The sequence below is a fragment of the Asparagus officinalis genome, chromosome 9 (assembly GCF_001876935.1).
Source record: "Asparagus officinalis chromosome 9, Aspof.V1, whole genome shotgun sequence".
Classification (NCBI taxonomy): Eukaryota; Viridiplantae; Streptophyta; class Magnoliopsida; order Asparagales; family Asparagaceae; genus Asparagus; species Asparagus officinalis.
This window is the reverse complement of record NC_033802.1, coordinates 51657823-51729911: the sequence shown is the minus strand read 5'-3', so window position 1 is coordinate 51729911 and position 72089 is coordinate 51657823.

The window sequence follows — 72089 nt, the reverse complement described above, 5'->3', positions numbered from 1 at the left end:
TATCTTATCTGAAGATGTAAGAGAAAAGGATTCGATTTGGCTAAAAGCACCGAGATTTTACTACAACACTACAGCACAAATATTATATCGACGTTCATATGATGGTTTATTATTCCGTTGTCTATCTAATAGAGAAGCGGAAGAAGCACTCAAAGAAGCGCACGACGGTGCATGTGGTGCACATCAGCCCGGCCCCAAACTCTATGATCGACTTAGAAGGATGGGATACTATTAGCCTACCATGGTAAAAGACGCGGTAGATTATACCCGATGATGCCAGGTGTGTCAAATACATGCAAATTATATACACCAGCCTCCGGAACATTTGTACCCATCAGCGACGTCGTGGCCATTTGAAACTTGGGGAATGGATATTGTGGATCCTATTTTCCCGCCTTCGGTTAAAGGTGACCATTTCATTCTGGCAATCACCGATTACTTCTCGAAATGGGCAGAAGCAGTTCCACTTAAAGAAGTAAAGACGAGTGATGTTATCAAATTCATTAAACACCATATCATATATCGATATGGTGTCCCAAGGCGAATAGTACATGACAATGGTCCTCAATTCGTCAACAATGCATTTATCAAATTCTGCGGTAAATTCGGAATTAAGGACGTTTCGTCGACTGCTCATAATCCCACACCTAATGGATTAGCCGAAGCTTTTAACAAGACTATTATTAAGATTTTAGCAAAACTTGTGAAAGTCAATAAGCGAGATTGGGATGACAAACTCGGTGAAGCTTTATGGGCTTATCGTACAACTGTCCGTACGCCAACTGGAGCAACCCCGTATTCCTTAACATATGGATGCAAAGCTATCCTTCCTTTAGAAATACAAATTTCTTCTCTCCTTATCGTACTCGCAACGGGAATGACGACGGAAGAACAACACCAAAAATGTCTTGAAGAATTAGAGATGTTAGATGAAAAGCGCTTGGAAGCTCAGCAACAGATCGAGTTTTATCAAGCTAGAATTTCTCGGGCTTTCGATAAAAAGGTCCGACGACGAAGCTTTAAGGAAGGAGATCTGGTTTGTTCAGAGACCCATGATTCTCAATTCTAAGAAGAAAGGAAAATTCTAACCCAAATGGGAAGGACCATTCGTAATAGAAACAGTCTATTCGAATGGTGCATATCGCCTGATTACTCAAGATGGCAATAAACTTATGATGCCGATAAATGGGAAGTTCCTGAAGAAGTACTACCCTTAGTATGTTCAGGATAACCTATTTGAAACGGGAAGTTCTTAAAGAATCCAGTACAGGATATTTTTAGGATAACCCGAGATCAGTTAATTATTCTATAATGGAGATTGATTTGTTATAAAATGATGGTTATTTAATTATTTCCAAGATGATTAAGAACCTCCCACTGGGACTGTCCAAACTTTTTGTTGAGATGAAATTCAACGACAAAATACAGTTGGTCTTTCCTCACAAAACCCCCACAATGCGATCGTGGGAGGACTCAATGATTCGTAACCCTACACCACAAAATCCCTCGCCGATCGGATTAATCAATGGTAGGTCTACCAAAATCCGTCATGGATTAAAATCCTTCCAACTCCCATCGTATCTAATTTTTTTAACACTCCCAATGTTGAAATTATGATAAAGTATTCAAAAAGTTCAATTTGTAGATCCGTAGCAATCAACGAATCCTTTTATGTCAAATCCTTTTGTTTGATATCAAAAACTCCCATTTGGTCAAACCTTCCCATAGTTAGGGCCATAACAAAAATCTCCTCTCGATTCATTCTACGAATGAGAGGTCCACTTTCAATTTGAGTAATCGAACCTTATGACAGTTAGGATTATTTAAACCCTTCCAGATTCTCTAAGGGAAAATCCCACTTTGAGTTTCTTTTGTACCAGGAGACAGAATATAAAATTCTTCCTCTCCGATTTTGGGTTCATCTCTACCAACAAACAAGAGACTAGAAGATAGAATATCACATTCTTCCTCTCCGATTTTGGGTTCATCTCTACCAACAAACAAGAGACTAGGAGATAGAATATAAAATTCCTCCTCTCCGGTTTTGGGTTCATCTCTACCAACAAACAAGAGATCAGGAGATAGAATATCAAATTCTTCCTCTCTGATTTTGAGTTCATTTTTCTACCAAGAAAATGTAACTTCTTTACATTTCAAATTCCATGCTTTCCATGCATGGGGGACATTATCTCAATCCCTTATTAGAGATAAGCCTACATCTAACACATGTAGCCTACATATTCAACATTGTAGTTTAACGTCTAAGAGAGTTTAATTCTTTTAGCCTAACGTTATATGTAAAACGGATATAGATATTTCACATACTAGCCCGACTCAAACGGTAGACGGTAAAGGCAAATCAAATCCTTTGATAGCTGAGGATTCGCCAAAAAAAAATTCTTATAAGTATTTTGGTTATTTATTCTTAAAAAAAGAATGAGTAACCATAATAAAATTTCAATAAGCAAAAAAAAAAAAAAGAGTTTACTATATTCATTAAAAGTATTTAAATAAAATTGGAGGTTATCAAATTACAACAGTTTATAATGACGGATTTGATTCTCAAATTTGGAGAGCTCTTTCACATAAGCCTGTTCAAGCTCAGATACCAAGTTAGCTTTAAAGCTTTCTTCATCAACCCTTTGAAGCATGGAAATCTCTTGTTCTTTTCGATGAGCATCTTGTCTTGAAGATTCAGCTGTTGAAACATGCTTGCCTCAACTTGAGTTACCTTCGCCAGATCGGATTCTAAAATCTCTTGAGCGTCCTCGGCCTTCAAAAGCTGTTCTTTTAAGCAGGCTATCTCGGCTCGACCTGACTCTAAGTCCCGATGCAGGTCAACTTTGGCTTGTGTTTTCTTGGCGACGCTCACCCTGAGTTGGCTAATGCGGGCCCTTAACTTTTGAAGCTCGGATTCGGCTGACTTTTGAGAATCACGCCACACTTGCAATTTGGAGTCCATTTAAGAAGCGATATAAGATGGCATGCCTTTGGTATGGAGATCCTTCAAAAGTTCAGCATGTTGCTTAAGGTCAGCAAAGTAGACGTCAATTAAATCAGCCAGTTCATTATATCCTTCTTCTCTGATCCCTAATATATAGTGGTCGAGAGATCTCTTAAAATTCTCAAAAGGGGACCCTTTGACGAGAATTCGATCGACCATAGCGTTCAAGAAGGAAATGAAGCCTTGAAGCTCAGAGCAAATGACGGCTTTATCCGGGTCTTCGTCTGCTAGTAATGCTTGGATGGACACAGATAATTATAAAGAAGGCGTTTCAATAAGAGGAAAAGAAATAAGCACTTGAAATAATACTAGACTTCATATTCAAATAAATAAATAAATAAATAAAACTAAAATGTAACGCATCTAATAGGAGAGCCTTCAGCATGGCTTTCTCGCCCCAGGGATGTTATTTCAACTTCTTGAGTGACTGGGGTTGTCTCAGGAATAACAGTCATCGACGAACCCGCTACATCAGCAGATGGAGTAGCCGGAACCCTCATCAGCCTCGGATCTGAATTTATGAAATTCTCAGAAGTAAGGGGTAAAGATTCTACAAGCAAGAGAAACACAATGGGTATGCTGGAATATTAATCAGAGGTTTAAAATAAACAAGCGATAGAACTCACCAACTCTAGATGCAACAGCTATTGACGTACCAACTTCTTCGGTTATTCTTGCTTTTGTTGCGACAGGACTAATTTGGGGGCTAGCAGCAACTTCTATCATCATGGGGTCTACAGGAGTGAGAGACTGAGATTTAGGAACTAATGATTGAATCTCGGCTTCAGTTCCTGCCAACGATAAGAAGTCACGACCCTCAAGTTGATCAGTCGTTTTAGCAGTTCTAGCAGTATCAGTTTCAACAGCTGGTCCAATAATGCAAACACTTATATGTTTATCCAAAGTTAAAAGACAAGGAGGCAATAGATGTTATAGAATCAAAGTCTTACTTTCAGAAGAACCCGCTTCAGTTGGACTAACTCCAATGGATGGTCCTGTAGCCGCACCAGGAGTTTTCCCCGATAGTAAATCGGAGATATACTGATGGTCGTCTTCTAAAAGATTAAGATCGAGGTTGTGCTCGTTTAGAGCCTCGACATCAGCAGCATGAGTGGTCTCTCTTTCGACCGGTTCATTCGTAATGACATCTACAGAGTAGACTGAATCATGAATACAAACATACTCATATAATTCTATACCAAATGGAAATTAACCATACCTTCAATGATCGCGGTTGGTTCAACGACTCTCCTACTTGCACCCGCTTCCGTTAATTTCATTAAAAGGAGATAAAGTGCATAGGTCATTATAAGAGGTACGCATTCCAACACATTCATCTCTCGGAATTACCCTTCGAATAGAGAAAGACCCGTACATGTGCTTGGAGCAGGTAGATTAACATCAATAGAAGTTGTTGGAGCACTAGCTGGTTCGTCATCCATCGCATCGTGCATTTGTCGAACAAAACTAGGCTCCTCAGTTTCCATAATATTGGGAGAAGCTATGTCAATTGGAATTTCTCCTTCTTCTTGACTCCCTGAAAAAATCGAGTGCGGGATAAGTTCAAGTATTTTAAAATATGATAGCAACAAAATGGAAATAAGAATGATTTATTACCTGGCTCGCTAGAAGGAGCAGACTTAGTGGATTGCACTTCTAAAGCAGATAGAGAAGTGCGCTGTCGATGTACAACTTTCTTGCTTCTCTTGAATGGGCGTGCTTCTCCAGAAGCTCCAGGTCTCTCATGACGGTGCTTAGCGCGTAATTCGGCTTCTGGAAAATTTTGAGCCTGAGCTAAAGGTTGAGGTCTCTGCCTCCGAACAAGAGGTTGTATCCACTTCCTCTTCCTCTCCACTAAGGACCTCCACTATCATCTGATTGGGATAGGTCAGAACGACCCTCTCTCTTTTTCTTTTCAGAACATCTAGTGATTAAGATGAAGTAGTGTGACGGGTCCTTTGAGGTATAGAAGGGTTTACATACCCTCTCTCGAAAAAAGAGGAGGGGAGACGAACCTCCTTTCTCGCTTCACCAATATCAAACTCGGCATCCTTACCCTCATCTTCAGCCCGAGTATCATCAACACCTTTTTCTTCAAAGGTCTCCGGTTCATCAGTCTGAAGTTCCTCCTCGCTGTCATCAGAATGGACTGGCTGCTTGCCTCTCCTTGATGTTTCGACAGGCCCTTTTCCTTTTCACGAAAGCACGGTTTTGCGGACAACTTCTGTAGCACGTCAAGATGAAGCCCCCGCTTCTAATTCATATATCTTCTTTTTCTTAGTAGGAGCACTGGTAGCTATCAGCCATTTACAATATAGGAAAGTCGTTAAAAGAGGAAGAGTCGATAATGGAAGATCAAACTGAGCACCTATACATCCAGCTATGCTCCAAAACCAAGCTCTTACTCCGTCAATCAAACCCCCACAATCTCGGAGGCATCTGTTCGGATTCCCAACATAAAGCTAGTCATACCCAAACTGGCGAGAGAATCTGCAAGGCGAATATAGCTCAATACTATAGACATCCTTCACTCTGAAAACCAAGTAACCGGGGCGGATGTTCATCAACCACCTGATGCACCCAACATCCAATACAGACCTGTCTGGCCTTGTCTTTTCTATATCCAATAAGGTATTATTGTAAGTACCGAAAAATTGAGGAAAACACGGGAAAAATTCCCAACACTTATGATTTCTAAATTGCTGGGACACTTCATTCCTGGGTTTCACCACCCACTTGCATTCCTCAAGATTTGTAGTAAAGGGAGGCTTGGATTGACGTTTTTTGGAGCCCACATCAGATCTGGTCGATGAAAAACTAACCAAGCCATTAGATAAGTGTATGGTAGTTCCATTTTGGGAATCGAAATCCCCGTAGAAGGCTGCTCTCCCTCTTGCGTAAACATGGTAGCTAAGTGACGAAGCCCACTATGAATATCAACTATCATAGCTAGAAGAAGAGACAACTTGCGACCTGTAGCTAGCTGAACTGCAGGATACAAAACCTCGAGAGGCATTGCATCAGAAGCTTGGTGAGGTACCACACACTTCTTTAACCAAATAGCTAAATACCCGGCTAAGAGAGTGGTAGATTCAATCTGTGTACCGGCATGCCATAAAAATGATCTAAATCTGGTGCCATGAGGAAACCCATCTTCCGAATAAGAGGTATACGTTTGAGCGTTTGTTTTCTCCAATAATCCATTAATTTCTGACGTGGATAAGGGAGGCAATTCATACACTATTTTATCAGAAGAATTCTCAAGATTCTTGAATAAGTAGTCAGCAAATTGTTTCAAGCTAAGCTGCGGAGATTTCTTCTTGGCCTTGGTCTCCATCATCGCAATGGCGGTGCAATAGTGACAGGTTAAATCCCATAAAGTATCATAAGTTATTCTAGACCTCTCCTTCATCCTGTTCAGCTGACCAACCGTTGGAAAGAATTCTTGATAGGGTACGTCACCCATGGGTAATGCAGAAACTTTCATCATCTCATGTTGAGGGAGTCCTAATTCTCCATTCTTGATCAATAAAGTATTGGTATCAGGGTTATAAATCTCAAGCAGAGCAAAGAAGTGGTCAACATTAATTTGTAGAAAATACATACTAGCTGTAATGGGGATATATAATCCACTTTCATTCAGCTCACGCTCCCAACGTGTCAATACGTAGCTGGTCAGTCTTGTCCACCACTTATCTCTAATATAATGGACCCAGCCGTAGCATCTGAACTTCTTGATAGGGAGTTCTCTGACTAATCTTACGAAACAATTCTTTATGGTGTTAACCTTAGCCAATGTCTTATTTTGAGGGACATTGTCTTAGCTCAAAACACCTGGGTGGAGTCCTCACACCGAGTTCCGACCCTTGAGTTGTCACATCTCTCCCAAGAAAACCACAGTGAATACCCTCATGATCCTCGGTCAGCCTCGAAGTCATCTCACGACCTACGGCTAAATTCCTAAACCGCAAAAGAGAATGTTGGCGAGGAATCGAGGGTAAATACCGAAAGTCCGAACCACACTCGTTCAGCCACTGTGTGGGTGGACAAGAAAGGGCTCTGGGATCCTTCACCGAATCATCGAAAAGATACTATGGCTTCTTCAATGGTTGCATCAAAACATGATCCAACGTCAAAGGGGTGTCAGAAATCAACTGACATAAGGTATGGCAGTCTCCTTATTGTCTCGAAAGAAGGATCAACATTATAGGCTTCTGATACAGTTACAACTGTCTCGGAAGAAGGGCATACTCAACATATTTTTAGTCGCGTCCGTGAAGCATTCTCGATCCATTTTTAGTATATTGGTACACTCCGATGAGTATATGAGTATAAACGGCATCTGCTTGAACCTCCCAACGGGTACACGAGGTTAAACTGATTCTCAAAAACTCCAAAGAGTACATGAGTATAAACTGATTCTTCACGCTCCAACACCTTAAGAGCCTAAACTATGTAGACTCCAATTAACATATGAGTATAAACTATGTTTCTATTTCAATGAAGGTCGATATCGATAAAAAAACGTCGATAACTTTACAACGAAAGATTCCTGGGAGTTCATGCATACATCGGAAACAAGATGAATGGTTCGTTATCGATTCAATGGCACGAGGTAACTCAGAAATCAACACACCTGCTTCAGTTCAAGATTTCAACAACAGTCAGGCGATAAACACAGTACCATGACAATTTTAGTTATTCGACAATAATTGAATAAACTAAAATATTGAGAAATCCATGAAGCGCATCATATCCAAAGTATTCCAGGCTTCTCCATAAAAGATTGAGCCTGAAGTACTTTGGAGGAGGTATCTGTGGGCGTCAAAAATTACCTATAGATCATCGTACATGATTCAAGACAGGGAGAAGGTGATAAATGTCATCACCTCAATTATAGGGGATCATACAAAGTTAAAGATTAACCAAAGTGTGCATCAAGGAGTACGTCACAGGAGTTTGAAAGTGTGAGACAAGCATTAGAAGCATAAAGGGAAATCATAGTTTCCGAGATAGTAACAACTATCTCGGAAATAGTGAAGAAATGACAAGCTTCTGAGACAGTGCTAGATTGAGTATGAAAGTTTCATAACGAACAACTGTCTCGGAAGCATGAAGAGAGTCCAAAGTTTCTGAGACACTTTCAACTGTCTCGGAAACATGAGAAGTGTCCAACATTTCCGAGACACTTTCAACTGTCTCGGAAACTAAAGAAACGCAGATAGTGGTTTTCTAGAGATTCGTGCGTGTCATGTAGACCCATAACTACCAAAGAATGTGTTTGAACGTGGAGGGGTAGTTATAAACGAATATCATGCCAACAACTGCAGGAATCGTGGCATTAAAACGTATTCAAAAATGTTACAAACTGTCAGAAACAAGCTATGCTTCCGAGACAGTTCTAACTGTCTCAGAAATGGGAAGCTCATCATGCTTCCGAGGTAGTTTCAACTGTCTCATAAATGGATGTTTATCAACACGATTTATTTTCAACTTCTGACTTTAGTTATTGTTCTTAAGGACTATAAATACTCCCCTAGGGCCATTACTAATAGGGATCCGAGCATAAAGATCAGAATACTTGAGCCTTTTGATAATTCCTTAAGATTTAAGCGTCGACTTAATCTTGAGAAGAGTGTTCATCTTACTTTGATAAGATATTCACTGATTTCATTCTTACTTCTAAACGAAGGAAGAATATCCGAAGTCTCCACAATTCAGTTAGAATCTGTGAATCGGTGGTCCACGAGCCAACGCACTCCTGGCACAGGCAAAGTCCTACAAAACAGAGATCGATAAACGATTTGTGTGTTATTTTCTAGAGAGTTGTAATTTTCTTTTCTATTGTGTAAAAGACGTCTTATAAAAAGACTATTTTCTTCTGAATCTGTTGTAATCGATCAAAGATACGATGAATTCCACAATAGCATCAACTTTTGACGAAAACAACCTGCATGAACAAAAGGTCGAAGTTCACCTACAGGCTGGTATTCACCCGAGCACGATGACTCACCTGTCAAGGCAAACTCGCCTAACTCCAATGCTCAACCATTCTATCCAGTGTACACGAGAGGGTTCATCTAAGCCTTTCTTATGCAATCACTTGGTTGACCTTTCTGGTGATGGGGGTTGTCAACAACCACCCGCAGAAGATCTCCAGGGTTACCTAACTCACAAACGCACCATAGATAAGGTGGATCCTTAGTGTCACTCTTAAAAGCTTATCCAAGCGGTACTCACTGACTACCAGTGCGTAGGAACATTAAGACCTTTGGTGTTCAAAAGGCTTCCTCAACCACCTTCCAGGACGAGATCTTCTTATTGAAGGCGTAACCACCAAAGAAGGCACGCCATCGATGATTTAGAGCTCTCGTCTGTTATGATCAATGTGACAGGGGAGGGTAAAACTATACTTCTAGATTCTCTGAACCCAAACTCTTTTCTGGGACCCGATCACCCACTTGTTCGATGCGAGCATGACAATATATTCTTATACACCCGTAGTCGTATGGGAGTAAACATCTAATTCGATTATGCTCTCCTAGAACCCCCTTACGGTGGTGAAGAATAAGTTTGCTCAGCGGTGGCCACATCCTAGACCTCGCACTCAAGCCACGGTGAGCTAGCAAGGGTTCCATCGAGTGATCAGACGATTGCCAAAAGGTTTGTAGAACATCAGGTCACCATCGAGTCCATAAAAGACATGTTAGAGCAGCTTCTGAATAAAAAGAATAAAAAGAAGAAAACTGTGCGTACCCTACGAAAACTGACAGGAAACAAGGTGTGGGAACCCACCCCTAACCAGACGACTAAACTAGAAGATAATACTATTCTGCATTCGGATCTCTCTTCCAAGATATCGTTAGAGACGTCACGCACTGAGGGTACTACCCTGGACAGGAGATTCGATGAGTTCCAAAGCAAACTCAATGCCTTGAAGCTCGAACAAAATATAAACAAACTGGGGGTGGTCAGACCATACCCAATCGAATGAGACACAGTCCCCTACCCAGCAAAGTTCAAGCCCATCAGCTTGGTACAGTTTGATAGCAAGAGCTCCCCCTCACAGCACATCTACTACTTCATGTCACAAACCAGATTCCTTACCAGGAATGATGCCATCCTCACCCGGCTGTTCATCGGCACCCTCAAAGGGGGTAGCCTTCGAATGGTTCCGCAAGCTGGAACCAGGCTCTATCAAGTCATGGGCCGACTTAGAAAGGTTTTTCCTAGCTCGCTTCTTCGATGATGATACAGAGGTGTCAATGGCCATCCTCCTTGCTGAGAAGCAAAGGAAGTCGGAGTTAGTCAGCGACCTCGTGAAGAGGTTCAAGAATCGATCAGTGCATTGTCGAGACCAAGTCTCCAAGGCCACACTGATTGAGATGTGTCACAATAACCTTTCGATCCATATTCTATCCAAGGTTGGCGCGGTAGAAACCCGAACCTGGAAAGAACTCATTCGCCATGGCGAACAAGTTAAGAATATGATCAAGAGGCTGGAGGCTGAGGAGCCTCACCCCAAAAAGGGAGCTGCAGAGCTGAGCGCGCCGAAGAATCCTCCTCGATCAAGAGGGAAGGAGATCATGGCTGTTGATTCCGCTCCAGTCCATAAAGCGGCTCAAAGGCCGAAGCCTAGGCCTTTCAAACAACACCCTACAAGGTAATACGACTTCAGGGAAGACCAAGTGGTGGCAACATTCGACACTCTCCTCAAGAGCAATTGAATTAAGCTACCGAAAGTCACCAATCCTGAAGAGTCGAACAAAACTAGTGACCCGAGTTACTATGTGTACCACAGGTTCCTTAGTCACCATACCTCCAAATGGCACATCCTCAAGGATAAGCTTCAGGCTACGATGCGGGGGTCCTAAAGAAGGAGAAGGTACAAAAACAGGTGACCACAAACATGGTCACCCTGAGTTTTGGAACAGATCTCCCGGAGGTTCAAGCTCCGGTAGGGGTAATTCCTATCCCTAAGGCAGTCCTGAAGATTACTAACAACGATCCTCACAATCAACGAGAAAAAGGATTAGTATCCCCTTGCTATCAGGTCAGGCGATGTGGGTCCATCCTAACCTCCTCGGTGATGAGCAACGGGATTCAAATCCTTAGAGAAAAACCAAAAGTAAACCTTATAATGCCGTTGTGATGCCCCAGGGTTCACACAAGGCTACAGTCCAAGGTGAAACCCGGATTGTTAAACCTGCCAAGCACCAAACACCATGCTACGATATGTTTCAACATCACAATCACTACCACTCTAGTGGAAATAATAAATAGAAGAAGGTACAGACAGGCAAAATAGAAATAGAACGACACCGAATGTACACAAAAGAAGCATATGAAATATCAATAACGAGCCCTACTGGGATGAAATAGATATATCTCTGAATCTGAACTGAATTTTAAATACAATGAGTCAAATAACAAAGTCTTACAATAGCTCTTAACTCTATGAAACAAAATACCAATCTAGAGTCTAAAAATAATCAACTACATGTGGAGTTCTGCAATAACTACAAAATATGATAAGTAGCTAAACGAATAACTAAGATGTCCCATCAACTTGCGACTCTCCGTGCGCTGGACTGGCTACCTGAAAGAGGGGAAACAACGAGTGTCAAAGTGCTAGCGAGATCATCACTACCTCTCCCCAAGGGAAATGATAGGAGTATATAAGAAAATAGAGTCAGTACATACATATATCAAATTATTCATATAACTCTCTATGAAAGAAAACAAATAGTCAAGGAAACATACTCCAATCTCCAACATAAAGAATAAATATCTCATCTTAAAGTACAATCGAGTAGCCTGCTCTAATATAAGAGGATGCCAACCAAATCAAAACGAAATATAACTGCCACCATAACGGGTGTTCCAAAATTTCAAAATAAATACTCTACTCACGGGTAATCTATCATGGAAGTAAAACTTATAACTGATCAAATATCTATGTGTACATCATCTTGTGCTATAGCGATACTCTTGTAATGCTCTTACTCAATCGTTCTGCGACAATAGGTTTTATTATCTCATTATTTCGGATACGTGTAATAACGATACTTTTGTAATATTCTTACTCAATCGTTCTGAGATAATAGAATTATTATTCTCCTATTCCGGATACGTGTAATAACGATACTTTTGTAATACTCTTACTCAATCATTCTCCGGAAATAGGATTATTATTCTTCTATTCCGGATACGTGTAAAACAACATTATTCATATGTGTTTATCAGTTTAACTCATGTCGAAAGTGTGTCAATCTAATACAATCTAGTATACATGCACAAATCTCGGTGTGTTTGTCCTCATCTGAAGTTCACCATCATCCCAGGTGTTAAACAATCACTAACATAATAGTCTATCATCATTAGATCGAGAAATTTGCTCGACAAACCAAAACCAAGCCATATAAACATGCACAGACAAAACAGACTGGCGGTCGACCATGGCAGTCGACCGCACCGGGCTCTAGAGACTACCCAGGTGTTAATACCCCCATTTTAGCCCCATTTTAGCTAAGTGTTAATACCCCCATGTGTTCCAAATGATTAGGAGCTAAGTGTTAATACCCCCATTTTAGCCTTAAATATAAATAAGACCATATAGAACAATCAAAAATCATAGACATCAATAAGCTATAACAAAATTAACTTACCCACTCGAATAGTTGCGAGTAGTCGCGACATATATCCTCCTCGCACTCCCAAGAAGCCTCCTCATCTCTTTTCTATCTCTATTTTGAACTTTAACTTAAGGTATTACTTCCTTTCATCTCTTTTCTATCTCTATTTTGAACTTTAACTTAAGGTATTACTTCCTTTCTAAGCCTCTCGTCCTCTCTAGTAAGAATACAACCAACTTAAGGTATTACTTCCTTTCTAAGCCTCTCGTCCTCTCTAGTAAGAATACAACCGGTGATCTCCACGGTAGTTAAATCTATCTAAAACTTAAATTCTTGTACATCAATCACCCTCTGCTGCTCCTCGTCACACTTTTACTTCTAAATTATCAAAACATATAAAACATCGTGTCTACTCGATATTGATGCTAGAAGATCTAGCCCATACGAAACGGCTCCAAAATGTATAACTCTCATAAACGGGCCAATATACCTTGGGGTAAACTTTCCCCATCTACCGAGTCACTAAATACATCGGCGATATTTTCAATAAGACATAGTCCCCAATCTAGAACTCTAACGGTCATCGTCTCTGGTCTGCATAGCTTTTCCAACGACTATGCGCTGTAAGAATGCGTTCCCGAATTTCTGTTACATTTTCTGTAGTTTGCCTTACAAGCTCATGTCTAAACAATAAACTTTCTTATAATTCTGCCCAATAAATAAACAATCTATAATGTCTCCCGTACCATACTTCATATGGTGTCATGCCAATAAGCAAACTCAATCAATAAGATATGATCCTCCCAGCTATCCTGTAAATCTATAATACATGTATGCTACATGTTTTTCGACACTTGGTTTACTCTCTCCGTTTATCCATCCGTCTGTGGGTGGACAACACTAGAATATCACAACTAGTTACTAAATAAATCCTGAAAACTCCTCTAGAAGTGTCTTTTTACATCTTTGTACATTTTCCTTATGCTTGAATGCACTGTATATCTGGTACAATGCGCCTCAACTATCGTGAAATATAAGTCATACCCTTCGGGTCTGTATCAAAACACCTCCTAGGTCTGCTAGTGATGTGTCCACATAAACGACAAATGTCATATCACTGCTTAGAAAAGTCAGAATTGTTACGGTAGTCTATCTCGTTGGCCTTCTTGTTTTGATGATGTTTAACAAATAATTTACTTCTAATATTGTTTGTCTAGTGTTTGTGTTTTCATATTTATTCTAAGCAAACAACGAGTTAGAGGTTGGATAGATTGCGCCACAACGATCATATCCAATAGAGGTTGGCGTAATTATGGAGTGAAGCCTACGTAATTCAAAGTTAAAGATCAAGTTCAAGCTTCATCCGCAAGTATACCAAGTCGAGCTTATTGAAGATCAAGATCTAGCTTGGGTAACTTAGTTTAGGTTTTATATTATGTGTGTTAAGTACCTTAAGCTCAATATCATATACACACATGTATTTGGTTTCTATGTATATATATAGTTATATATATACATGCATGGTTTTGGGTTTTCATGTTTACAAATATGAAATTACATATTTCATATTTATTATTATGATTTGGTTTAACTACTTAGATATGAAACAAATATATTTTCATATACATACTCATATGTTTCATTTTCTATTGTATTTATAAAAATATTGTATTCTTATTTTTTGGACTTAACAATAATCGTATACATATTTTATTAAGTCTACATAATCATTGTGTAAAGTTTTAAAACATGGTTTAGCTAAAATGTCAAAATTCACATGTTTACATTTTCATGTTTACATTTTCATGTTTTAAAACATGGTTTTAGCATGTTTATTATCATGTCTACAATCGTTCCAAAAAGTTTTACATTTTTTTAAATTTAGTTGATATTTTTAAATAGGGTTTTAAAATCAGAATAACAACTTTCAAAACCTGATTTCTTGTATCAGTTCACGGTCGATCGCCACAGTCGACCGTGGTTGCGTTCTTTTCTGAGTAGGCAGCAGAAATTTTCACGGTCGACCGCCACGGTCGACCGTCAGCTCAAATTTTCCCACGTGTCTCTTAAAGTTTTCTGAGATTTTGTAGTGCCTCGCGGTCGACCGCGAGAATTTCACGGTCGACCAACGGCTATATTGGGTACAGAATCTGTTTCCTGTTTTTTGGGATTTTTGTTGTTTTGTTTGGGGTTTTGGCTGTTGGTTTCTCTTCCTATATAAACCCCTCAACCCCTCTTCTAACAGTAACCCAATGGATAGTTTTTAAAAGAAGTTTAAAAGAGTTTTGAAAAGGGTTTTAGTTGGGTTCAAAGTCTGTTTGGTTTGTGAAGATTGTTTTACAAGTGGAGAAGGTCATCTACAATGTTTGAACTTCATTTTAATCCTCCTCTCCAACTTGATTTTCAGAGAAGAATTCCTAAACTCTATTTCTAGCTATTTATTGTTTTATTCATAATTTTTATATGCTAGATTTTATTTGAGTTTAGTTATTTTGATTTGATTCTCTTTTTACACACACATAACCATTGAGCTTATTGTATTTACATTCATAGTATAATTGGGTTGTGGGATTGTGTAACTTAGAGAGTGAGTTTATAATTCGTTCTCATCCATTGTAGAGAACAAATACTTTGCATTGAGCCTATCTTGTGAGGTCACTTTGTAATACACTTGTACACCGAGAGGAGTGTGTGGTGAGAGTCGGGGATCGTCCCAAGAGGAGTGGTGTCAGTTGACGAACCTAAGGAGAGGTTGTAACCGAGCACTTGAGGGAGACACGGCTAGGTCCAACACTTGTGATGGTGTAGAGTGGGTTTGCAAGAGTGTAAGTTGTAGAGTTTTCGGTTAGCTAGAAAACCGAGTGTGTAGAAGTTCCGGCTTCTAAACCGGTTTGTGATAGTGGATTTCTCCCCGAGAGTGGGGAGCGGAGACGTAGGACGGAAGGTCCAAACTGCGTGATCATATTGCTTGTTTGAGTTTGGCTTAGCACACTTATATTTGTTCATCTTTATAGTCTTTCTCTCATTTTTTATTTCATCAACTATATCATTTGTTTATGTTACCCTTGTGTTTGCATATCCTTGCATATATCATATAGTATACCTCTTTGCTAGGATATATCACCTTGTGTATATTGCATATTCTTGCACTTAACTCTTTGTATATCTATCTTACAAGAATATATTTGTTAATTAGTTTTAATTGGCATAAAATCGGATTAGATTAGCATAAGACCCTAATCACCCCCCCTCTAGAGTCTAACAATTGGTATCAGAGCTTGGTGCTCTTTGATTTAAGGTCTAACAATTGGTATCCAAGTTATCTTTTTATGCTAATCTTGTTTTGATTACATTTGTATCTTGCTTGCATATTTTTACAAATTATGGATATGAATGATGCATCTTGTTTAGACTATGATTCTAGTATTGCTCCTAAATTCAATATTTTCCCCTATGCTCAATGGTGTTTTAGATTTAAATTATTTGTTCAATCTAAAAATATCGATTTATGGAAAGTTATTGATTGTGCTTATATTGTACCCACGTTGGAGAAATCCAAGTGGAGCAAACATGATATAAAGATGTTTATTATGAACAAGCTTATGTTAGAATTTTTATTAAATGCATTTAATTTATTATTGTCTAACAAGCTTGATTCTTTTGATAGCGATTATACATTGTGGAAATTCATAGAAGCGCATCAAGGGGACTTGGAGGCGATCCGACAAGCTTTGGAGGATCCCGCTTCAAGTTCAAAAGGAGCATCATGCACACGGCCACTAGGCGATAGCCCTAGTGAGGTTTGCGAGTTCGAATCTATTAATAATTTACCTAATGATGAACTTGCTTGTGCTAGTGAAAGATTATTGCATGCCTACAAGAAATTGCAAAATGATTTTTTTTTTATTTAAAAAGCAAGCATGAGGATTTGAAATCCGATCATGAGTTGTTAACATCTAAGTTTGAAATTATTTCTAATAAAAATGTGATCCTTAAAGAAAATAATGAAAAATTAAAATTGGATCATGTTTCTTTAACTTCAAATGTTGTTAGTTTAACTCATGAAAGAGATAATGCCATGTTAGAAGTAGAGAACATACAAAATGATACTGCTTCCTTTATAAATAACTATTTATGTTCTACCTCTACAAATGCATATGTGCCTAAAAATAAAGTTTTGAATCTTATGAATAATCGCATTTCATCTTTAGATTCAATTTTGAAAATATGCTTTGATAATCATAAGAAGCTTATGGATATGTGTGCCAAGTCTAAGAAATCATCCACTCATCATGCACACATATATAGCAAAGTTTACAAGTGTTCTATTTGCGGCAGTAAAGACCATCTAGCTAAATTTTGCTATGATGCACACAAACATAAAAATGTTAATGCTCCTTGTGCATCTCATGTAACTTCTTCATCACATGTACACACACATGCACCCATTGTTCATCATAAGCATGCTCATGTGTATAGATGTGATCATTGTGGTCATTTTGGTCATTTGGCCGAATATTGTTTTGATTTGAAAAAGAAATCTTATTTGCCAAATGCTTCTAGTAGACCACATGCTTTTAAATTTTATGTTTGTGGTAGGTTTGGACATCTTGCTAAATTTTATTTTGATATACAAAAAACTTCTAAGTTGCAATATGTTCCATTGTTTAAGAATGTTTCTCATTTGCAAAATAATTTTAAAAGAAAATCTTTATTTGCAAATGATTCATGTACACGAGCTAATGGTCCACAAAAACAAATGGATCTCTTTCATTGGACAAATTGCAATCGGAAGGGTCATTTGAGTGATTATTGCTTTGACCGTGTTAGTACACTAAATGCGCCCAAATGGGTTCATAACCCAAGGGCTTTGAGTATAAATGATAGGGGTCATGTCCCTAAATCTTTTGGTACCACGAGTTCTTGGGTACCAAAACAAATTTAAATTTTAAACCAAGAATTTTAGTGTTCTTATTTTTTCTTTTCTTGGTTTTGAAAATAATGTTTTAAAATCTTTTTGTTATGAAAACAATTTTTCTTTTATCAAATCTTTTGTTTTCATGATTATTAGTTTTGATTTTGATGAGAGGTTTGTGTTTATATAACCCTCCCGGTTTATTGGGTATTTATTTCCAAATCTTGTTTACTGGGTGCTAAAAATATTTATATGGGTTGATACTAGCTCAAAAGCTAGATATAGTTGCCTCTCTTGATTTTTGAATCAATGATGATTTGATTTTATGTTTTTAGATTTAAACTTAGATTTATGATTTCTTTTGGTTGATTTGTTTTCATTTGAAAACTTTTTGCATGATTCTCATGTTCATCTTCTTTTGATTTCATAAATCTATTCATTTATATGGTTTTTATATTTTGTGTTAATGAGACACTTCTTTCATATTAACATATTTATATGTGTTCTCATTATCTTTTTTTCTGTATGTGAGTTATGTTTAGCATGTTTTTAATCTATGCTTTCTCACATATGTATGTCTTAGCATTCATTTCATATATTCTATATGGCATTTTGATAGGGGAGCAATCCCTATATCTTTCTATATTTTTATACTCACCCATGCATATTGATAGGGGGAGCTTTCGCTCTCTTTATCCTTTTATCCCCTTTTTGATGTTGTCAAAGAAGGAGAAATATAGTGAGTATATTCTTTCTTGTTTATATGCATGATATATTATACTTTGCATATTTATTTCCTTTCATGCATATATCCTTTTTATAAATTGTTTGTCATCATCAAAAAGGGGGAGATTGTTGGCCTTCTTATTTTGATGATATTTAACAAACAATTTACTTCTAATGTTGTTTGTCTAGTGTTTGTGTTTTTATATTTATTCTAGGCAAACAACGAGTTGGAGGTTGAATGGATTGCGCCACAACGATCATATCCAATGGAGGTTGGCAGAATTGTGGAGTAAAGCCTACGCAATTCAAAGTTAAAGATCAAGTTCAAGCTTCATCCGTAAGTGTACCAAGTCGAGCTTATTGAAGATCAAGATCTAGCTTGGGTAACTTAGTTTAGGTTTTATATTATGTGTGTTAAGTACCTTAAGCTCAATATCATATACACACATGTATTTGGTTTCTATGTATATATATAGTTATATATATACATGCACGGTTTTGGGTTTTTATGTTTACAAATATGAAATTACATATTTCATATTTATTATTGTGATTTGGTTTAACTACTTAGAAATGAAACAAATATATTTTCATATACATACTCATATGTTTCATTTTCTATTGTATTTGTAAAAATATTATATTCTTAGTTTTTGGACTTAACAATAATCATATACATATTTTATTAAGTCTACATAATCATTGTGCAATGTTTTAAAACATGGTTTAGCCAAAATATCAAAATTCACATGTTTACATTTTCATATTTACATTTTCATGTTTTAAAACATGGTTTTAGCATGTTTATTATCATGTCTACAATCATTCCCCAAAGTTTTACATTTTTTGGAATTTATTTGATATTTTTAAACAGGGTTTTAAAATCAGAATAACAACTTTCAAAACCTGATTTCTTGTATCAGTTCACGGTCGACCGCGCTTGTATTCTTTTCTGAGTAGGCAACATCGACCGCCACGGTCGACCGCCACAGTCGACCGCCACGGTCGACCGTCAGCTCAAATTTTCCCATGGTCAACCGTCACGGTCGACCGCCAAAGTCTCTTGAAGTTTTTTGAGATTTTGTAGTGCCTCGCGGTCGACCGTGAGAATTTCACGATCGACCGCCGATAGCCCAACGGCTATATTGGGTACAGAATTTGTTTCCTGTTTTTTTGGGATTTTTTTTGTTTTGTTTAGGGTTTTGGCTATTGGTTTCTCTTCCTATATAAACCCCTCAACCCCTCTTCTATCAGCAACCCAATGGATAATTTTTAAAAGAAGTTTAAAAGAGTTTTGAAAAGGGTTTTAGTTGGGTTCAAAGTCTGTTTGGTTTGTGAAGATTGTTTTACAAGTGGAGAAGGTCATCTACAGTGTTTGAACTTCATTTTATTCCTCCTCTCCAACTTGATTTTTAGAGAAGAATTCCTAAACTCTATTTCTAGCTATTTATTGTTTTATTCATAATTTCTATATGCTAGATTTTATTTGAGTTTAGTTATTTTGATTTGTTTCTCTTTTTACACACACACAACCATTGAGCTTATTGTATTTATATTCATAGTATAATTGGGTTGTGGGATTGTGTAACTTAGAGAGTGAGCTTATAATTCATTCTCATCCATTGTAGAGAACAAACACTTTGTATTGAGCCTATCTTCTGAGATTACTTTATAATACACTTGTACACCGAGAGGAGTGTGTGGTGAGAGTCGGGGATCGTCCCAAGAGGAGTAGCGTCGGTTGACGAACCTAGGGAGAGGTTGTAACCGAGCACTTGAGGGAGACACGGCTAGGTCCAACACTTGTGAGGGTGTAGAGTGGGTTTGCAAGAGTATAAGTTATAGAGTTTTCGGTTAGCTAAAAAACCGAGTGTGTAGAAGTTCCGGCTTCCAAACCGGTTTGTGATAGTGGATTTCTCCCCGGGAGTGGGGAGCGGAGACGTAGGACGGAAGGTCCGAACTCCATGATCATATTACTTATTTGAGTTTGGCTTAGCACACTTATATTTGTTCATCTTTATAGCCTTTCTCTCATTGTTTATTCCATCCACTATATAATTTATTTATGTTACCCTTGTGTTTGCATATCCTTGCATATATCATATAGTATACCTCTTTGCTAGGATATATCACCTTGTGTGTATTGCATATTCTTACACTTAACTCTTTGTATATCTATCTTGTAAGAATATATTTATTAATTAGTTTTAATTGGCATAAAATCAGATTAGATTAGCATAAGACCCTAATCACCCCCCCCCTCTAGGGTCTAACATATCTAGCCTTAATAGTCTCAAAGGCTTCCTGGCACCTCGTGCTCAAAGCAAGTGTTATCATACTGATAATATATATCTATACACCCTTCTTCGTAAGGCGTGTAAGTGGTATCACAATCTTCAAAAAGTTCTGAATGAACTTTCTCTCATGCCCTACCAAAACTACAAATCTGTGTAATGGTTCTTACCGGCTCCTAATCAAGTATAGCGTCAACAATAGCTGGATCCACTGCTATGCTTTCGATGCTGATGACGTGGTCTAAAAATCTGACCTTTGATAGCTAAAACTCGTATTTGCTGAGTTCTGTGTATCACTGTTACCTCTAATCTTGACTGTCGGCAATACCCACAAATGCCAATAGAGGATGTTGCTCGTGTTCTGCCTCTGATCTCGAAAAGATAAGGATGTCGTCAATAAAATGACTACGAACTGGTCCTAACATGGACGAAAAATATGGTTCATCAAATCCATGAATACCGTGGGTGCATTGGTCATCCCAAATAGCATGACAAGAACTCAAAAGACCCATATCGAGTCAGAAAATACAATTTTAAAAATATCCATTTACAACACTCGCAACTGGAAATAACTAGAACGAAGATCAATCTTCGAGAAATGATACACTCCCCGCAGCTAGTCGAACAAGTCATAAATCCTCGACAGTGGATCCGTGATCCGAGAAGTGACCTTGTTCAACTCACGATAATCTATACATAATTACTTGCTACTATCCTTCTTCTCCACGAAGAGGACCGGTGCTCCCATGGAAAAAAATGGCTCCAGATAATGAAACTCTGAGGTAACAACTCATCTAGCTGAGTCTATAGCTCCCTCATCTCAACGGGTGTCATATGATATGATAAGGTGCTCGGAATATCGGTACAGTGCCTGCTGTAACTCGATGCAGGGAAACAACCTCTCTCACTGGAAAAAACGTAGGTATGTCCTGAATGACGTCCTGATACTCTGAGACAATTCTGGTCTCGCTCAAAGCTGCACCCTGATCCTGTATCATCACCTCCTTGACGTATTCTAGAAATGACTGCGCATTCTGGTTACCCTATGAGGTTGCTACTATCTATACAATCCCAATGAATACTCACAAGCATACTGTTTTAGCAAAATAGTCGATACTGATATTGTACGATGATAACCATTTCATACCAAAAATGAAATTGAAGTTTGACATCCACAAAACAACCAGGTAAAAGATGAACTTAAACTCATTTATACTAATGACACACCTCCTACATATACTCTCTAATAGGGACAACTCCCCTAGAGGAGTAGAAACTGATAACAGAACATCTAAGGGATGTGTAACTAACCGAAGCCTATACATGAAGGCATGAGATATGAAAGAACACGAAGTTCTTGAATCAAACAAGATTCGAGCTGGATAAGAATTTACTACGAAAACTCTGCTTGCACTATGATCACGTGGTGCGACTACATAAACTCTGCTGGTGGTCGGTGTCTGCTGTGCTGTTGGCGGTGAAACACATGGGTCCATCTGACACCGATGAATACTCTAAATAGCACAATTCTGGCCTATAGGCCCCTAAATCATCGGAATAATCGGTAGCACATCTATTCTCTGATGTTGGCTGTAACTACTGCCCTAAGATTATTGACCCTGATCTCTATCATGCTAGTCTCCTACTGGTGTACTGCATCAATTCTTCGCTCTATGTCCGATCTTGTTATAATTGTATCATGTGTCCCGAATCATGCGCTGCTACGGCGCTATGAAATCATGTTGTGCTATCTTCTTATAATGTCTTTGCTGCTGATGGTAAAAATCCTTACCCCGTTGCTGGGGTCCTCTAGATCCCATAATAGGCCTCTTATCGTTGTCATTGCCATCATGCTAGTCTTGATTTCATAATTAACTATAGGCATTTCTCACTGTTTTAAGCAAACTAGCTCTAACTGCTTGTCGAAGAAGTAAACAAAATTTTCCCAAATAAGTGATATTCGCTGTCCCGACAAAAATCTGAAATCGTAGCTATCCTTTGCTGCTATTCTCCTGTGATATCCTCTGTGCTTAATATATTTAACCTCTGGTTTGGTACTACGTCTACGTTAATAAATTTTCACATATTTCTTTTTATTTATAAGCTGCATATGAATCTAGTGTGCCCTGCACTATGGTGTTCTCAGTATCTGATATCCTTCCTATTCTTTCAGAGCCAAACCTCGTGCTATGCGGTTTTATCAACAACTAGTTGTGGTTATGATGAAATCATTGGTATTACCTCTTCATTAGGCATGACTGGTACAATTAGTGGTGGAACTCCAGAAAATATAATATGACTCGTTACTCCCTCCTTGAGTGTTGCTAGTCTATATTTCTGCAAACGATGCCATAAAGTCGATCAAATACTATGGAGTCTGCTGCAGCTCGGACTCTGCTTGCCCAGTTCTCCGGGTGTGAGTTTTATCTCGACCGCATCCTTGTCCCAACATTTATAATATCGAGAGGAGAGCTTATGATCACAGTAAGTGAGATCGCAAACATATATATATATATATATATATATATATATATATATAACGTATCACAACACGTATTCATAACATATAGTATTCACGTAAATACTTTAAATCAACATAAAATAATTGTCACAAAAAAAATTTGAAATTTTGAGATAAACGTACATATCGTCCTCACTCATTCGAGGAAATCCTAAAAAACTCTATTCATGAATCCTAGGAAACTCTATCCTAACTCCACAATCTGACACAGGAATGATCCTAAGGATGCTGAACAAGGGCTCTGATACCAACTGTGACGTCCCAGTGTTCACATAAGGCTGTAGTCCAAGGTAAAACCCAGATTGTTAAACCTGCCAAGCACCAAACACTATGCTACGACATGTTTCACCATCACAATCACTATCTATCTAGTGGAAACAATAAATAGATGAAGGTACAGACAGACAAAATAGAAATAGAACGTCACCGAATGTATACAGAAGAACCACATGAAATATCAATAATGAGCCCAACTGGGATGAAATAGATATATCTCTGAATCTGAACTGAATTTTAAATACAATGAGTCAAATAACAAAGTCTCACAATAGCTCTCAACTCTATGAAACAAAATACCAATCTAGAGTCTGAAAATAATCAACTACATGTGGAGTTCTGCAATAACTACAAAATATGGTAAGTAGCTAAACGAACAACTAAGATGTCCTATCAACCTGCGACTCTCCGTGCGCCGGACTGGCTACCTGAAAGAGGGAAAACAACGAGCGTCAAAGCGCTAGTGAGATCATCACTACCTCTCCCCAAGGGAAGGGATATGAGTATATAAGAAAATAGAGTTAGTACATACATATATCAAATCATTCATATAACTCTCTATGAAAGAAAAACAATTAGTCAAGGAAACATACTCCAATCTCCAACATAAAGAATAAATATCTCATCTCGAAGTACAATCGAGTAGCCTGCTCTAATATAAGAGGATGCCAACCAAATCAAAACGAAATATAACTGCCGTCCATAACGGGTGTGCCAAAATTTCAAAATAAATACTCTACTCACGGGTAATCTATCATGGAAGTAAAACTTATAACTGATCAAATATCTATGTGTGCATTATCTTATGCTATAGCGATACTCTTGTAATGCTCTTACTCAATCGTTCTGTGGCAATAGGTTTTATTATCTCCCTATTCCGGATACGTGTAATAACGATACTTTTGTAATACTCTTACTCAATCATTCTGCAGCAATAGGATTATTATTCTCCTATTCCGGATACATGTAATAACGATACTTTTGTAATACTCTTATTCAATCATTCTGCGGTAATAGGATTATTTTTCTCCTATTCCGGATACTTGTAAAACAACACTATTCATATGTGTTTATCAGTTTAACTCATGTCGAAAGTGTGTTAATCTAACACAATCTAGTATACATGCATAAATCTCGGTGTGCGTGTCCTCATCTAAAGTTTACCATTATCCCAGGTGTTAAACAATCACTAACATAATAGCCTATCATCATTAGATCGAGAAATCTGCTCGACAAACCAAAACCAAGCCATATAAACATGCATAGCCAAAACAGACTAGCGGTCAACCGCGACGTGCTCCAGAGACTACCCAGGTATCTGTCCTTCACGCGGTCGACTGTGGCGGTCGACCATGGATCCTAATTTCCAGATTCTAAATTCTTAGTGTATGTCGTGTTCACGTCGTGTTTTTGTAATTCAAATATGATTAAACCCTCATAATCTTGCATACAAACATGTTACAGCAGATAGAAATATGTGGAAAACAAAATAACATATATAACCATGATTTTATGCATTCGATTCATATTCAAAACTTTAAAACATGCATAAAAGCTCAAAACAACGAATCAAACTTCTTTCTTTAGATTAACCACATTTTAAAGTCATCATCATATCTAAAACACATCTGTAAAAACATTCTCAACCCTTTTATCATGAAAAGACCTAATCTTTATACATATAATACAAAAGAGTTGTCTTTTATGCATAATCTATTTGTTTAGGCTCTACAAAATATGTTTAAATCTCTTTAAAAATATTTTAAAATTAGGAGGGGGGTTAGTAGAGATGATACTCGGCTGGGGTTTTGGGAAAACCTTTTAGAAGCAACGTCAAAAGAGATCTCCAATCCAAAAGCCAAAAATCAATAAAAATCCACTTGAAAGCCTCCAATCTTCTCCAAAAAATCAAACTAGGGTTTGGGGGGTTTGGTGGTTGTTAGGATTTTAAAAATACTGAAATAGTACTATAAATTTCATGAATACATGTTATATATAGTAGAAAAATGGGTGTGGGCCTGAAAATACCCGAAACCAACCCGAACCAGAAACCTGATCTGACTAGGAAAATACCTCTTCGGTATTTTGACTGTAACTTCCTCATCCAATCTCAGAATAAGGTGATCTAGGACTTGTTAGAAATATAAAGAAGGGACCTATAACTTTGTTCTTTTATACTTTTCCAAATTATAACTACATCGGTATACAAAACTTAAAAACTCATAACTAGTCATTATTCCCAGATTTTCACTCTTTTGCCCTTTGTGCATGTTTTGTGCATTTGCACTCATATTTTCATAAATATATATTGAATTGATCTCAAATTAATTATTATCATATCCAAACATCAAAATATATTATTTTTTACTATATAAAATATTTATCATTATTTATCATAAAATATTTAAATTTACGAGGTTTTACAGTCATCTCCGCTATCCTAGATGGAGACAAAACGGCAGTAGCCGCCCTCCCTGACTCCGATGAAGAAGCTGCTGCCCTCGCCACTAGAGAAGGCAAGGAATTTGCCAAGGATTACCCTACAAGGACAGAGGGCCTGGCTGGATCCTCCACGAGGCCGTGTGCAGCAGTCCCTCCGAATCCCAATAGATAGAGCTCGAGTAATCAACCTTTCCGGTTCAACGTACTCACATAGCTAAAGAACATTCTAGCCCGAATCACTATGTATGAACTCCTATGGTTGTCTAGACCTACCCAGGAAGCTCTACAAGAGGCGTTGACTAACTTGGAAGTCTTTGCTACGCACTTCTCCCCCACGAGGGAAGAAGACACAGGAGGGAAATGCACACAGTGCTGTCAAGTCACCGAACAGCAAATCCCTTGCATCACATTTTCCCTTGAGGACATGCCAATCAAAAACACCTCTCATGATTGACCATTGTACTTCACAGGATACGTCAGTTTCTCAAAAGTGGATCAAATCCAAGTGGACCCAGGATCCGCGCTAAGCATTGTCCCCCTGAAACTTATCAAGCATCTGGGGGTCCCCCTGAAGCGCCTTTCCGTGACAACCATGACTATCTTTGGCTTTAATACCACTGGGACCCGGCCACTCGGTAAGATCCATCTGAAGTGCCGAATATGAGACATGAAGACAGAGGTGACCTGTTACGTTATCGATGCTGAGCCTTCCTACAACATGCTTTTGGTATGGCCATGGATCCACAACAATCGCATAGTCCCATCTACATTACACTAATGCCTAAAGTATGTGGATGATTATGATCGGGTGAAAACAGTAGTGGTCGATAAGCAACCCTTCAAGGGAGTCGAGAACTACTTCACAGATTCCCTTCATTACTAAGACTCCGATGAACCACCAATCGAGAAGCTCGGGAGCGACAACGAAGCTGATACTAAACCTAAATACGGCGATGACCTTATTCTGAACGATTTCGAATCAATTGTAATTGGCTACGAGAGCCATAGTGTAACCGACACTGTTCAGGCAGACGAGATTATCTTGAATGAGAAGTTAAACTTTGCTTACCTATTGTCTTGCCCGAAATCTAAGGATGACACGCCCAATGATTTAATTTCAAGGCTGTACACTGACCCCTCCCTACACTTTCCTACGTACTCATCGTATGTTACAAAAAGACAAACGATCGAGTCCTCATAGGCGGTATTCATCGTGCCCGCCCAAGATAATTTTCAAAAAGATATTATCTTTTGACGGATCAATCACCCCTCGTACACACTGTGGGATGAATCCAAAGAAGAAGAACCCACACCCTAGTTTTCGTAATACAGTTAAACAGCAAAGCGCATGATGAAGAACATGGGTTACCACTTAACTCGTCAAGAAGGCCTGAACTACGGCCGAGGGTGGAAGATGGTCATCCGACCCGCTAACACTTCATCTGACCCGCCTACTCTTCACCAAGACTCGAAGAGGTTTGGGCTACACTTCTTCCTCGTCAGAGTTGTTCTATATTTTCGGTGAGGACTCTAACAAGGCCTTCTCGGATGAGCGATCATCAGCATCCATGGCATGGGACTCAGACGTTAGTGTGGGCGACTTGTTTAAGGACCTCACGGTCAATATGACTATGGCTGATCCTGCCGAAATAGCAGAGGATAGCTAGGTCCCGCTTTATGATGAAACATGGGATCGCCAAGTCAACACTCAGTGGAGCAGTCGCTTCGAGCAACTTTAACCACCCACCAAGGATGAAATCCTCCAAGTAAACATGTGCGATGAGGCCAACCTTAAGCCCATATTTATTAGCGGTAGCTTACCTCCCTAAGAGAAGAAAGGCCTTATTGCCCTCATACGGGAATACATTGATGTCTTCACATGGAATTATGAGGACATGCATGGCCTTGATTCTTGAATCGCCATGCATCACCTCAACATCGGCTCAGATTCCAAGCCTGTCAAACACTAGCAGAGATGGTTTCATCCACAAATCATAGAGGCAATAGAAGCTGAAGTGAAGAAGTTGATCAAATCCGACTTTATCAAAGAGGAACAGCAGCCTGACTGAGTAGCCAACATTGTTCCAGCCCTGAAGAAGAATGGTAAGATTCGCATCTACATTGACTTCAGAAACCTCAATGCCACTTGCCCAAAGGATGAGTTTCCCTTACCCATCACGAATGTCATCATTGATAACATGTGTGGGTTTTAGAGAATGTCCTTTATGGATGGATTCTCAGGGTATAATCAAATCAAGATGCACCCTGACGATGAAAAACACACTTCGTTCAGGACACCAATGGGGGTATACTGCTACACCGTCATGCCATTCGGACTCAAAACTATCGGCGCAACATATAAACGAACCATGAGCACAATTTTTTGAGACTATCTATGGAAGACAGTCGAGTGCTGTGTGGACGATTTTGTCATAAAAAGTCACAGCAAAGACGACCATCTCCATGACCTGAGAGTGATATTCGAACTCATGAGATCTCATCAACTCAAGATGAATCCAAGGAAATCATTCTTAAGGATGTCCACTCGAAAATTCCTTGGATTCGTAGTCACGACAAAGGGCATTCGTATTGACCCGGATAAGGTGCGAGCTATCCAAGAGCTCCAGCCGCCCTGTAATCTCAGAGTTGAGGGGTCTCTAGGGATGATTGGCTTATATCCGTAGGTTCATCTCAAAGCTTTCAGGCAAATGCTAACCCTTCACCAAGTTGATGAAGAAAGGTGTCTCCTTTGTATGGGACGAGCCCTGCCAGTGGGCCTTTGAAGAGATCAAAGCTTATTTCTCGAGCCCACCCGTCCTGGCAGCTCCGGTCTCTGGAAAGCCATTCCTCATCTATATATGAGCCATGGAGCATTCTCTAGGTGCCCTTCTGGCACAAAATGATGATGTTGGTCACAAGCAATGTATCTACTACCTGAGTAGAACTCTACAAAGCGCTGAGCAATGGTACCCCATAGTCAAAAAGGAGTGCCTAGCCTTGGTATTCGCTCTTCAAAAGATGTGACATTACCTAGTTGGTCAGACCATCCATGTCATCTCCCGGATGAACCCGATCCGAGTCTTCATGACACAACCAGGGGCCTTAAATTGGCTCTTAGCTAGATGGGCACTCCTGTTGTCCTAATACGACATCTGTTTTATACTACAGAAACCAGTCAATGGACAGGCCATCTGCGATCTCATGGCCAGCCATCCGCTGGGAGTGAAAACTAACTTGTTCGAGGACTTGCCGAATGAACCCCCCGAAGTCAACATAACCTCCCTAGCAGGGGTTTGGAAGATGTTCTTCGATGGTGTGACTCGCGTCGACACGAGCGGATCTATCATGGCAGGAGTGGGGGTGATATTCACTTCCCCACATAACCACATGTTACCCTGAGCCTTTTCTTTGACTGAGCCATGCACTAACAATGTGGCTGAATACAATACGCTACTCATTAGACTCGAACAGGCTAAGGAGTTAGAGATAAAGCGTCTAGAAGCCTACGGTGACTCTCATCTCATTATCAGACAGATGAAGGGAGAATACGAAGTTAGGAATGATGATTTGATCCTACTTCATAAAACAACTATCAAACTAGTTAAGTCCTTCAAAAACTTTCACATTGAGCATGTACTTTGTTCTAAGAACATGCACGCAGATGCTCTGGCGTCCATAGCTGCTAACCTGGCCCTAACACAAGGGACGAATCAGCGTGTCATGGTCGCAAGTCGATAACTCTTCCAGCCAGAGGATGTCCTGGAAGTGAACACTACACACCAGGTATCGGATCAACTCGACCCGAAAGATTGGTGTCTCCCATTCATTGATTATGTCTTATACAGCATGCTGTCCAAAGATGCCAGGGAGTGAGAGTCTGTCCACCAGCGCGCCTCATGGTTCTACTACGACTCAACCACAAAGACGTTATATCGTAGATCGTATGATGGTTTGCTGCTTCGATGTCTTTCAAGGACAGAAGCATAGGAAGCTCTGCGTGAGGCCCATGATGGTACTTGCAGGGCTCACCAGCCCGGACCTAAGCTTTAGGATCGTCTGTGGAGGATAGGCTACTTCTGGCCCGGGATGATCGGCGACATAGTTACTTACGCCAAACGTTGCCACACGTGCCAAATCCACACAAATTACATCCACCAACTTTCTAAAGACCTACATCCAATGGTAGCGTCGTTGCTATTCGAAGCATGGGGGATGGATATCGTCGGACCGATATCCCCACCATCAGCAAGGAGTCACTGTTTCATCCTCATGATCACCGACTACTTCTCTAAATGGGCGTTAGGTGTTCGCCTAAGAAAAGTCAAGACCAATGATGTGATTAAATTCATCAAGCATCACGTCATTTATCGATAGGCATCCTTAGGCATATTATTCATGACAATGGCACACAGTTCGTTAGTCATGCATTCACCTAGTTTTGTGACAAGTTCAGGATACAGAACCTATCCTCTACAGCTTATAATCCCTCTAAAAATGGACTAGCTGAGGCCTTTAACAAACGATCATTAAGATCCTAACCAAGTTGACCTCCAATAGCAAACATGATTGGAATGAGAAGCATGGCGAAAACTTATGCGCGTATCGCACTACGGTTCACATACCGACCAGCATCATGCCTTACTCATTGGTATACGGCTATGAGGCCGTGCTACCCCTGGAAGTGCAGATCCCATCTCTTCATGTCGCTCTCGCAACGGGAATGACGGTGGAAGATGGTCATCAACGAAATCTTGTAGAACTTGAGGCACTAGATGAGAAGTGACTAGAACCTCAATAACACATTGAGTTCTACCAAGCCCGAATAGCCAAGGCCTTCGATAAGAAAGTCAAACACTGATCCTTCAAGGAGGGAGAATTGCTCCTCACCATTCACTGACGGATGATTCTTAACTCTAAAAAGTAGGGCAAGTTCCAGTACAAATGGGAAGGACCATTCGTGGTAAAGACAGTCTATTCGAATGGAGCCTATTATCTTGTCAAACCAAATGGCAACAAGATCATGATGCCTATCAACGGCAAGTTCTTGAAGAAGTACTACCCTTTGTACTCCTCTAAACTCCCACAGGTGCACGAGTCTAAACTGTCCTTTCATCCTTTAACCAGGACAAAAGGCTAAACTATCCCTATCTCATATACTCTGTCATATACACGAGTGTGAGACATCGCTTACGGAGAGCCCCCGGAAGATACTACGTATAGTATTCTCAGGGATTACCCAAACCCCTCATTCGGTTAAACTTTTCTACAGTTAGGACCAAAATAAACTATCAAGTTAACCCCCACCTCTGATAGGCATTTCTCCGTCAGTTTCACTCAACTAAACAATGGATCCCTTCAAACTATCAAGTTAATCCCCACCTCTGATAGTCATTTCTTCGTCAGTCTTATTAGACTGGACAATGGATCTCTTAAAATTGTTAGGTTAACTATTTGCCTCTAATAGTTTCCTTCGAGTTTTCCTCGTTAGTTCTCTCCCGTAGGACAACACGATAAACTCCCACTGTCACGTTAACTATTACCTCTGGCAAAATCAACTTACCAATCCTCTCTAATAGGATGGTAAGCCCACAGAGTTGCTCATATCACAACAAATAGTCCAGTCATGTTAACTATTATCTCTGGCAAAATTAACTTATCGATCCTCCCCCATGAGACGATAGGTCCTCATAGTTGCTCCGATCGCAACAAGATTCTATCATGTTAGTGATCACCTCTGGTAGCCGACCCCATCATTCCTACAAATGACATTGCCCGAATAGTAACCCACCATGTGACGTGTTGCTACTCCAGTTAGTCATCACACTCATACATCCTTGAATGACTCGACCTATTCCGAACGTGCTAATATTCTCTTAGAACAATCGATGGATAGCAGCCCACCATGAGACGACTCCTACAACAACAATCATCACACTCTCATGTCCCTGAACGATTAGATTATCTTAACACCATCATTCCCACAATTGACAGTAGTCATTGAGGGCCTCTGACCAGACAACGTGCTTCATCGTCCCCCGAACGACAACTTGCCAAACAACGAATTTGTGTTAGAACCCTAACCAGGTCGCACACACAAATGACCACACTAGCTGGGCTAGGTTGGTAGCATTTAACAACCCTACCCACCTAAACTACGAGGTGACGGTTAGAGTTAAGCCAACCCTACACGTCGAGCAGACAAGGGTAAAGGAGAGAGCTTAGCGAGAGGCCTAAGAGAAACTCCCCAACAACTTACCATACGGAAGAAAGCAATATGTCTAGCCTGACTCAAACAACAGTTGGTGAAAGCGAATCAAAATCTGACTGCTAATGATTTGCTAAAAGTCCAAAGCATGAACCAACACAGAAAATAAAGATGGGCTATGAATGCAAAACTAAGAATAATCAGAAGCATAAGAAGCCATTCCAGACATAGTTTAAGAAACATGTTCAGAACAAAGATATAGCAAACATCAGCGAAATTACAGCAATTCATAACAAAAGAAGAGCATCCTAAATAAATTTCAGTAGGCTGAAGGAGGCAATCCTAGCCTTGACATCCACAAGCTCTGCCGACTGTCGGGCTCGAACATTTTCTTCCTGCCTCTGCTGGAGCTTGGCGAGAACAGCCTCAGCATCTTCTTCTTCTTGGCGCAAGCCTTGGAGGATTTGTGACTCCTCAGTAGCGAGGCGAACGACCCTTACAATCTCCTCCTCCCACTTTTTTAGGTCCTCCTTGCCTCGGGCATACTCGACCACCACGAATGAGCAAGCATCGTGATAGGTATCTAACCTAGCCAACAAGGCATAATGTCACTTTTGCAAGCGTCTAAGCTCGGCCTCCTTCTCCGAGTTACTCTTCTCTCAAGCTTCGCATTCGATAGCCCATTGAATCTGAGCACTCATCAGAAGGGGCGTCGGCTCATCATTAGGATCGGCATGCGCTAACTCTTCCAGGCGATATAGCAGCCCATTCAGGTGATTGAGCTCTCGCCCGCATTGCCTGGCCAATTGAGCACCTCCTACACACCGAATCTCCTCGACACAATCAGCAACGTGGGGAAAAATATCATAGCCACCACCTTGACTGACAATGATCGTTGTCCTACATACATCATCCTTCAACTTTTGGAGGACGTTAAGCATCAGGGCAAGGTTCGGAGTGGCCGACCCCTGGGTAGGATTGACAGTAGTGCCTAGTGCCGCTTTAGTACCGGTAGCGCCGGAAGAGGAAGCAATCCCCTTCCCCTTGGAGGAGCATAGTTTGGTCTTGGAAGCCATGTTCGAAGTATGGAATATTCTGTAGAAGTTTCATCAAACAAACACCAGTGAGCGTGAGAATGTCATTAGGAGAAGGACGAAGGTATTATATCGCTGGGGATTCAACGGATGAGATCCGTGAGCTCGAATAGGTTGAACGCCTTAGATCCCCTATGGCATTTCGAATTCGACGCCTATGAAAGCTGTGGTTCTTTAGATTCCAAACCGATGGTTCGGATCAAGCACGGAAGGCGAGGTGTTCCATCACTTCACATTTAATGCGAGCGACATACCCACGTCACCTTAGCTGGCGAGCACAAAGGTCCACAAACGGACGCGTGGCCTATTTAACCTGACTTCATCTATTGTGGGGAGTTCGCCAGTGATATAAACTCGCCGAAGCTTGAGTTTGCCTATGGCATAAACTCACCAATGTTGAAGTTCGCCTATGGTATAAGCTCATCGAAGCTTGAGTTTGCCTGTGGTATAAAAACTCGCTGAAGCTGAAGTTCACCTGTGGCATAAACTCGCCGAAGCTTGAGTTTGCGTGTGTTAGGGGAGAAAGTTGATGATTTAATTGTTGTATTCATTACAACTTCAAACATTACAATGAAAAGAAAAAGTTAGTCTTTTTATAAGACCCTTACACAATAAAAACAAAAAAAGTAAACTTTCATCAAACAGCACAACGAACGTTTATCCTCCGCTACTTGCATGGGATCTTGGCTGGTGATGGGGACGTTGATATCCGTGGACTACCAAGAGATTAGATCGGATTCGGAGCTTCATTAATTCGCGAAGGAATCAAGAAACTAAAGCAATTATCTCGGCAACAGCGAGATAATCACTCTTCTAGAGATCATCGCAATGGGGCAATCTCAAGGATAAAAAATGAGAACTACAAATCTGATGAACTCTTCTTCATCATGCTAAAGAACTCACTCTAATCTCCTCCTCTCTTCTGAAATTCATGCTCTTTCAGTCTTCAGTTTAGCAGGGCTTCGCTAACGCTCGAGAATTCTAGATCTAAAAAAGTGAAGGCCCTGAGGCTGTATTTATAGGCTTTACGAGCCTTGTTTTCAGATAAGAATGATCAATTTACTCTTATCTTTAGTTATAACTACTTAACCATGTTCTTGGATAATATCAGATCAGTTGAAACAAATCCAGGTGATTAACGGTCGAAAAACAACTTAAAACTGCCAAATCAGCATTTTTGGGCTGCAAACACCCGTGGGTGTCTCGGCGTGGCCGAGACACTTGTGAGTGTCTTGGCCGTGGCCGATACACCTTCGGGTGTCTTGGCGAGGCCCGGAACATAGTTTCGCACGCTTTGTCTGTTTCCGCCGTATTTTCATCATCCAATCTCAGAATTACGCGGTTCAAGATGTGTTGGAAAGCCGACAAGGAAATATATGAGCTTATAAGATTGAATCACATGTGGAGTAAATGGGACCTGAGGGGTTCTTCGTCTTTTGTAAGCGATGTACAGCTTCCGGTCCATTCGTGTGTCCGTTATTCCAAAATTTTCTTACTTCGCATGGTCCGTCGACTCACTTCATATGTTTGTCATTGTCAAATGAGGTTTTGTGACTTGATTAGCATTGTTCATCATCTTCTCTCTATATCAAGCCATGTGTGGGGACCTATAGGCAAATTTTGACGCCTACAGATACCCCCTCCAAAGTGTTTCAGTCTCGTTTCTTTTATAGATGAGCCTGAAATACTTTGGATATGATCGGTCCAACCTTCAGTCTATGTAAAAGGACCTGTAGTTAGCTTTGACTTTTGACTTCTTCGATTCTCAGTCTATTCAATATCTTAATGAGTAACCAAAGTTGTTCCAGCACTGCGTTTATCATCTGGCCGTCATCGTAGTCTCGAATCAAAACTGGTGAGTTGATTTTGGCTCGTATCGTCGAGTTGACTTTGAACTGATTATCTCCATCATAATATATTAACTTGTGTTGACTTTTATTACAACGCGTTGAATGGCGTTGACTTAGCGTTACACGTTAACCGGCATTGACCTAGGGTTTTTGATCGCCAGGCGTTGACTTTTCATTGTAATGCGTTGACTAGAATTGACCTAGGGTTGTGCATTAACCGGTGTTAACCTAGGGTTTCGGATCACCCAGCATTAACTTTTCAATGCAACGTGTTGACTGGCATTTACTTTCATCACAACGCGTGGTAGTCTCAAGTGTTGAGATTACAGGACCAACTATTAAAGCTGATTCATCTGCAGGTATGGATCTTATCCTGAATTTGTTGGATGCTCAAGTCATGAGACTAACTAATAAAGCTGGTGTGACAATGACTCTTACATGCATAGGATTTTTGGCAAACCCTCAGCCATCAATTGGTTTGATGTGGTTTGATGAGCCTTTACCGACTACCGTTTGAGTCGGGCTAGCATGCAGATTGTTTAAGTCCGTTCCGCATATAACGTTATGCTAAAAGAGTTAATTCTTTTAGTGCTATGATATTGAATACGTAGACTTCGTCTTTTTTATGGGAATAGACTATCCGGCAACACGTGTTAGGCGTTGAGTTATCCCTTCTTAGGATTCAGGATAAATGTCCCCATACTTGTATTTTGGTATCTTATTCAATCAGTGAAAGACTAAACTGGCAACGCGTGTTAGGTGTTAACTTATCCCTACACAGGATTCAGGATAAAATTCCCCAGACATGGATTCTAGTGTCTTCTTCAATTGGTAAAAGACTAAACCGACAACACGTGTTAGGTGTTGACTTATCTCTACTTAGGATTCGGGATAAAATTCCCTGTGCGTGTGAAGCACGGATTTTGGCATTATGAATAACAACCTACGACAATGTCGAATATGTGATCTTTTGTCCTTTTTATGGTAAAAGACCAACCGACAACGCGTGCTAGGTACTGACTTATCCCTTCTTAGGATTCGGGATAAAATTCCCTAGACTTGGATTCTGGTGTCTTCTTCAATCGGTGAAAGACTAAACCGGCAACGCATGTTAGGCGTTAACTTATCCCTACTCAGGATTCGGGATAAAATTCCCCAGACTTGGATTCTGGTGTCTTCTTCAATCATTAAAAGACTAAACGGCAACGCGTGTTAGGCGTTGACTTATCCCTACTCAGAATTCAGGATAAAATTCTCCATGCGTGTGAAGCACGGATTTTAGCGTTATGAATAATAACCTACCATAATATTGAATATATGGGCTTTTATTCTTTTTATTATCAAGAACTAACCGGCAATACGTATTAGGCGCTGACTTATCCCTACTTAGGATTCGGGATAAAAGTCCCCAGACTAGGATTCTGGTGTCTTTTTCAATTGGTGAAAGACTAAACCGGCAACGTGTGTTAGGCATTGACTTATCCCTACTTAGGATTCGGTATAAAATTCCCCGTACATGTAAGGCACGGATTTTGGTGTTTAAAAAATAATGTCTTCTCTTGGGGCAAAGACGAACCCGATGCTAGAGAGGAAGAATTTTATATTCTATCTCTAGTTACAAAGGAAACTCAAAGTGGCTCTCTACTTTGAGAATCTTAAGAGTGAAACTAAGAGTGGAATATTCACTTCGAGAATCGAAAAGATTCGGATAATCCTAACTGTCGGAAGGTTTGATTACCGAACTAAAGGTGATTTTCTTGTTTATCGAGAGTGAATTATGGTTTTAATCCTAACTATAGGAAGGTTTGACCAAGTAGGAGTTTGAGGTGACCCTAACTGTAGGAATGTTTGATCATTCGATATGAAAGTGGACCTCTCGTTCATGGAAGGAATCGAGAGGAGATTTTGGTTTTGGTTGTGGTTCTAACTATAAGAAGGTTTAACCAAATAAACAGTGAGAGTGGGAGTACAAATTACAATGGGAGTGTTGATTCGTATAAATCACTCGAAGAGAGTCCCTGGTGTTAAGTGACAAATACATAACACGAAGGGGTTTGACAATTGTTAATGATCAGGAGACTAAAATTTTGAGTACTATGTCAGGACTTTAACAGTTGGAGTTTAGTGTTTATCACTTTGTTTATAATGACTGGGTTATCCCTAAGAACATTACATGTAACATTCTTCCGGGAACTTCTCGTTACATGAATCATCTACCCCCAGCTTCCTTTGCGAAACTGGGTCTAACATTGTACATAGTTGGATGATCGGGCTATCCTTAATAATACCAGACATGGCACTCTCTAGGAACTTCCCGTGAAAGAAAGGAAACAGTTTAGACTCATCTACCTGTTAGAGTATCCAAGGAGCAGTTTAACCTCATATACATGTTGGAGGATTAAGAAGCATTTTATACTCGTATACTCTTCGGAGTATCGGAAGGAGCAGTTTATACTCTTATACTTATCGGAGTCTTCATTCGACTTAATTAAGCTTTATGACGCCGGCTTCAACCAATGTTTGGATGCTATTCTTAAGCACGAAGCACGCCTTGGTAGGATGAAGGATCCTATTGTGGTATGCACAGTACTTCGGATCCGTAGTATTATCAGTTTCCTCCTGATTTGCGATAGGTGGCAGCTTGATCTTATTGTTCTCAAGGAGGGATTCGAAAATAGCTGGAACATCTTCTTCCTTGAAGGAGTACTCCTTTTAGAGTCTCGGATCCAAAGTCTTTTGTTGTCTTCAAGGTTGTTGTTAAGATGTCTGATTAACATCAACAACTGTTGCAGGCGCCTTCCCCTTACCACGGGAGACGAAACTTGAGTTTGGAGGGTTAGCCGTCGGTTGGCTTCTCTCGGCTTTCTTCCTTCTGAGGAAGCATTCGGCCTGCTCTCCGTGGACCTTCACCTCTTTCCAGGTGTTGGATGGTGCTACTCCCATAACTTCCAATACATCCAAAGAGAGGTTGTTATGACAGATTTGGAGGATGAAGTCTTTTGTGATTGGATCTCGATAGTTCATCGCTTTATTTCGATAGCGCTTGATGAAGTCGTCGACCGTCTCTTCGTCTTCTTGTTTCTCCTCAAAGAGTGTCCTGATGGATATCTCGGTGTCGTCGTCAAAGAAATTGCCGACGAATGAGCTTTCCATATCATCCTCCAGTAGGATCGCCTCGAAAGAATAGGTGGGAACATGCATCTCTTCAGCCATAGCATGAGGTACCCCGTGAGTAGAGCCTTTGCCAATATAAGGATCTACCCTGATGATGGAATGATTCAAAGGTCGTTCCCACCTTGAACCCTCCCTTGTTATACTCTAGGGTCTCCGCGGCCCCTCCTTCGGCTATCCTTCTCTCCACTTCGGCCTGGTCACACTCGCCCAACGGCAGAGTAGGTCTCCCCTTGATGTTACTTTTCGAGAACAAGTAATCAGCCTAATTCTTATGGCTGATCCCCGGAGCCCTCTTCTTCTTACCCTTATAGTCCACTACCCCTAGGGTGTTCAGGCATATGTTGTAGTGGCCGAGCATCTACCACAAAGTCTCCATCACCTTAGGAGAGTTGATCGCAAGGTAGTCGATCTCCTCCTGACCCGGCACATACTCCTCGTACGGGAATCCTCCCAACAGTAACCCAGACATGTCGTACATCTCGTGGAGAGTCATGCCAAGATCACTATTGGGAGTGAAAAACATGCCGCTATCTAGACTGTACAGCTCCAAGATACTATGAAACTGTGGAGCATTGATCTTCAGACCACGTTGGGTGGCCCTAATAGCTACGTACAGTTCTGAACTCGTGAGATCAGAGTTCTCTTCCAAAATGTATTCGGTGATCTTAGACAACAAGGTGATGCTACCACGCACGAAGTGAATCCACCCCGGAGCCCTGAAGTCTTTTGAGGAAACTACTCCCCGGCTCAGAAAAAACGATGATGAAAGGTCTCAGCCAACACAGTCGTCTCCCCCATAGGTAATTCCTTATGCAATAGGCCTGGACGCAGGGCGGTCACACACTTGCAAGAGCTATCGACCCCGTAGCCAGCTGTGGAACCTGTGAAGATCTTGCAAGTCATCCCATCTTGGGTTGGGGTCAGATCCCAGTCCATTGTTCTGGAGACAAAAAGCAAGCTCAATTCAACGATTGAGAACCCTCTCTGCATGCTGGGAAGATAGTAGTGGACCCCGTCCATGACTCGGAGCCATCTACCCTCCCCACGCAGTAGGGCCGAATGGTCAGTCGTGGCATCACCAAACAGGAAGTGGGGCTTTTTTAGCTCCATCCTAGTTGTGTCCGTAAAAGCTGCATCAATAATTAACTCGCATAACGTCAGGTGATACCCGTCAGACACATGTTTTGCCACCTCATCGGGTTTGTCGGTAGTGAACACGGGGACCGAATCAAGAAACAGAAATCGGGGAAGCACTTCGTGACTTGCACTACCGACAAGGCCAATGGAAACACCCTTTGGAGATCCTCGTTAGAAAATGGAGCTGCAAAGCAAGGCAAAAGGGAATTAGAATGTTCTGACTCGAAAAAGAGCAAATTCTGTTCTAAGTCCTCCAAACAGGTGACCTTCCATACATAAGTGAACCTCGCCAGGCGAAATTAACTTTGCCTGACAAGTTTTGGGTTTGCTAAAGGTTGAAACCTATCTTATAAAGACTGAGTTTGCCTGACAAAGGCTGAATTTGTCTAACCGAAAGCTGAATTCACCTGGAAAAGGCAGAATTCGCCTGACTTAAAAAAATGGCATTCACGTGAAAAAGGGGCCAAAGTCAGGGAAGATCACCATAAGTGGCAAAACCCGCTGAAGGAGACGAGCAAACAGTGCTCATTTCCCCAATTTTACCTTGTTCATCAATGCAGGGTCATTAAACAACAAATGGGACTTACCCGAGTATGCTCCAGAGGCACTGGTGGTCGCGTCGGTGGCAACGTTATCAGAGGAATAGCTTGTGCCCTTTCCCTTCGGAGTGCATCTCTTGGTTTTCGGCGCCATACCTGAGAGTCAGAGATGAAAGCTGAATTCTTTCTCTAGAAGATTCAAAGAAAATCCCTGAGCACAGTAGTCTCCCAAAGAAGGAGACGAAGCTTATTTAAAGGAGAGATGCTGGCGGTTGGTAGACGTGGCCACGATCAAAACCAGCAGCTAAGATTGTTCTCGACAGTTTCGAGTTTGACGGTTACAGACAAACCATCAAAACAGGGAACGGCTCGGGTGGATTGAATACAAAGCCCAAACCGAGAGGTAGTTCATGGCGGATCTGATAGCCGAATTCGAAGGATGACTTTCGAAGTCAACGGCCATGATTCGTCATTGAGCGGGGCGCGTGAAAGTGATGTCGCCTTGTCAACTCACATATAATGCGACCTGACAAGCCCACAAGGCCCTAGCTGGCCGGCATAACTCCGCCCACAAACACGTGGCACATCCTCCACTACTTCAGAATTCACCTATGAAATGGATCTCGCCTGCACTACTCCGTTCGCCTGATTAGCCTGGCTCGCCTAAGCCATCAATTTTGCCTGATTGACAACCACACGGTTTGAACTCGCCCAAAAGAGTTCGACCTAACCAGGAGAGTCAAATTCGCCTGAACCTATAAAACGTCGGTCACCATTATTCAAAGTGTTCCAGACCATATTTTCAACGTGATTTAGGTCTGATAACTTTGAAGGCGGTCTTGTAGGCTGTAAAAATTACCTTAACAGCAAAAGGCCTAAATTTCGCGTGCACATTAAACTCGCAAACACGAGTCAAGCCTACCCAAGAGTTGAGTTCACCAGTGCAAGTGAAGCTTGCTCACATACTTAACTCGCCAGCATGAGTCAAGTCCATACGGTTGCTAAGGTCACCTAAGCATCTAGGCAATCCGCCAAGCGATCAGAAACTCGCTCTCACACTAAACTCACCTGCACGAGTCAAGTTCTCTCCAAAGATGAAGTCGCCTACATATCTAGGTAATCGGTCATGTGAAGGACAAGTATGGCAGACTCACTAGAGTACTAGGTGGCTGTACTGTCACATACAGGGATGGGCCTTCTCATTCCTCACGACGTGAAGGGAAGAGGGAAATGATGAAGAAATGGTTCATTTGAGATAGGAGGTTAGAAAAGAGTAATTATTATTTATCAATTAGTAATACTAAAGTAAAAATAAATGGACATTCTCACTCCTCACGACGTGAAGGGAAGGAGCACAATACTCTAAGCCCATCAAGTGGCCGCTCATAGTACAAGTGACCAGTCAGATCTACGTAGTCGCCAAACTCGCCTGCATACTTAACTCGCCTGCACAAGTTAAGTTCATTTTGCCGCCAAGCTCACATACTTGATTTGCCTGCACGAATTAAGTTCGTCCAAGTGACTGAGAGTCGCCCGCATGTTCAAGCGACCAGCCAGGCGATCAACGAATTCGCCAAACCTACCAGAGTACCTGGCGGCTGCACTGTCACGTATAGGGATGAGCCTTCTCATTCCCCACGACATGAAGGGAAGGAGCACAGTACTCCGAACCCATCAAGTAGTCGCTCACAGTACAAGATAGAGGCATGGTATCTCTCAACAGTACATGGTCACATCCCATGATTCAAGGGAGTGACCATGTCATCCATTCTCTATTTAAAAGCCTCTCCCGGCCATAGGAAGGGGGTCAGCGGCTATCAATCTGTTAATCACGGTTAATTGATTGACTTAGTTAGCTGATCCAGAGGCTCTCAACTCTCAAGCAAGTTGAAAACTCGCTCTTTGCATTACTCTTGCACTAGAGCATCTCCTTCCAGCCTTCGGCCTCGATCGTCATTAGGCTTGAAAACTCAAACTCGACTAACACGAGCCTCTATTGCGTAATGAAGCTCACCTGTAACCTCGATTAAATCATCCAAGGGAAGCAGACTCAGTGCGAGAACCGAGCGAGGCGTCCTATCGCTACCAAAGTCCCCATGTTAAACAAGAAGGGCATTCTCTCTGCTTATGTTATAATTTTTCTGATCTATTAGTTTGTAATAAGCTATTCTTATCAATACAAATAAGATCCCTATTTCGGGAAATCAAATTTTTACGCCTACAACTGCATATAAAACATTCTCTTGATTACAGTATAGTCGACTAATTTAACTTGTAGTTGACTAGTCTGAGTTAAAACTAAAATCCAGAGTTATGTTAATTATAGTGTACTCGACTATTCTTCTTTGTAGTCGACTACAAGTAAAGAATTTTCTTTTTTATAATTTTTTCAGCATATTGGATTTTAACCTCTTATACCCAAAACCCAATACCCATTTCTTTTAAGTTATATTCATCTCAATCACTCATTTTTAACCTTCTCAATCCTAACCACATATTTAGGATCAAATCTTTACCTTTCATTTGTTTCTTAACTTAATCTTGACCATACAATTTATTATTTTAAGAAAAAATCATAAAAACTAAACTTACCCACTATCTTCTTCTCATAACCGATCCCTCTCCTTTCCTTCTTCTGTACCCAACAAATCCAGGTTAGGGCATCTTTGTTTTTCTTCCTTTTCCCAAAAATTTACATCAAATTCCTATTGTTCTTGATTTTGTCAACTTTTGTAGTCGACTACAACCAGTTTTAGTTGACTATTCGTAGGGTTATCAACTGTTTGGTAAGTTCTTCAATATGATCTTTCTTAGTTTTTGGTTATTTTCTAAATTATCATGTCTAGAGATAAGAAGGCTAAGCAAGTTCATATAAATGTTAATGATGAAATCATTGTCTATTTAAAAAGTCTAGATTTGCTTGAAGAATTTAACAATATATGTACTTTTGAAGTTCTTGCAGGACGTTTTGTGAAATTTGATGATTTCATCCCTTGGAACTTTAGTTCATACTTTAAAAATGTGGGATTGCTTGAATTATTCTCTACTAAAAATAGAAACCCCATATATCCATTTTTAGTTCAACTGTTTTATACAAATATAGAACGTGTAGGAACTATAAGTGGAACTGAAATATTAAAAACTCTTGTCAAAGGAATGGAAATTGAATTGACTTCTAAGTCAATTGAATTGACTTCTAAGTCAATTGGAAAAATATTTAACATTCCATTCAGAGGTGTTTCTCTTAGGTCAATCAAAATGAATGATGCAAATTTACTATCAAATCATATTTTTCTTCCAGGGCATGGTAAACCATTAAATAATTCAAACAAGAATCGTCCAATTCCTCGTTTCATTGCCCGAATCTTAGCTTATAATATGTTTCCAAAAACTAGGAGTTTCCATTTCATTTCCCTAGACTTAGCAAAAACATTATATGCTATAATGGGGGAAATCCAAGTTAATTAGGCTGAAGTTTATTATGACAATGTTTTGATAATACCAAAAGGATTTCTTCGTTATCGTGCTTTTTTAACAAAAGTCTTTGATAAATTTCATATCGATCTTGAGTCTAAAAATTTTGTTGTTTGTTTCATTGGATTCTTTGACTCAAATGCCCTAACTAGGATGAAATTAACCAATTTTGAAATTCATGAAGATGAACCTCAAACTCAACCAGAACAACAACCCGAACATATACCACAAGCCACTGATGAAGCTGGACCCTCTTCTACTCATATTCCACCACCAATGCCAGCAATACATGAATCTTCTTGTTTCTCTGATGCATAATACAATACAATGCCGGCTAGAATACTTAATTTATAATCAGGACAAAAAGCTTTGTATGATCAAAATGTGCTTATGCTGAAAAGTCAAGAAGCATTAACCAACAAATTTGATATTCTGAAAATAAAGTTTGACACGATGAATATGAAGATTGATACATTGGACATGAAGCTCAGTGCCTACTTCCAAGGAAATCAACCTCCTCCAGGACCTTCAAGTTAGAGGAACATGCATGCATTATGTTGAGTTTGGCTTTAGTTTCATGTTTATGTTAAAAACTATGTGTTAACTTGGTTTGTTTAAGTTTATGTGTCGAAAACTATGTGTTAGTTTGCTTTAAGACTTGTGTATGTTTATGTTGTTTAAGACTATGTTTGTTGGTACTATGTTTATGCTTCTTTAATCTATGCTTGTTTATGTTGTTTAAGACTATGTTTGTTGATACTATGTTTATGTTGCTTTAATCTATGCTTCTTTTAATCATGCTTACCAGGTTTAAAATTTACATTTTGTGTTCATGAGATACTTCTATTACAAATAAATTGTGAAGATGGAATTGTCAAAATTTTGATATTTATAGCAAGTCTTTGCCTACCTATATGGATGTGTGAAGAGATGGACTATGTTCACAATTTGAAAGATCTTTTTGAAGTCTTAGCTCATGAAGATGAAATTATGACATGCTTAAGATAGATATGTATTTCTTTTAGTTAATGACAAAGGGGGAGAATTATATCAGTATTATGTTATATAGACTCAAAAATTGTAGACTCTAATATGCTTTTATGCAGGGGCAGTAAGTATATTTTTTTATTAATGTTCATTTATTTAAAATATACTTACATATGCATAAATTGTTTGTCATCATCAAAAAGGGGGAGAATGTTGGATATCATATTCTAATGATATACTTTTGATGATAACAATTTATTCATAATGTCAATAACTATGTGTATGTACTAACATTTCAATGTAGTTATCAACATGAACAAGTACAAAATGAGTTCAACAATAACTATGTGTATGTACTAACATTTCAATGTAGTTATCAACATGAACAAGTACAAAATGAGTTCAATGCATCAAGAAGTAAAGAAGATGAAGAGCTTTTGCATCAATGTAATTTTTTATATTTTCTTTACTTAGAAATATTGTACAAGCCTTGATCACTAACATATACACACAAATAGAGATTAGAACACATTAACACAAGCTTAATGTGTTAGTTAATAATAGAAATCCCCTATATTAAACTTTAGTAGACTTTAGTAGTCGACTACTAATCTAATTAGACTTATTCTGATATTAGACTTTAGTAGTCGACTACTAATCTAATTAGTCGATCACTAACATATACACACAAATAGAGATTAGAACACATTAACACAAGCTTAATGTGTTAGTTAATAATAGAAATCCTCTATATTAACCATTAGAGTTTTTAGTTAATCATTTAGTCTAAAATATATCTTACTTGATTTTTTCACCCCTTAGTAATCGACTAATTAGATTAGTAGTCGACTACTAAAGTCTAATATCAGAATATAAGTTTTTGTAAAATTACAAAGTAGTCGACTACTAAGGATTATAGTCGACTACTCAGCTTTGAATTTTGATTTACAGAACTTTTGTTTTATAGAGTAGTCGACTACAACTAACTATAGTCGACTACTGAGCATTGAAGTTTATTTTACAGAACATCTATTTTACAGAGTAGTCGACTACTAAGGATTATAGTCGACTACTCAGCTTCAATTTTTAAATTCCAGATTTTCTGTTCTATAGAGTAGTTAACTAATGATCATTGTAGTCGACTACTAAGATAGTTTTGTTAGGTCTCATGTTATGAGCCTACATCTTCTAATCTTGTTTTGATGATTATAAACAATTCCTAATATTGTTTGTCTAGTGTTTATGTTTTCTTATTAGGTATTCTAGACAAACAATATGTTGGAGGATGGATGGAATCGAGCATTCACGATCATATCCAATGAAAGTTGGTGGAATAGTGGTTGAAGCCATACAATTCAAGTTAAAGATCCAAGTTCAATCTTTATCTGCAACCAAGTTAAGCAAATTGAAGATCTATCAAGCTTGGGTAAATTAGTTTAGGGTTTATACTTTGTGTGTTAATATCTTAAGCTCAATATTATACACACACAATTTAATGATTTTATGTGTTTTATCCGCAAATTTTTGCAAACAAATAGATATATAATACTTATTTGTTTTCTATGTGGATTAGTTGTTTTTGTTTAGCTATATAGATATGAAAATAATATATATCTTTATTTTAACATTTATGTGTTTCATATTCTATTGAATTTGCAAAATATTATATTTATAGATTGAAGACTTACTTACACTATTTTCATATCTTGTATAAGTCTATAAATCCATTCTAAAGTGTTTCAAAGTTTTGTTTAAGTCACTTTGACAAAATCAAGTTTTTAACATGTTCACACTTATGTGATTTTGCAAAATAATGAGATTTTATAAATGGGAAATGCAAATTGAAAAATTATTTTTGTCACATGTTCACTATCATGTTTACAATCATTTTCCAAAGTTTTATATTTTTCTGAATTTATTTGATATTTTTAAAAGAGGTTTGAATTTTATTTTTACAATTCAATTCATGCTGATAACCTATTATCTGTCGACTGGTCAGTCGACTAATGACATCAGTCGACTAAAAAATATGCCTACAATCTTTTAAAGTTTCTGTTCTCTTTTGATCCACTGACCAGTCGACTGATGATCCATCAGTCGACTGATAAAGGTTATCAGTCGACTGATAAGCTACAGATTGCTTGTAATGGTCAGCTCATCGGTCGACTGATGAAACTCGTTAGTTGACTTATGGCCTGTAATGGCTATTTTTCCAGTTTCCGTTTGTTTGTCTTTTTGCTGGGTTTCACTTGGGTTTTGTTCTTTGTTTCTTCATCCTATATATACCCCATTCTATTTCACTTTTAAACTAAGAAAAAAGAGTTTAAAAACAAGTTTTAAGGGTGGTTTAAGTTTATTCAAGTGTTTACAAAATTGGTGTTACGAAGTTTGTTTCACAAGAAGAGGAGATAATCTTTGGTTTGAGCTTTCCATTTCATATCTTCATCTCTTCTCTCTTGTTCTAAAGAAGTTTTCTCAACTTATTTATCTAGCTTATTTACATTTACATTGTCATATTTATATTTGCTAGACTTAAGAAGTTTTCTCAACTTATTTATCTAGCTTATTTACATTTACATTGTCATATTTATATTTGCTAGACTTTAATTGAGTTTGATTTTATTTTCTCATTGCTTGCACACACAACCTTTGAGCTTAACTATTTTCACGTATTGTATATTTGGGGTTGTGGTGAGTGTAACCTTGAGAGTGAGCTTTAATTATGTTCTCACCTATTATAGAGAACAAAATCTTATATTTGAGCCTTATTGTGAGAGTTCACCTTGTAATACACATTTACACCAAGAGGAGAGCCTAGTGAGGACGTAGTGTTAGGGTTCTAGTTTTCGAACCTACACTCTTGTTTTATTTTGATGATTTTACCAACAATTTATAACTAATTTTGTTTCCTAGTGATTGTGGCTTATTACAGGTTTATATTAGAGTTAAAGATCTAGATCAACCATGTTTACAATCATTTAGGTATTATTGTATAAATCATGTGTTATTCTCTAAGCTCAATATATATTTATACACACACTTAACATCATGCTTACATTGTATTGTTTTACAAAAGTTTCTCAATACACCTCTTTATCAAAATCAAATGTATATGTTTACATATTTACACATATATGTACACATTTGCTAAAACGATGATCTTTTACAAATGGAAAATGTAATTTCCAAAATTTCTTCACAAATATATTTAATATCATAGTTATAAACTTTTCCTAAAGTTTTATATTTTTTACTATTTATTTGATATTTTTAAACAATGTTAAAAGTTGAAATTTTTTGTGTACATGTTTATAAGTTGACTCATGAACAGTATTGAGTCGACTCACAAACTGCTGCATAGTTTACAATTTATTTCTAATGAGTCGATTCACAAACATAATGAGTCGACCCATCAGTTTGAGTCGACTCATGCCTGTCATAAGTCGACTTACAAACTATGCTGAAAAATGAGACTGTGCTGGAAAATAAGTTTTGTTTCTGATGAGTCGACTAATGATCTTATGAGTTGACCCATGGTTTATGAGTTGACTCATAAATTTTATGAGTCGACCCATAAGTTGGTTTTTAGTCTGTAACGGCTACTAATGAGTCAACTCGTGAATAGTACTGACTCGACTCATAATACTGTAACGGCTACTTTCAGTTTTGTCTTCTTTTGGCTTTTTAGTCTTTTTACTTAGGTTCTTGTTGATGTTTTGGGATGTTATAAATACACTAGTGCATATAACATTCAGACCAACCAAGAGATTTGTTTAATTAAGTTTACAAGTGTTTATGAGGTGTTTAAAGCCTTGTTTCAAGCTTTGTTTTAAAAGAGAAGTTTTACACAAAGAAGAAGGTTTCAATTTCAATTGAGGAATTCATCATCATCATCATTTCTTTAGTTCTTTGTATTTATTGAGAAGTTTTTCTAAACTCTTTTATATAGCTTATTTATTGTTAATTTCATATTCATATCTTGCTATATTAAATTGAATTAGAATTTCATTGTTCTCATTTATCACACACACCCTTATTGAGCTTAGATTATTTTAAACAATATATTAGTGGGTATTGGTGTGTAAATTAGTGATAGTGAGCTTCATTGTGTTCTCATTCACTATACATAACAAAACATTGTATTTGAACTTATGTTGTGAGTATCACTTGTAATACACTTATACACCGAGAGTCGTATATGGTGAGAGACGGGGTCGAATCCAATAGGAGTGGCGTCGGTTGACGAACCTAGGGAGCGGTTGCATCCGTGCACTTGAGGAGGAGGACACGGGCTAGAGACCAACACTTTGTGTGTATAGTATGATTGCATAGTGATTGATTGTGAGAGTTTTCGGTGAGCTTAAAAACCGAGTGTGTAGAAGTTCCGGCTTCCAAACCGGGTTGTGATAGTGGAGATCTCCTCGAGGTGAGGAGCAGGGACGTAGGTCATGGGGACCGAACCTCGTGAACATATTGTGTGTTTGTGTTTGGTTGACGTTCATCTTTATTTATGCTCACATCATATATCACTTTCATCTCTTTATTGTGTCACATTTAATTTATACGTGTATTTATATATCCTTGCATATATTTCACCATATAGGATATATTTCTTTATTCATATTGCATATTCTTGTTAATAACATATTGTATATCTATTTTGTAAGAATAAGTAAATAATTAATTTTAATTGGCATAAAATTGGATTAGATTAGCATAAGACTCTAATCACCCCCCCCCCCCCCCCTGCCCAACCCCCCCCCCCCCCCCTCCTAGGGTCTAACAATTGGTATCAGAGCTTGGTGCTCTTTGATTTAAAGTCTAATTACCTTGAGTTAAAGATCCAAGTTATCTTTTGTGCTAATCCAATTTTAAATTTTTTGCTTACATATACACATTATGGATATGCACTGTACATCTAGTTTAGGTTATGCCATTAATGTTGCTCCTCGTTTGGATATTTTTCCCTATGCTCAATGGCGTGTTAGATTCAAACTTTTTGTTCAATCTAAACAATTTGATTTATGGGAAGTTATTGAAGATGCTTATATTGTACCCACTTCGTAAAAATCCAAGTGGAGTAAAAATAATGAAAGAACGTTTAATATGAACAAGTTGTTGTTAGAATATTTTCTTAGTGCTTTTCACTCATCCTTTTCTAACAACTTTGTTCATTTTGATAGTGCTTACAATTTATGAAAATTTATAAAAGCACATCAATGGAACTTGGAGGTGATCCGACGAGCTTTGGAGTCTTCCTCTTCAAGTTCCATTGGAGGATCATGCACACGACCAGTAGGTGATAGCCCTAGTGAGGTATGCAAGCTCGACAACGATGATGATATTACTTTTGATGTGCTTGCACATGAATTTGAAAAATTATACAATATTTATATTGATTTGAAAAGTAAGCATGATAATATGGAATCCTCTCATGAAACACTAATTACTAAGTTTGATCTCATTGCAAATGAAAATATAAATCTTAAAGAATGCAATGAAAATTTGAGATTAGAAAATGCTAGATTGCTTAATGAAAAATGTGATGCTATGTTAGAAGTAGAGATTATTAAAAATAAATTAAACTCTATGGTAAATGATTATGTTTATCCTACTTCTAATAGCAATTCTTGTATGCACAATGATGAGTTGAATCAAATAAAAAAATAAATATCGACCTTAGATTCAACACTAAACACTTGTATTGCGAATAACAAAAAGCTTATGTACATGTGTGCAAAGTACCATGTTAATTCTTCTAAGAAACCTATGCACTATGCACACATGTATGACAAAATTTATAACTATTCTATTTGCGGTCTTAAAGGCCATATAGCCAAATTTTGTCATAATGCACAAAAGCTTGATAAGCCTATTCATGATTATGCATCTCATCAAGCTTCTTCATCTCATACACATGTACACACACATAATATAAATTATAAACATGCTCATGTATATAAATGTGATTTTTGTGGTCGTTTGGGTCATTTGACCAAATTTTGTTTTGATTTGAAGAAGGTTTCTCGTTTGCAAAATAATTTGTGGTCGTTTGGGTCATTTGACCAAATTTTGTTTTGATTTGAAGAAGGTTTCTCGTTTGCAAAATAATTTCAAAGATAAACCTATTTTTGCAAATGATTTGTTTTGATTTGAAGAAGGTTTCTCGTTTGCAAAATAATTTCAAAGATAAACCTATTTTTGCAAATGATTTTCGTGCACCTTATATTGGTCAACACAAACCATTTAGAACCTTTCATTGCACTCATTGCAATCGAAAAGATCATGAATACGAATTTTGTTTTGACTGTATCCGTGTACCATTTACGCCGAAATGGGTTCATAACCAAAAGGCCTTGATCTTAAATGATAGGGTCATGTTCCTAACCCTATTAGTACCAAAAATATTTGGGTACCAAAAAATGTTTAATTTCCATTTCTTTAGGAATTTTTTGTTTTTGATTGTTGCTCTTTGTAAGGACCATAAATTTTGATACTAGTAAAAATAGTTTTCTGATATTTTAAAATATTTAATTATTATTTTTTAAACGAGTATTTATATTTTCTCGAATTTCTATAATTTTCTATGATTTAAAGTTTAATTTTTATATTTATTTAAATGATCTGAATATTTATAAATTTATTTAATGCAGTAAAAATTTCTAGAAATTATCCGTTGTTTTATAGATACTATTACATATCATTTTGAATAATACGTGGTATCATTATTATTATTACATATATTTTTGTATAATACGTTGTATTATTAATTACGTATTATTTGTACAATTAGTTGTATTATTTCTACAGTTACTCATTATCCGTCGTATTAGTATAATGGGTATGTTTTACGGTGTACGTAATTGTCCCATAATTATTAGATTTTAAATGTAAGTAAATATATTTTATTTATTAATTATTTTCGTTTAATTGTAAAATATGGGTATATTTCGACTATTTCGTATCAACTGTTATATTAACACAACAGATACGTTTTTATTTGTAGATAAATATTATGTAATTAGTTTAATTTTTAAATACCTTTAACTATTTTATTTTAATTAATTTTTTGTTTAATTTAACCCTAACCCTAATTATAATCCTATAAACAATATCCTCCTCTCTTCTATCTCTTCATTTTCAACACCACAGCCACACCACTCTCTCTCTCTCTCTCTCTCTCTCCTCCTCTCTCCTCTCGTTTCTCCGTCGTCGTCCCGACAACCATGCACAGCCTGTCCCCGCTCGGCCACCCCTTGCTCCTCCTTCCCACACCGAGCCGCCCGACCCCATCCGCCACCACTCTGGCGCACTACCACCGCTATCTGCGACTCTTGCCACCTCCAGTCACCGCGCCAGCGCCCACCGCCCCAAACCCCACGCCCGCAGACCCATCTCCTCTTCGACGAGCCCCAATAGCCTCGCCTACCTCAGCCGCAGTCGACAGCATCCACCGTCGACGCAACCGCCCAGCCTTCCACTCGCCTCACGGTGACACACGGTCCAAACCTCCTTTCCGGACGGCTACCTCAGCGTCCTGCCTGCGTCGGAACCCCACAGTCCCTCGCCGGCCACGCAGACAGCCGCTAGATCTGACACCCAACCACACCTCCTTCGCAACCCCCTTGACCCGCTCTTCCCCACCGTCGACCTGCCCCTTGTCGACCCGTTCGCCATCGTGCCGTGATCAGTCCTAGTCCGCCCCCGTGATAGTTTCCGCCCCCCTCGTCGGTCGACGAGGGGAGCATTCGCTGAGATCTCGGAGAGGCCCTCGTCGAGTTCCTCGACGTCGCGCACCACCGCGTTAGATCCGACCCGCGCCGTCAACGTCGATTCGTTCGACAATACACCGAGGCAAGATCCCTCTTGCTCGTTGTCTCGTTAATTTAATTTTTTTATCTCAATTATGAATTTATTACGTATGTGCGTAGATTAGTTTGTGCTGATATGATATTAATTATTTGGTTGTTGCAAATTTTGCGGTGAATATATTCTGTGAAATGATGAATAAGTATGTCAAAAATATAGATTATGGTTAATTTCGGGTTGTTTGAAAGGAATAATATATTTATAGAGTATTTTTAAAATTATTTATAATGAGGAAAATATTTTATAAGGAATTATTTTGAGAAAATAATTTATTTTGAATAAGGAGTGTTATTTAATAATTGTTATGATTAAAAGAATTTTATTTTGAAAAAAAAAGAATTATTTTAGATTAATAATAAGAAATAATTTTAAAGGAAAGTATTCTTGAAATTAATAATTGAGATTTTGATTTTCGTGTGCAAAATATCTGTTAATGGTAGTTTCATCTTGCATTGTTAATAATAGCTTTACTCTCGTATGTTTCTTGCATGTGATCATGACCTTTGTTCACACTTCATGACTTCGACACTTAGCGTGATTACATTTATTATTCCATATTGAGAATCATGAGAAGTACATGACTATAGTGACCTGTATGACATAGTTAGGATCTAGAATCTCGTGAGTAGTTGACCTGGAATTACGAGAATTAGGGTGAGAAGTCTTGGTCCATGTGAGCGGTTGTGATTGTTGATGTATATCCCGGGCTAGCACCGGTGAAGTTTGTGTAGTCACCGGAGTGGGTCTGAGGAGATGAGATTTGTGATTGTGGTTGTATTCCAGGCTCGCACCGGTGAAGTTTGTGTAGTCACCGGGGTGGGTCTGAGGAGATGAGATTTGTTATTGTGGTTGTATTCCGGGCTCGTACTAGTGAAGTTTGTGTAGTCACCGGGGTGGGTCTGAGGAGTTGGGATATTTGTGATTGCGGTCTATCAGTTATCCGATAATATGAGCCAGTGACCTGTTGTGGGATGACTAGTTACATGACTTAGATTCTTGGCTAAGTATGATTCTTGTGAGACGTAGATCAGTTGTATTTCTTTCCATACATAGATCGGGGTTAATATTTAATTATTTACAATTCGAGACATATGGTATATACATGAGGGTTTCCTTGTTTGGATTATTTCGCTCGACGTACTATGTCTCGAGTTGTAAATTTTTATGTATTAATTCCATCTATTGTATAACCTTGTTGCTTGGATGGTTTTTGATCGCTACCTGCATGATCTTGTTACTTGGTTGATTTTTGGATTCTTCTGATTATTAGTATTCCACTTGCATGCCTCTATCATTATTACTATCATCACATGTTCTATTTCTATTTCTGTTATCGCATTGACCACACATATTTTATCATTACGGCTATTGTATTTGTTCCTGCCTTAGGGGATCTTGTCGTGTGTATACACACTGACGTACTCCTATTTTCTGGGTGTATGTCAGATTTAGGAGACGGACAGCCTCAGTTCGGAATCGTGCAGGAACCAAAGGATTCTCAGTAGGAGCACCTTGCAAGTAGAGTAGAAGAACCAGCTGAAGCGTAGTGATTTTCTTCCGTAGTAGTAGTTGGACATTAACACTCTTTTACCGTACTTTTCTTTAGTTGATGATGGATTTAGTACTTTAACATTATTTTCTTTATGGACTATGTATTTCCTATTTCCTAGTTGGACTACTTTGTAATAAGGGTATGTTAGACCCATATTTTATGTCTGGGATGATTACCAAGGATGATATGTTATACTTTATTCTGGATTGTCTTTATATTCTTGCTATTGAGATCGGGGACCTGTGATTAAGATTTATGTATTCGATGCTTAGCGTATTAGATTGAGAAGAAAAGAGAAAGAAAAAAATAATAGTGTATATTTCTTCTCAATCTAATACGTCGTGGGCTTGTTCACGTTCCGATTCCCGGGTATTTTGGGAAGCGGGGCGTGACACTCTTGTTTTTGACTTAAAATATTTCAATAAACATTTAAATCTTATTTAAGATCTATGTGTAGATTTTTATGACTCAAAATTCTTGTCAAAATATTCATTGTTAAATATTTTTCAAGTGCAAAAGTCTTATTTTAGAATTTATGTAAAATCTTAGGATTTAAACTTAAGTCGACTCAGGGTCGACTCACATCCCTTAGTCGACTGCATGTCAACCTTCGGGTGACTATTTTCAGGGTATCTGATTCTTTTTGTTTTTGGATTTGAGATGTTTTAGACGTGACCCGTTTACCTGCCTTAATCCTAACCCTACACTTATCCTTTGACCAAATCTAGATCGTTAATCTCATTTCAAAGCCCTAGCTTATCTTCTTTTTCCTCTTTCTTTCATTTTTTCTCCAGCCGATCTTTCTTTCCCAGTCGACCTTCATCTCCAACCGACTCATCATCGCCAGTCGACTCTTCCTCTCTAGCAATCGTCGTCTTCCTTGGTCTGCTCTATTCGATATAACCCCTTTCCTTTCTCATTTCCTTTTTTTAGGGTTTCATATCTATCTATGGCCAATACTTCAACCAAACTGTTGTTGGCCTTCTTGTTTTGATGATGATTTAACAAACAATTTACATCTAATATTATCTGTCTAGCATTTGTATTTTGTTATTTATTATAGACAAACAATATGTTAGAGGATGGATGGAATTGCTTATTCACGATCATATCCAATGGAGGTTGGCGGAATTGTGGAGTGAAGCCTATGCAATTCAAATTGAATATCCAAGTTATAACTTTATCCGCAAGTGTACCAAGTTGAGCTACATCGAAGATCTATCAAGTTTGGGTAAATTTAGTTTTAGGTTTATATTATGTGTGTTAGTACTTTAAGCTCAATCATATACACACATACACGTTTTTGGTTTCGTATATATATAATTATATATATATACATATATGTTTTGGTTTGATAGTTTTTAAGTTTTAATATGAAACAATTGAATATAATTAGAAAACATATTTTTGTTTCATACTTACATGCATATATATGATTTCATCAATATCAATTTTATTTAGTTAAATGAAATCATGTTTTAGTGCACTATATGTCTATTTTGATAAAATACTATATTCATTGTTTATAGACTTCATAACAATAGTTTACATCTTTCTTCAAGTGTATAAAATCATTTTGTATTGTTTCAAAACATGGTTAAGCTAAAATGTCAAAACTCATATGTTCACATTTTCATATTTTGGACTATTTTGCAAAATGATGATATTTTTCATTTGAGAGGTCCTTTTTGAAAACCATTTTTTGTAACATGTTTATTATCATGTCTACAATTATTTCCCAAAGGTTTACATTTTTTTGAATTTATTTGATATTTCTAAAGAGGGTTTCAAAATCATCAAACTGCTTCTAAACCTGTTATTTCTTATATCTGTTTGCGGTCGACCGTCACGGTCGATCGTGCCTATGTCTTTTCCTGAGTGGGCAGCAGAAATTTTTACGGTCGACCGTCACGGTTGACCATCAGCTCAAAAATTCTAACGGTCGACCGCCACGGTCTAGCGTAAAAGTCTCTAGAAATTTTTCGAGCCTCAAAAGTGGCTCCCCCCCCCCCCCCCCCCCCCCTCGCGGTCGACCGCGAGATTTTCACGGTCGACCGCCGTTCACCCCAACGGTCATTTTGGTACAGAATCGGATTTCTGATTCTTAGGCTTTCTGGTCTTTTCCTTTGGGGTTTTTGGCTAAGGTTTTGGGTGGCTATAAATACCCCCTTGCTCTCATCCTTCATAACAATCCAAGAAATGTTTTAAACAAGTATTAACAAGGGTTTATGTTTGGTTTAAGTTTTGTTTAAAAAGCCTTTAAGCAAATTGAGAGTTTGTTTTGTGAAATCAATTTCACAAGAGCTTGAGGAGATCAACCATTGGTGTTTGAGCATCCAACTATTTTTTTCTCTACCTCTTGATCTATTGAGAAGTTTTCTAAACTCTATTTCTTGCTTTATATCTATTTGTTTGATTTTCATTTTGTTAAAGCTAGTTTTATATTGAGGTTAAGATTTGATTAATCTCTTTGTTACACACACCCACATTGAGCTTTTAGTATTTACATACATAGTATATTAGGGTTGTGAGAGATTGTAACATTGAGTTATGATTAATTGAGTTCTCACCTTGTATTAGAGAACAAATCATTTGTTGTTACATTGTTAATGTTGTAAAATTTTCAGTAAGCTAGAAAACCGAGTGTGAGAAGTGAACGTTGATCGGTGAGCGTTAAAAACCGACATTGTGAATGATTGTGAACGTTGATCGGTGAACGTTGAAAACCGACATTATGAGGTATAAATTTTTTTCGGGTGAGCGTAAAAAACCCAGTTGCGATAGTGGATTTCTTCCCGGGAGTGGGGAGCGGAGACGTAGGACGGAAGGTCCGAACTCCGTGATCATATTGTGTATTTTTATTGTTTAGTTACACTATCACTCTTATCTTGTTTATGTTTATTTCACCCTTGTGTTAGTTTATATATCCTTGCATATATTACCTCTTTGCTAGGATATATCTCTTTATTCATATTGCTTATTCTTGTTTATAACACTTATATATCTATCTTGCAAGAATATATTTGAATTAGTTTTAATTGGCATAAAATCGGATTAGATTAGCAATAGACCCTAATCACCCCCCCTAGGGTCTAACAACTGTTTGACCCTAGAGAGGGGGTGATTAGGGTCTTATGCTAATCTAATCCGATTTTATGCCAAATAAAACTAATTCAAATATTATTTTTGCAAGATGGATATACAATATGATATGAGCAAGAATATGTAATATGAACAAAGAGATATATCCTAGAAAAGAGGTATATGATGAAATATATGCAAGGATATATAAACTAATGCAAGGGTGAAATAAACATAAACTAGATATATAAACTAATGCAAGGGTGAAATAAACATAAACTAGATAGTGGGTTAAATAAACAAAGAGCAATACACAATAGATAGTGGGTTAAATAAACAAAGAGCAATACACAATGGCGATATAAGATATGAACATGAAAATAAGTACGCCAATGCTATCTCAAAAAAATGATATGTTCACGGAGTTCGGTCCTCACGATCTACGTTTCCGCTCCTCACCTCAAGGAGATCTCCACTATCACAACAGGGTTTTCTACGCTTACCCGAATAACGTTTACACCTCACAATGTTGGTTTTCAACGCTCACCGATCAACGTTCACACCTTATACTCTCACTCGGTTTTCTAGCTAACCGAAAACTTTACAACAATACACTCAGTTTTCTAGCTCACCGATAACTTTACAATCTCACAATATAATAAGACTTGTTCTCTACAATGGATGAGAACTCAATTAAGCACAACTCAATGTTACAATCCCACAATCTAAATTATACTATGAATATAAATATAATAAGCTCAAGTGGGTATGTGTAAACAATGAGTGAAATCAAATCTAAACTCAATATAAAACTAGCTTTAATAAAATAATAATCAAACAAATAGATATAAAGCTAGAAAAAGAGTTTAGAAAACTTCTTAATAGATCTAGAGATAGAGGGTGAATAGTTGGATACTCAAACTCCAATAGATGATCTCCTCAAACTCTTGTAGAATTCTATTTATAAACTCAAACTCTCAAATGGTTAAAAGCTTTTTAAACAAACACTAAACAAAACTTTAAACCCTTGTTAAAACTTTCTTAAAAAATTTTCTTTAGTTGTCATGAAAGATGACAGTAATGGGGTATTTATACCCTCTCAAAACATCAGCAAAAACCCCAAATAAAAGACCAAAAAGCCCAAGAGAAAACAACTCAGAAACTAGCCATTGGAACCCAACGATCAGTTCGGCAGTCGACCACAGCGATCAATCGCGAGCAACAAAAAGGTAAAATTGAGCTCTGGAAAATAGTCAGTCGACCGTGGCGGTCAACCGCGAAATTCTCTGGACTGCATACAGTCGATCGTCACGGTCGACCGCGAGCCAAAAAAGATCATACTGAGTCTTTGGACTCAAGGGCGGTCATATTGGCCTTCACGGTCGACCGCGAGCCAAAAAAGATCATACTGAGTCTTTGGACTCAAGGGCGGTCATATTGGCCTTCTTGTTTTGATGATATTTAACAAATAATTTACTTCTAATATTGTTTATCTAGTGTTTGTATAATTTTATTTATTATAGACAAACAACATGTTGGAGGATAGATGGAATCGAGTATTCACGATCATATCAAATGGAGGTTGGCGAAATTGTGGAGTGAAGCCTATACAATTCAAATTAAAGATCCAAGTTCTAACTTCATCCAAAAGTGTACCAAGTTGAGCTACATCGAAGATCTATCAAGTTTGGGTATATTTAATTTAGGTTTTATACTATGTGTGTTAGTACTTTAAGCTCAATCATATATACACACACATATTTGGTTTTTATAAATATAGTTATATATATACACAAGTTTTGGTTTATGGACTTAACAATCATTGTATACATATTTCATTAAGTCTATAAAATTATTTCATAGGGTTTCAAAACATTGTTTATGTCAAAACATTAAATTTTATGTATATCACATTTTCATGTTTTGGACACACTTGTAAAATACATGAGTTTTTACAAATGGGAAATTTAATTTGAGAAATTCTTTTTTTAACATGTTTAATTTCATGTTTATAAATGTTTCCCAAAGTTTTATTAATTTTGTAATTAATTTGTTATGATTATTTGAATTTACAAAATCAAGTTTTTAATAAGCTCATGTTCGTGCACATGTCCGTACATATTTTAACAAAATAGATACATTTTCACAATTGGGAAATGCAATTTGAAAATTTTCTTTGTTTATATGTTTATCTTCATATATACAAATGTTTCCCCAAGTTTTACTAATTTTGGAGTTGTTTTGTTATTTTCAATTGAATTTACAAAACCAAGTTTTTAGTAGTTTTTTCAAAAACTGTATATCTGTGTTCAAATAATTATTTCTCTCAACTGGGAAGTGATAATTTAGAAATTATTTGTCTAACATGTTTATCTACATGTCTAAAACCTTCTCTTAAAATTTCATAAGTTTTGGAATTGATTTACTATTTTTATTTTATTTTACAAAGTCAGATACGCACAATTTCTGCATCTGTCAAAATCTGAAAAAGTGCAGTCGACCATGCTATAGTGTGGTCGACCACCACGGTCGACCGTCAGCAGTCTAGAGAGTAGTTTTGTAGTTTTACTTTTTATGGTCTACAGCCACGGTCGACCGTCGAAGTTACCGTTGCACAGTAACGGTAACTTCCTGATTTTTGTTTTTTAGTGGGTTTTTGGGGATTTTTTGTGTTGTTTTCTTCTACCCTATATATACCCCTTTGCCATAACTATTTTCATCTACCAAGGGATGTTTTAAACAAGTTTTTACAAGAGTTTATGTTTTGTTTAAGTGTGTGTTAAAAGTTTCAAGTTTGTGAAGATTATTTCACAAGAAGAGGAGATCATCTTCGGTTTGAGCTTTCCACTTCACATGTCCATCTCTCTTGTTCTAGAGAAGTTTTCTCAACTCAATTATCTAGCTTGTTTACATTTAAATTATCATATTTATATTTTCTAGTTTTTAGTTGAGTTTGATTTTATTTCTCTTTGTTTACACACACAACCATTGAGCTTATTGTATTTGCATACATTGTATAATTAGGTTGTGGGATTGTGTGACTTAGAGAGTGATCTTATATTGAGTTCTCATCTATTATAGAGAACAAATTTGTTACATTGAAAGTGTTGTAGAGTTTTCGGTTAGCTAGAAAATCGTATTGTGAGGTGTGGAGTGTAGTCACATTGTGAGATTGTGAACTTTGATCGATGACCGTTGAATACCGACATTGTGTAGTGTAAACATTATTCGGGTGAGTGTAGAAAACCCGGTTGTGATAGTGGATTTTTCCCCGGGAGTGGGGAGCGGAGACGTGGGATGGAAGGTCCAAACTTCGTGATCATATTGTGTGTTTGCATTGTTTATATTGCCCACTATCTAGTTTAGATTGTTTACCCTTTTGTCATTTATATATCCTTGCATGTATTTCACCATATATCTCATTGCTAGGATATATCCCTTTGTTCATATTACATATTCTTGCTCATAACATATTGTATATCTATCTTGCAAGAATAATTTATTAATAAGTTTTAATTGGCATAAAATCAGATTAGATTAGCACAAGACCCTAATCACCCCCCTTTAGGCTCTAACAATTGGCATCAGAGCTTGGTGCTATTTGATTTAAGATCTAATTGCCTTGAGTTAAATATCCAAGTTATCTTTTTGTGCTAATCCAATTTTTGATTTTTTGCATTGCTTGCATATATATACATTATGGATATGCACGGTGCACCTTGTTTAGGTTATGCTATCAATACTGCTCCTAGATTAGATAATTTTCCCTATGCCTAATAGTGTGTTAGATTTAAACTTTTAGTTCAATCTAAACACTTTGATTTATAGGAAATTATAGATGATGCTTACATTGTGCTCACTTCGGAGAAATCCAAGTAGAATAAAAATGATCATCGAATGTTTATAATGAATAATATTTTGTTAGAATATTTGCTAATGCTTTTGATTCATCTATGTCTAACAAGTTTGTTCATTTTGATAGTGCTTACAACTTATGAAAATTTATTGAAGCACATCAAGGAGACTTGGAGGCGATCCAACAAGCTTTGGAGGATCCCGCTTCAAGTTCATGTGGAGCCTCATGCACACGTGCACTAGGCGATAGCCCTAGTGAGGTTTGCGAGTTCGAAACCATTGTATATTTTTATTTATTGTAGACAAACAATGTGTTGAAGGTTGGATGGAATTACGCTTCAACGATCATATCCAATGGAGGTTGGAGGAATCGTGGAGTGAAGCCTATACAATTCAAGTTAAAGATCCAATTATAAGCTTCATTCGAAAGTTTACCAAGTTGAGCTACAATGAAGATCAAGATCAAGCTTGGGTAACTTAGTTTAGGTTTTATATTATGTGTGTTGATACTTTAAGCTTAATCATATACACACATACATGTTTTGGTTATATATATATATATATATATATATATATAAGTTTTGGTTTGATAGTTTTTAAGTTTTAATATGAAACAATTGAATACAATTGAAAATACATTTCTTGTTTCATACTTATATGCATATATATGATTTCATCAATATCAATTTTATTTAGTTTAATGAAATCATATTTATTGTTTTTAAAAAGTTTGCAAAATATACAATTTTGTAAAAATATTGTATTCTCAGTTTTTGGACTTAACAATAATCATATACATCTTTTATTAAGTCTATAAGATTATTTTGTAATGTTTCAAAATATGGTTAAGCTAAAATGACAAAACTCATGTGTTTACATCTTTATGTTTTAGACTATTTTATAAATGATGATATTTTTTATTTGGAAGGTCCTTTTTAAAAATCAGTTTTTGTAGCATGTTTATTATCATGTTTATAATTATTTTCTAAAGTTTTATATTTTTCTGATTTTATTTACTATTTTTAAAAGAGGTTTGAAAATTAGATTTCTGTTTAAAACAGGCAGTGTGCATGTCTTGAGTCGACTCATGAACGGTGTTGAGTCAACTCATAAACTGTTGTGTAGTTTATATTTTGTTTCTGACGAGTCGACTCATAACATCATGAGTCGACCCAGACAGGTTGAGTTGACTCATGCCTGTCATAAGTCGACTCATAAACTGTGCTGAAAAGTGTGTTTTGTTTCTGCTGAGTCGACCCATGACTTCATGAATCGATCCATGCATGATGAGTCGACTCATAATTTTTATGAGTCGACCCATAAGTTGGTTTTTAGCCTGTAACGGTTAGTTATGAGTCGACTCATGAACAGTACCGAGTCGACTCATAATTAACATTATAACGGTTATATTTTCAGACTATACTGTTTTTGAATTTTTGGTCTTTTGCCTTGTTTTCTCTTGCCTTTGGGGTTCCTATAAATACCCCTAGATATCCTCAGTTCTAAACACTCAAGAGAAATGTTCTAAACTAGTTTAAGAGTGTTTTAACAAGGGGTTGAGTTTTGGTTTAAGTTTGTTTAAAAATCTTTTAAAAATCTTTTAAGCATTTGAGAGTTTTGTTTTGTGAAGACAATTTCACAAGAGCTTGAGGAAGATCATACATTGGTATTTAAGCATTCAATCTTCAAATCTCTCCTTCTTGTTCTTAGAGAAGTATTTCTAAACTAAATTCTAGCTTTATATTTATATATTCGACTGTTAATCATTTTTATTAAGTTAGATTTTATAATTGAGTTTGGTTTTGATTTATTTCTCTTTGTACACACAACCATTGAGCTTATTGTATTTAAATTTATATTATAATTTGGGTTGTGGGTTTGTGACATTGAGAGTGAGGTTAATTGTGTTCTCATCTTTTGTAGAGAACAAATTTGTATTTGTGAGCTTCATTGTGAGTTGCATATTGTATTACACTTGGAAAAGAAAGAAGTGGTTGGTGAGAGACGGGATTAGTTCCAAGAGGAATAGGATCGGTAGTAAAGCCTAGAGAGATGGTAATTCTGAGTAGTTGAGAAAGGACACGGGCTAAAGACCAACACTTAGAGGGTGTGGAGTGTAGTTACATTGTGAGATTGTGAACGTTGATCGGTGAGCGTTGAAAACTAATATCGTGTGGTGTAAACGTTATTCGGGTGAGCGTAGAAAACCAGATTGTGATAGTGAAGATCTCCTCGAGGTGAAGAGCGGAGACGTAGGTCGTGGGGACCGAACTCTGTGAACATATCGTTTGTTTGTGATTGTATTGGCGCACTTATTTTTATGTTCATATCTTATATTGCCTTTGTATATTGCTTGTTGCTTATATTACCCACTATCTAGTCTAGATTATTTACATTTGTGTTATTTGTATATCCTCACATATGTCTCATAGTATATCTCATCGCTAAGATATTTTTTTTGTTCATATTGCATATTCTTGCTCATAACATATTGTATATCTATCTTGCAAGAATAATTTATTAATAAGTTTTAATTGGCATAAAATCAGATTAGATTAGCACAAGACCCTAATCACCCCCCTTTAGGCTCTAACAATTGGCATCAGAGCTTGGTGCTATTTGATTTAAGATCTAATTGCCTTGAGTTAAATATCCAAGTTATCTTTTTGTGCTAATCCAATTTTTGATTTTTTGCATTGCTTGCATATATATACATTATGGATATGCACGGTGCACCTTGTTTAGGTTATGCTATCAATACTGCTCCTAGATTAGATAATTTTCCCTATGCCTAATAGTGTGTTAGATTTAAACTTTTAGTTCAATCTAAACACTTTGATTTATAGGAAATTATAGATGATGCTTACATTGTGCTCACTTCGGAGAAATCCAAGTAGAATAAAAATGATCATCGAATGTTTATAATGAATAATATTTTGTTAGAATATTTGCTAAATATTTTCAATTCATCTATGTCTGATAAGTTTGTTCATTTTGATAGTGCTTACACCTTATAAAAATTTATTGAAGCACATAAAAGGGACTTGGAGGCGATCCAACAAGCTTTGGAGGATCCGGCTTCAAGTTCATATGGAGCATCATGCACACGACCACTAGATGATAGCCCTAGTGAGGTTTGCGAGTTCGAATCCATTAATGATTTATCTAATGATGAACTTGCTTGTGCTAGTAAAAAATTATTGCATGCCTATAACAAATTTCATAAAGATTTTATTAATTTAAAAAGCAAGCATGATAATTTAGAATCCGATCATGAGGAGCTAGTGTCAAAATTGGATGTCATTGTAAAAGAAAATACCATGCTTAAAGAAAACAATGACATGTTAATTTTGGAAAATAAAAAATTAACCACATCTATTACTAGCTTATCTCATGAAAAAGAGAATGTCATGTTAGAAGTAAAGAACATAAAAAATGATACAGCTTCTTTTATAAATGAATATTTATGTTCCACTTCTAATGTTAATGTACATATATCTAATGATGAGTTGAATATTGTTAAAAATCACATTTCATCTTTAGATTCAACTCTTAAAACCTGCATTGTTAATAATAAGAAACTTATGGACTTATGTGCAAAGTCTCATGTGAATTCTTTCAAATCCAACACTCACTATACACATATTTATAGCAAAATTTACAAATGTTCCATTTTGGCCGAAAATGCCATCTAGCTAAATTTTGCTATGATGCACACAAACATAAGAATACTAATGCTCATTGTGCATCTCATCAAGTTTCTTCATCATATGTACACACACATGCACAAAAAGTACATCATAAGCATGCTCATGTGTATCAATGTGATCATTATGATCGTTTTGGTCACTTGACAAAATATTATTTTGATTTGAAAAAGAAATCTCATTTGCCAAATGTTTCTAGTAGACCACATATTTTTAAATGTGATGTTTGTGGTAGATTTGGTCATTTGGTGAAGTTTTGTTATGATTTAAAAAAATATTCAAACTTGCCAAATTTCTCAAGTAAACCATCTTTGTTTAATGATGTTTCTCATTTGCGATATAATTTAAAAGAAAAATCTTCATTTGTAAATGATTCCCGTGCATGCCTACTTGGTCAACACAAATCATTTAAACCTCTTCATTGAACCTATTGCAATCGGAAAGATCATGTGTATAATTTTTGTTTTGACCGTGCTAGTGCGCCATATGCGCCCAAGAGGGTTCATAACCCTAGGGCTTTGAGCTTAAATGATAGGGATCATGTCCCTAAACCTTTTGGTACCAAGAATGCTTGAGTACCAAAACAAATTTGATTTTAAACCAAGAATTTTAGTGTTTTTTATTTTTTTTCTTCTTGGTTTTGAAAAATTATACTTTAAACTTTTGAACATGAAAACAATTCTTTTTGTTTATCAAATTCGAAAAATTATACTTTAAACTTTTGAACATGAAAACAATTCTTTTTGTTTATCAAATTCTTTTGTTTTCATGATTATTGGTTTTGTTTTGATGAGAGGTTTGTGTTTATATAACCCTCCGGGTTTATTAGGTGTTTATTCCCAAATCATGTTTACCGAATGCTAGAATGATTATATGGGTTGGAACAAGCTTAAGAGCTTGATATATTGTTGCCTCTTTTACATTTTGTCAAAAATCTTGTTTTGATTTGTTGCTTTGAATTTATTATACTTCACTTATAGGATGATATTTATGTGTTTGTGCTTATGGATCATCTATGTGTGCCTTATAATGCACTCTATATGTGGTTTGATCAAGTTCTACAAAGAAAGTTCTCTTTATTGATCAAACATTGTTCTTAGACTTAAATCTTGATTTATGATGTCATTTGGTTGATTTGTTTTTATTTAAAAACTTTTTACATGATTCTCATGTTTCTCTTCTTTTGATTTCATAAATTTATGTTTATACACTATGGCTTTTATGTTTGAGTAATGAGACACTTCTTCCATTATGATATATCAATATGTGTCCTCATTACCTTGTAGCATGTGAGTAATATTTAGCATGTATTCATACTCACATGTTTGCCATGATCTTTCATTGCATATATTTTATATGGCATTTTGATAGGGGGAGAAATCCCTATATTTTTATACTCACTCATGCATATTGATAGGGGGAGCTTTCGCTCACTTCATTCTTTTATTTTCCTCTTTTTGATGTTTTCAAAGGGGGAGAGAAATATTGTGAGTATATTCTTTTTGTTTATATACATAATAATCACAATATTGTATATTCATTTCCTTTCATGCACATATCCTTTTTGTAAATTATTTGTCATCATCAAAAATGAGGATATTATTAGCCTTCTTATTTTGATGATGTTTAACAAACAGTTTACTTTTAATGTTATTTATCTAGTGTTTGTATAATTCTATTTATTGTAGACAAACAACATGTTGGAGGATGGATAGAATCGAGTATTCACGATCATATCAAATGGAAGTTGGCGAAATTGTGGAGTGAAGCCTATGCAATTCAAATTAAAGATCCAAGTTCTAGCTTCATCCAAAAGTGTACCAAGTTGAGCTACATCGAAGATCTATCAAGTTTGGGTATATTTAATTTAGGTTTTATATTATGTGTGTTAGTACTTTAAGCTCAATCATATATACACACACATATTTGGTTTTTATAAATATAGTTATATATATACACAAGTTTTGGTTTATGGACTTAACAATCATTATATACATATTTCATTAAGTCTATAAAATTATTTCATAGGGTTTCAAAACATTGTTTATGTCAAAACATCAAATTTTATGTATATCATATTTTTATGTTTTGGACACACTTGCAAAATACATGAGTTTTCACAAATGGGAAATTTAATTTGAGAAATTCTTTTTCTAACATGTTCAATTTCATGTTTATAAATGTTTTCCAAAGTTTTATCAATTTTAGGATTAATTTGTTATGATTATTTGAATTTACAAAATCAAGTTTTTAATAAGCTCATATTCGTACACATGTTCGTGCATGATTTTGCAAAACAGATACATTTTCATAATTAGAAAATGCGATTTGAAAAATTTCTTTGTTTAAATGTTTATCTTCATATATACAAATGTTTCCCCAAGTTTTACTAATTTTGGAGTTGTTTTATTATTTTCAATTGAATTTACAAAACCAAGTTTTCAGTAGTTTTTTCGGAAACTATATATCTGTATTCAAACAATATTATTTCTCTAAATTAGGAAATGATATTTTAGAAATTCTTTCTCTAACATGTTCATCTACATGTCAAGAATCGTTCCTCAAAATTCCATGGTTTTTGGAGTTGATTTACTATTTTTAATTGATTTTACAAAGTTAGATACGTAAAATTTCAGCATCTGTCAAAATCTGGAAAAGTGCGGTCGACCGTATAGTATGGTTGACCACCACGGTCGACCGTCAGCAGTCCAGAGAGTAGTTTTGTAGTTTTACTTTTCGTGGTCGACCGCCGAACCGTTGCACAGTAACGGTAACTTGCTGATTTTTATTTTTTAGTGGGTTTTTGGGGATTTTTTCGGTTGTTTTCTTCTACCCTATATATACCCCTTTGCCATAACTATTTTCATCTACCAATGGATGTTTTAAATAAGTTTTTACAAGATTTTAAGTTTTGTTAAAGTGTGTGTTAAAAGTTTCAAGTTTGTTAAGATTGTTTCACAAGAAGAGGAGATCATCTTTAGTTTGAGCTTTCCACTTCACATCTCCATCTCTCTTGTTCTAGAGAAGTTTTCTTAACTCAATTATCTAGCTTGTTTACATTTACATTGTCATATTTATATTTGCTAGACTTTAATTGAGTTTGATTTTATTTCTCTTTGTTTACACACACAACCATTGAGCTTATTGTATTTACATACATTATATAATTGGGTTGTGGGATTGTGTGACTTAGAGAGTAAGCCTACATTGAGTTATTATCTATTATAGAGAACAAATTTGTTACATTGAAAGTGTTGTAGAGTTTTCGGTTAGCTATAAAACCGTATTGTGAGGTCTGGAGTGTAGTCACATTGTGAGATTGTGAACGTTGATCGGTGACCATTAAAAATGAATATTGTGTGGTGTAAACGTCATTCGGGTGAGCGTAGAAAACCCGGTTGTGATAGTGGATTTTTCCCCGGGAGTGGGGAGCGGAGACGTAGGACGGAAGGTCCGAACTCCGTGATCATATTGTGTGTTTCATTGTTTATATTGCCCACTATCTAGTTTAGATTGTTTACCCTTGTGTCATTTATATATCCTTGCATGTATTTCACCATATATCTCATTGCTAGGATATATCCATTTGTTCATATTACATATTATTGCTCATAACATATTGTATATCTATCTTGTAAGAATCATTTATTAATAAGTTTTAATTAGTATAAAATCAAATTAGATTAGCATAAGACCCTAATCATCCCCCCCCCCCTCTAGGGTCTAACAGGTCGACCGTGGCGGTTGATCGCAAACAGACATATGACAAAAACAGGTTTTGTAAACAGTTTTCTGATTTTGAATCACTGTTTAAAAATATCAAACAAATTCTAAAAAATATAAAACTTTGGAAAATGATTATAAACGTAATAATAAACATGATACAACAACTGGTTTTCAGAAAGAACCTCCTAAATAAAAAATACCATCATTTTGCAAAATAGTCCAAAATATGAAAATGTGAACATATGAGTTTTGACATTTTAGCTTAACCATGTTTTGTAATAGTACAAAATGATTTTATAGACTTGAAGAAAGATGTAAACTATTGTTATAAAGTCTATAAACAATGAATATAGTATTTTATAAAAATACACATATAATACACTAAGACATGATTTCATTAAACTAAATAAAATTGATATTCATGAAATCATATATATGCATGTAAGTATGAAACAAAAATATGTTTTCTAATTATATTCAATTGTTTCATCACATAATATAAAAACCTAAACTAAATTATCCAAGCTTAATCTTGATCTTCAATAAGCTTGACTTGGTACACTTACGGATGAAGCTTGAACTTGAATCTTTAACTTTGAATTGCGTAGGCTTCATACCACAATTCTGCCAACCTCCATTGAATATGATCGTGAATGCGCAATTCCATCCATCCTCCAATTTATTGTTTGCCTAGAATAGATACAAAACATAAACACTAGACAAATAACATTAGATGTAAATTGTTTGTAAATCATCATCAAAACAAAAAGACCCAACACAAACGCCCTAGAACTTCCAAAGGTAAAGCCCCTCTTTCTCATGATTGTGCATCTTCACCTCCAGAGCGTAGAAATGCATATTACGAACAATATCTAAATAGTAGTGCCTAATTGAAAAGTATCTTGCTCTTTGTCAGTTAAAATTGTTCCCTGGTAGATATGTTAAATTTGATGACTTTAGCCATTTTTCTTTGGAATAATTTTTCTGTGCTACTAAACTCGCTGATTTAGTCTCTAGTCAGCACTCTGAAAAACTTTACCCCCATCTTGTGCGTATGTTTTACGCAAATCTTGTACTATTTGCTCCTGAAAATAGACCCTAATTTATCACTTCATGTGTCAAAAATTGTCATATTCATTTCATAGCTGACCATCCATCTGAGATCATTGGCATCCCTCAAGGTGATACCTTTCTTGATGATGTTTTATATGATAATCCCGATGTTGAAACCCTTATAACTCTTCCTGGCAAAAGCCTTCCATTAGACACTAAAAATATGTCTTACTTGGCTACCATTGTTGGACGTATCATTTCTTATAATTTGATTCCAAAATCTGGGGGATATAGTCACTATTCTTAAGATCTCACTAGGGGTATCTATGCTATTTTGGGTAATGTTGATGTTAAATGGGGATATGTTATGTTTGATATCATTGCTTCTGGTCTATCCACTTTCATTCCTTTTGGTGGTCTTCTTACAAAAATTTATAAATGTTATGTTGACCTATCTAATGATACTCCTTTTGATATCCGACCTCTCTTTGATATTACTATTCTTCATCGGATGAGAATTCCTACCATATTAATGGCAATGCATGATCATCCTGCTCGTAGGCCCCCTCCTGAATCTCCCGTACATGAACCTCCTTATGAGCATTATCATTCCACTCAGATAACTGAATATTACTATAGTGACCAAGTGAGATTTCAGAGGATTGAAGACAGTGAACTTGATCTTAGCATGAGACTTAGAGAGGTTGAAAAGACCCAGGTTGAATTTGTGACGCCCCTGGGTTCACACGAGGCTGCAGTCCTCGGTGAAACCAAGAATGTCAAACCTGCCATGCACCACACCGTGCAATAACATGTTTCACCATCACAATTAACATATCTCTAGTAGAGTCAACAACAGGTGTAGGTACAAAAGCAAGTAAAAGATAATACAAGAGATACTGATGAAATGAAAGAGATCAAAATGATATTTCATCATCCAACATATAGAAATACAAAGTCAATATCTGAAATGAATAAACTGGAGTTCTTATCAAATCTCAAATACAATAAGTCTGAGTAAAGGAAATGAGGCACACAGCCTTTACAACATCTAGAATAAATTCCTCAAACATCTAAACAAAGTCTACAGTGGATCTCCAAAATAAAACATATCTAAAAATAGTCAGCTGAACACTAAAGCGTGTCACCATCAACCTGCGACTCTCCGGGCTTCTGGCTCGTTACCTGTAAGGGGGAGGGACAACGAGCGTCAAAGCGCTAGCGAGCAACATCACAACCAACCCCAAGGGAAAGGGCTCGTTGTATACAGAAAATACAATCAATACATAATAATATAAAATCATTTGTCCTAACAACAATGGGTTTTGGTATTTAGGAACTTACAACACGAGCGTAGGTACGTCGAGCGAAATATTCCAAACAAGGAAACCCTCATGTATATACCTTGTATCTCAAATTGTAAATCCCTAAATACTAAACCTGAGGTCTAATACAAGAAACAATAAATAAAACAAATACAAACCCGTCTCTACCGATAAATGAAATCATGACAAGGCCACCACAAGTGTCATGCAAACTCACATGAGTATCATGTCCGAAAACGATTAAGTGTCCAAAACATAGACTATATAAATTAAACGTCCAACCCATGGACTGAAAGTAACGAGTGTCCAACGCATGGACTGAATATAACCAATGTCCAACGCATGGACTAAATCTAACCAATGTCCAACGCATGGACTGAATATAACCAATGTCCAACGCATGGACTAAATCTAACCAATGTCCAACGCATGGACTGAATATAACCAATGTCCAACGCATGGACTAAATCTAACCAATGTCCAACGCATGGACTGAATATAACCAATGTCCAACGCATGGACTAAATCTAACCAATGTCCAACGTATGGACTGAATATAACCAATGTCCAACGCATGGACTAAATCTAACCAATGTCCAACGCATGGACTGAATATAACCAATGTCCAACGCATGGACTAAATCTAACCAATGTCCAACGCATGGACTGAATATAACCAATGTCCAACGCATGGACTAAATCTAACCAATGTCCAACGTATGGACTGAATATAACCAATGTCCAACGCATGGACTAAATATAACCAATGCATGTCCAACGCGAGGACTGAGTGGAATGAGTGTCCAACACGAGGACTGAATGGAATGAGTGTCCAACACGAGGACTAACTGGAATGAGTGTCCAACACGAGGACTAACTGGACTGAAGAAAAATACGTGTCCAGCACATGGACCGAAATGATAAGTATCCAACACATGGATCAACAGTAAGATATGCCCAACACATGGACTATAAGTAAAGAGGTGCAATTGTCAAAGGTATATGTGGAAAGATATACATATCCTAAACTCGAACGCGTCTCGATGTATGGGTCTAAACTTGTGTCAAAAGTGTCAACTCACATGTATAGACAAGTCACTATCATTGCAATGTAGTGTCAGATAATCGAGGCGACCCCTCGGATGTATAAAATGTACAACCAACACGAATATATGCACAAACAGTGCGGCGGTCGACCGCAGAGACCCCTCCGGTCGACCGCTCACTGAGCCGAAACTCACTGGGCTCAGAACTGAGCGGCGGTCGACCGCAGAGGTCATGTCGGTCGACCGCTCAAATAGCAGAAACATTCTGCTGAAACTAACTCAGGGCGGTCGACCGCCGCGTCCATTGCGGTCGACCGCGAAGCTGACAGAAGCCCAGTTAGGGTTTCTGTCGGCTTCAAAACCCAAACAAACTTAACGATTTCCATTATAGCATAACTCTAACATTTATACCAAGTCATAGGATAGAGAACTACAAGTTTTAATCATTTAAAATCTAACAATTAGATTTCCAATAAGACAACAAAAGAAACATGATTTAGATGTCATTAAAGCAGTAAAACATGATTAATTCTTATTTAACCAATTTCAAATCTGGATCTCATAAAAACAAATTCGTGGGTGGGTTTTTAAACATCTGAAAT